Source organism: Herpailurus yagouaroundi, unplaced genomic scaffold, assembly GCF_014898765.1.
Source record: "Herpailurus yagouaroundi ecotype Mexico unplaced genomic scaffold, PumYag 100, whole genome shotgun sequence".
Lineage (NCBI taxonomy): Eukaryota > Metazoa > Chordata > Mammalia > Carnivora > Felidae > Herpailurus > Herpailurus yagouaroundi.
This window is the reverse complement of record NW_024412391.1, coordinates 59,937,326-60,009,414: the sequence shown is the minus strand read 5'-3', so window position 1 is coordinate 60,009,414 and position 72,089 is coordinate 59,937,326. Positions and strand designations below refer to the sequence as shown.

At 39.5% G+C, this 72,089-nt stretch overlaps 1 protein-coding gene and 1 long non-coding RNA gene across 4 annotated transcripts in view; both read left to right on the top strand.

The window, feature by feature from the left end:
* C1GALT1 (core 1 synthase, glycoprotein-N-acetylgalactosamine 3-beta-galactosyltransferase 1) overlaps positions 1 to 8,011 on the top strand; it is a 42,017-nt gene extending 34,006 nt beyond the window's left edge. For all 3 annotated transcript variants that reach the window (XM_040472586.1, XM_040472588.1, XM_040472587.1), the window contains exon 4: positions 3,125 to 8,011. In XM_040472586.1, the coding sequence (XP_040328520.1) occupies positions 3,125 to 3,316 (192 nt within the window). In that variant the 3' untranslated portion in view covers positions 3,317 to 8,011. The remainder of the gene's footprint in view (positions 1 to 3,124) is intronic.
* Positions 8,012 to 58,582: 50,571 nt separating this feature from the next.
* On the top strand, positions 58,583 to 69,887 carry LOC121028104 (uncharacterized). Its single transcript, XR_005789073.1, has 2 exons — positions 58,583 to 58,745; positions 69,627 to 69,887. It is a non-coding gene; the product is annotated as an uncharacterized LOC121028104 (long non-coding RNA).
* The last annotated feature ends 2,202 nt before the right edge of the window (positions 69,888 to 72,089 follow it).

Below are 72,089 nucleotides of genomic sequence, written 5' to 3'. Positions count from 1 at the left end.
GATTTTTCCCAGTTGTTAACTGATTGTTCCCATACCATTTTTAAAAAACATTTTTTAATGTTTATTTTTGAAAGAGAGAGAAAGTGTGAGTGGGGGAGGGGCAGAGAGAGAGAGAGAGGGAGACACAGAATCTGAACCAGGCTCTAGGCTCTGAGCTATCAGCACAGAACCGGATGCGGGGCTCAAACTCACAGACTGCTAGATAATGACCTGAGCCAAAGTCGGATGCTTAACCGACTGGCCCACCCAGGTGCCCCTTTTCCAGTACCATTTTTTAACTGTCTTATTTTCATTGCTGATTTAAAATATCTCCTGTGTTGTATACTGTAGTGTTACTTACAGTAGAATTGGTGTCTGGTATTTCAGTTCTGTTCCACTGTCCTATTTGGTTTTGCCTAAGCACCATATTGTTTTGAACCTTGTAACTTTACAGATTTTGAAGTTATTAATCTAAGATTGTATATTCCTGTGCCTTATATATCTCAGATTGTTTTGCTAATACTGTGCCTTTATCCTTATGCATTAATTTATTCATTTAGGGACAATGGATGTCTTTGCCTGGGATTTAAAATTTTATTTTCGGTCCTTTAGTAAAGCTTTATATTTTCTCCAGATTTTATTTCTTCTTAAGTATCTCCCTATGTTTTTAATTTCAAATGTTTATTTCTTTAGAGAGTGAGCAGGGGAGAGGGGCAGAGAGAGAGAGAGAGAGAGAGAGAGAGAGAGAGAGAACTCCAAGCAAGCTCCACACTGTCAGCACAGAGCCCAACTAAGGGCTTGAATTCATGAACCATGAGATCATGACCTGAGCCAGTATCAACAGTTGGACACTTAACCAACTGAGCTGCCCAGGAGCCCTCTCCCTTTGTTTTTAATGTTTTTGTTACGACTCTACCTGGGCTCTTCTTAAAAACTTTTTGAATGTTATATATGAAAGCTGTTATTTCTTGAAAGCATCTTTAAAGTCTGGCTTTGTTCTGGATTTTCTATTTCTGATGATTTTTTACTTGATTCTCTTGAATTTTGGTAGGGACCATAATTATATGCAAAGAACTATTTTGTTTCTAATAGTTATAGCTGTTTTCTTTTATCACCTTATTGCTTATAAATCTTAATAACAGTATCCTGGCCATCTAGCAAAAAAACAATAATGCAATAGAGTAAAACATAATTAATGCAGTAATTATTATCAAAAATATTATTGCAGTATTTCAGGGTCACATAAAATTGCTGTCAGAAAGCATCAGCAATTTAAAATTAATTGCTATTAATTTAGTCCTTTAGTTTAATATGCACTGGCCAGTATAGTAGTCACTAGCCAGGTATGACTGTTGAGTATTTGAAATATGGCTAGTCCAAATTGAGATGTGCTGTCAGTATAATAAAATTCCTACCTGATTTCAAGGACTCAGCACAAATAAAAGAATGATTTAACAATTTTAAAATATTGATTGCATATTGAAAAAAGAATATGGATTTATTTAGTTAAAATATATTCAAATTAATTTCACTTTTTTACTTTTTTTTAATTAAAAACTTTTAATTTTAGAGAGCATGTAAGGAAGAGGTGCGGGGGAGGGGAGTGGGGAGAATCTTAAGCCGGATTCACATTCTGCGCAGAGCCCGACGTGGGGCTCAATCCCACAACCCTGGGATCATGACCTGAGCCAAAATCAAGAGTTGGATGCTCAACTTACTGAGCCACCCAGGCACCCCTCACTTTTTTACTTTTAAAATATGGCTACCAGATTTTAAACTGCATTATGTGGTTCACATATATCTATTGGGCAGAGATGGTTTGATGATCACAAGTTCACTTACCTACTTACTTTTCAGATTTGTTCCTATCCTTACATTGCCTTCAAGGTGTAAGAAGTAGGCACCAAACAATTTTCCAGTGTCTATGTGATTGTCCAGAAACCTCACATATCCCGTGTTTGTTTCAAAGGAAAGTTCAGAGAGAAGGCCAGAGAAAATATAATGGACAATTCCTTGATAATTTTTACTGCATTGTAAGCATGCAGTAAGTGAATTCAAACATGAATTATTAAATGTTCAGTATGAATCTTCACTGAGAACTTGCCAGAATATCTTACTTCTTGGTCCTTGCAAAGACATTAGATAGAGTGTGAAGTTTTGTTTGAGTCACCTGGGTGAAACATTCTGTAGATACCAGTTCTAACCCCAAAATAACCTTATGACTGTTTAATTCTGGGGTCAGTTTTGTGTTTTTTTCTGTGTTATGTTCTTGCTTTTTTTTTTCCTGTTTCTTTGTTGTATTTTTTTTATTATTGTCATGTTTTTATCTTTTTTAAACCTGTTCTCATACCAACTCTGTTAGGAATCAATCGGAGTTATATATCTGAGCAAATGTTTATGATCTACTTACTAGGGCCACCTAAATGTGATTATTCTATCAATAATGTCAACATTTATTGAGCATTTACTACAAGCTAAGCTGGTCCCAAGCATTTTACAAACATTATCTCCTTTAAGTAACTATCTTTTGCAGATGAAGAAATTGAAGCTTATAGAGAGATTAATTAACTTGCCCAAGGTCATACACCAATAGGCAGAATTTGACACTAGTAGACAAAATTTGGATTCAAACTTAGATTTGACTCAGCACTTCCTCTTAAATACTGTACTGTTTGGGTTGATGTGCAGATGAAGTATTAGGTTGCAGACACATAATGGGCAAGGCTTTGTAGTCACTGAAATTCTCCAAAGATGTTTTTCTGAGGTTGAGCCAAGCAAAAATTCATAGTGAGAACATTATGAAGAAAAAACAAAACTCAGAAATAGAGCTTCATTCTTTATAGAGCTGCCTCTTTCATTTGAGGAAGTCTTAAGATTCTTTTCTGCAAAAGCACTATAGATTCTAAGAGAATATTATTTCAGTTAGATATATTTTAGCAGTTTTCATGTTGAGTTTTAAATCATTAAGAACTCTAAAAATTCTTAGTTTCTTCTACAGGTCTAATAAATTGGATGTCTCTGCTTTACCTTGCTAGCTTTAATGCTTGGACTCTGTTAAAATTAATATTTCCTCAATGAATATGTTAATATTGTATATTAACTGTGTACTGTTTAGTAATAATGCCTGTTTCCATTACTTTTTTAGGGTCCTGGTTGCTGTTCTGATCTTGCAGTTTCTTTTCACTATGTTGATCCTACAACTATGTATGAGTTAGAATACCTCGTTTATCATCTTCGTCCGTATGGTTATTTATATAGATATCAACCTGCCTTACCTGAGAATATACTAAAAGAAAGAAGTCGAGCATACAAAAATGAAGATCCAAAAGTAAAATGAGAACTCTTGAAAGAAAAACATAAATGAAGAGGTAAACTGTCTAGCATTGCACTGAAGAACTTCTGCATATCTGATACAGAACACTGGAGTCCCAGTGAGGAATTCTTTTGAAGTGAACATTCCATATTAGAAATCTTTCATACAAATGACTGTAAACTGAAGCTTTAAGTGAGCTGTGAAATCTGTTAAAATGTGTTTTGATACAGTAATATATATATATATGAAAAAACTTGTGTTTTTAAAATGGTGGCCAGGCAGAAGGACTAGAAACAAGATTTTTGTTGTCTGTTCTCGACCACATGTATTATTTTCACTGAGAAACTAGAACGTTTAAATTTTCTAAAACTATACTGCACATATTAGTAAAACACACACGATGCTAAAGGTCTGCCTTAAAGAAAAGTTTAGAAGGAAATATTGTTGCTTAATGTTATTTATAAACTCAAGACATGAGTTTATATTTGCAGCATGATATAAATGAACCAACCCCCCCAACACACACACACACACACACACACACACACACACACACGCAGTTTTTGTCTAATGAAAAATTTCCTGTGATTATAATTGGCAGTATTTCTTCCAGACGAGGTAAAGTAAGAATGGCACTTGTCCTAAAGTGCATTAATAAAACCACATTTTGAAATTATATGGGCCTTGACTGTATTATATACTTGGTTCTAATTAGTAGTTTATGTTTTACTGAGTCCCTGTTGTCTCTTTTCTAAATATGTTTATTCTTGAATACAATTTTAATTATTAATATTTATTTACTCAAAGCATTAATAGCATTCTATAAATATGCATTTTAAAATATTTTGTTCCCAAATTTACCCATTGTTAATCATGGGTAACTAATAAATAGTAAATTTAATGCTATTTGAGGATGCTTTTCTTAGATCAGTGCCACTCTCAGGAATTACTAAGTGACATTTTTAATTGATTATTTAAAACTCATTCCAGCTATGTAATTATAGTTCCTTTCGTTATCATCCTGTTGAGAGATGAAAATTTGTTTGTGCCTTTCATAACTTGTTTAAAGCAGAGTTTAGACATTCATTTTTAGGCTCTGAGGTGGCTTTTGGTTACACTGGCAAAATAATTTGAATGTAATATTTTGACCAGAGTTAATTAAAAACATTAGAAAAACAGAGTGCTTAAACAAACTGAAATATGTCAGATACTAAAAGACCAAATACTTAATTCATGAATAACAGCCTGAATTTTGATGCAGACTTAATATTTTGGGATTTTTTTTTAATTTATTTTTTTTGCCAATGGATAATTCTAACAGCAGAATACACATTTAATACTGTCTTCAAAAATACATTCATAAATTTTCATTCTAACTTTAGTGACTATTTGAAGAATTTCTGGAAGGAAAGAAAAGTATATCATAACAGAATATTTTGCAGACTATAAGATTATCTTAAATGTTGCAAATTTCACATGGCTGTCATGCCATTGACTCTGCTGCTTAGCTAAAGAGTTTATATTTATTGTGCCAAAACATGTCAAAATCATCTCTTTGGATGGTATTTGAGAGGATGTTCATCTTAGTAGCAATTAGTGGTTGTTATGGATTACTCTGTCCACAGAGTGAAAATTCACACCGGTTTTTTACTTTAAATTGTTTTTTGTGGTTTTCACAGCAATATCATCTGCCAAAATTTCAAGTCATTCATTCTGTTGTCTAAACAACTCTTCACGTTGGTATGGATATGAATTTATTTGCAGTCCATATATGTTACTTTCCAAAAACCTTAACATTTACTCATGGGAAATTAACATTGTGATGAATCCTGGGGTCTAGTCAGACCTCCTGGGTTTAAATTCCTGCTCTATCACTTCCTAGTTTTGTAACATTAAACAATTTACTTCATTTCTCTGTGCCTCAATTTCCTCATCCATAAATTAGGGACAGTAATACTACCTACCTCACAGGATTTTTATGAGGATTAAATGAGTGAATATATGTACAACTTTTAGAACGCTTGTCTGGCCCAGACTATGGAGCAATAAGTATAAGGTTTTATTATTATTCTGTTACCTTAGAGTGTAAATATTTGTTCTAAATGAATGAAAAATCTGCTTTAATCAAATATATTGAAATATTTCATACATTTCTTGTAACAAGTAATAGCTAGTTTTATCTAATGCCTATTGTATGCCATATAGTATGCTTAGATATTCTGTGTATATTAGTGTTAATCCTCACAAATTGATTGTTCTTCCTGTATTATAGATGAGAAAACTGAGGCTCAGAAAATTAAAGTAACTTTTCCACTGTCACTAAGCTAGCAAGTAACAGAGCTAGGACTTATGCTCAAAGCCTGTGTGTTCATCATGCCATATCAGCCTTGAGGTTAGTCATTTAACATTATTTCCATTTTTACTTATTAACATGAGTGATCTGATACATCAGCCAGTAATAGTCAGGTTAACCAGCCCAGTTGTCAGAGTGGCTTTCAAATTGTGGTCTTACACTCTTCTTGCCTGGGAGCTTGTTAAAATGCAGATTTCCAAACCCCAAACCCAGAAATTCTGATTCTAGCATGGGGCCCATTAATATGCATTATTGCCATATTCTCTTGGTCACTGGTTCTCAAAGTGTTGGCCCTAGGTAGCAGTATTTGCATCATCTGGGAACTTGGAAATTCAGCCCCTCTGGGCCCACCCCAGACCTAAATCAGAAATTCCAGAGGTGGAGGCTAGCAGCCTCCAAATGTAGGGTGTAAAGCCCTCCAAATGAGTTTTATTCATGCTAGTTTGGGAACCAAGACCTCGATAATTCTGATGCAAATAATGATTGGAATGTGCTGCAGATTTATTGCCCCAGAAGTAGGGTATCTTTCAAAGATTTAGATAAAGCATGTTTTAAATTGGTGTGGTCCCAGATCACACCATATAAAACGTAAGAGACTTTAAAGATAATTTAAAGGGTCCTTGGATCATTCATTTTGACAAAATTCTTTAGCTTCTTCAGACTGACCAATATCAGGGCCCACAAGAAAATATGTAATTCTCCAAGTTTAGTAATTTCACAATGGGGGCAGGAAGAGTTTAATAAGTACTAGTAAATACATACTAGTTCATTAAATAAGCATATCTAAGTGAGTGTCCTCACTTGTTAGTAAAAATTTTTTTCCAATTGTTAGTAAAAGCTTTTAAATGGAAATAGCAAAATGCTATTTTATAATATGCAGAATGTTTTTTCTGCTAATTCATACTATCAAAATTTCATCACTTTTAAGAATCCATTTGACTGTCCTATATGACCTAATACAGCAAAAATTCTCCCAAGTATTTGACAGAGCACATAAAACCAGATTTCATAATGATGACTTACTATCTTTTAAATTAAGATCATTTGGATAAATGGTTGTAGTGTGGCCTCAAAACATAAGGCTTTTGCTATCTTTATGTTTTCCAACAACAGTATACTTATATTTTCAAGTGGGAAGTTCATAGATGATACAAAGCAGATTTGTTTTCAAATATTTTAAATTTCAGAAAGAGGAATTTTTGTTACTGTAAGAAAATTCAAAATAAATGGCCAGTTTTTAGTATTTTTTGAAATACAGTAATTGCATTTGAGCATTAAATTTGTTAACTGGTTATTTTCATAATTGTCTCTTGAGATTAATTTTTCACTTCCAGGAACCTATCAAACTATTTATATTACCAGATTGAGGCTTGAAAAACAAAATGCTTCACTTTATTGATTAGATCAAGTCTATCCTTTTATTCTTCCTTTAAATTTTTAGCTCATTATACTATTCTGTCTTTGACAATTTCTTCTTTGTATTTGTTGCTCTTTATTTCCTTTATAACTAATTTCCATTTTCTAACTACTCTTAATGCTGCCTTTGCAAGGTTAATTTGGCTGTAATTAGTGATTAGAATTTGTATCACTTATTAATAACTTTATACCTGTTAACTTCAGATTTCCCTATGAGATTGGAAGTTAAAAAGATCCAAGAATAATGCCTACTGGCTCTCAGGATATTTGCCCTACTTAAAGTCTACAGTTGGACATTCTAGATACACAATTATTAAATAAAGTTATGTGGATTCCATTCCCTCTACTCCCTTTTCTCAAAAACAAACCAAAAAACTCTGATTTATTGTAGGCCTGACAGAAACATTCTTAAGAAATCTGGGGGACAACCTGTGGTTTGTTTTATGCTAAATGTAACTTCTCGATTTAAAAATATGACTTATGTTTATACATTGGAGTTGAAATAGCAATTTTAACACAGATTAGAGTAAGAAATTTTACAAATTGTCTCTAGAAAAAACAGTTCTAAAACTAGTTTCAGAGGTAAATAGTGCTCTATTTCACCTCCATTTACCTCTGTAGTTTTTAGTTTTTATCAATTCATTTTAAATAACTTTGCAGGGCCCTACAAATTAATAATCCATATAAAGTATATGTTAGAGGGAAACTAATCTAACTGCTAAGCAGTGTGTTATATTACACAGTGAATATTTGTGTTTTGGAATTTAAAAATTATGTAAGGTGATAGTGTCATGAATGGCTTAAAAACGTGTGGTGACTTGCTTATTTTAAGTGATCCACTAACAAGTCAGAAAAATGTATTTTTAAATATGTTTTTTAAAGTGCCTTTTGAACATTTTTAAACAATGGATTTAAACAACCACATAAAATAAATTACCATGTTTAAAGCTGTTTTATCTGATTATTTTTAACTGATATAAGAGTTGTGGGAGAGACTAAGGGGTAGTTTTGGGGTTATTTTACCAAAAATATGAATTCGTTTATTTTTTTTGAATAATTTATTTTTTAATTTACATTCAAGTTAGCATATAGTACAACAATGATTTCAGGAGTAGATTCCTTAATGCCCCTTACCCATTTAGCCCATCCCCCCTCCCACAACCCCTCCAGCAACCCTCTGTTTGTTCTGCATATTTAAGAGTCTCTTATGTTTTGTCCCCCTCCCTGTTTTTATATTATTTTTGCTTCCCTTCCCTTATGTTCATCTGTTTTGTATCCTAAAGTCCTCATAGGACTGAAGTCATGATTTTTATCTTTCTCTGACTAATTTCGCTTAGCATAATAACCCTCCAGTTGCATCCACGTACTTGCATATGGCAAGATTTCATTCTTTTTGATTGCCGAGTTATACTCCATTGTATATATATGCTAAATCTTCTTTATCCATTCATCCATCGATGAACATTTGGGATCTTTCCATACGTTCGCTATTGTAGATAGTGCTGCTATAAACATTGGGGTGCATGTGCCCCTTCAAAACAGCACACCTAGTAGTGCAATTGCTGGGTTGTAGGGTAGTTCTATTTTTCATTTTTTGAGGAACTTCCATACTCTTTCCCAGAGTGGCTGCACCAGTTTGCATTCCCACAAAAATATTAATTTAAATTATTTTTCCACCAAAATTCTTTAATTTGCATAGGGTTATGTAATTTTTACTGCAGTATATATTTGTCTTTAAAGCAACAAAATACTCCACCTCTGATTTTGAATAGTAACCTTAAAAAAAGTAGAGGGGTACCTGGGTGGCTCAGTTGGTTAAGCGTCTGACTTCGGCTCAGTTCATGATCTCTTGTTGGAGCTCCACATCAGGCGCTGTGCTGACAGCTCACAGCCTGGAGCCCGCTTCGGATTCTGTGTCTCCCTCTCTCTCTGCCCTTCCCCAGCTCACACTCTGTCTGTCTGTCTGTCTGTCTGTCTGTCTCTCTCTCTCTCAGAAATAAACATTAAACATTTTTTTTTTTTTTTAATTAGAAACACTCTATTATCCAGGTAAGTGTGTGTGGAGGACAGGGGAGTACTTTTCTCTCTCTTTGGTGTATTTTGATCTGTCATGTACACTGAGGAATTCATTTATTCAGGTAATTATTTATTCAAATAATTATGCCTGGCATCTACTGGAAAAACAGTGGTGAGCAATATGAATGGATTCCTAGTCTCATATGTCTATAGGCAAACAAGTTAATAGATGAATGAACAAGATATTTCAGAGAATGGTATTAATCAAAGAAAATAGTGATTTGATAGAGCAATTTTCTGGGTTAGGGTCTCAAGGGTGTCAATAAAGAATTCTGAGGAGGTAATATTTGAGCTGAGATCTGAAAAACATTTTGTATACTTGTTATATTTATTAGGTTCTTTGCCCCTACTGTGTAAAAAATTAATAATTTTTTCACCTTTGCTTAATTACGCTTTGGGTATAGGAAAAGGCTTGGTGAAATGCAGTCAATAGACCAAAAACTTTGTGGTTTTAAGCATATTTCATCCAGAGCTCAGGTCTATTTGTTGATATTAAATCACTCTAGTACTTTTACAATATGAATAAAAATTTACCTACCTCTTCCTTAAACAGATGCTTGCAGATGTTCATAAGGCCCTTGAGTCTAGCCTATCTACCTCAATTTTCAGTAACTTGCCACCCAGTATGTTCCTTCTTAGTGCACACCGTTATTTGGATTCACCAACTTTAGAAAACCTGAGGAAATAAACATCGCTTCATATTGCTTTAGTAGTGGAGTTGTACAATTTAATATATTCAGTTGCCCCATGTTTTCTAATTGTATTCAGTTGTATTGCTAATTGATAAGTCACTCAAGAAGAAATTTATTTACCTAAATACATACAGATTTACTACTACCTATTTTAAGTTTTCCAAAGGTGTAGTCCTGGAAAAGATACAGAATTATTGCTTAATTTATCTTCTTCTTACTAAAGGGAGGTGAAGGTAACTGTGCTTAGAATAATAGGACATAAAAGTTATTTAATGTTTATAAAAAGTAATTTTTACAAACCTATTTGCCTGGTTACAGAAGCAGGAAAAAAGGGAATTAATTGAATCACATATTTTCTTAATCTTAAATTAAACAGGTAGCCACCTATTTCTGAGATCCTTAAGTAATCATGGTATTTGGTGGTTTTTCCCATCTGAAAGTCTCATAATCTTTACCAGGTTAGATCTTCTCTCAGTGTCTTACTGTCTTTAACCCTCTTAGACCACTAAATCTTCAGATTTACCCATAGGAAAACTGGTGTTCCAAGGTCGAATGACTCAGAACAGTTGAAGCAGAACTGAGTGGTGAAACTGAACCTGAGTCTGAAGTTCTAAAACACGTGAAGATCCAGTCTTCTTTATAATATACTGACTTAGAAAGTAGATGAAAAACTGCTGGGTGCAGTTAAGTAATTTAAGATCAACAAAGACCTCATTTAGGGCTAATTGATTACCTCATAATAATGTAAATTAGTGCTTATTAAAGAATATTAATAGAATTTTTGCTATACATTAAATAGAAATTTATTTATCTTATTAATTCTGTAACCTTTTTTTTATTTTTTTAATTTTTAGAGAGAGGGAGCACATGCGCGAGCAGGGGAGAGGAGCAGAGGGGAAAGAGAGAGAATCGTAAGCAGGCTCCAGGCTCAGTACAGAGCCTGATGCAGGGCTCAATCTCCTGACTGTGAGATCATGACCTGAGCCGAAATCAAGAATCAGACACTTAACCGACTGAGCTACTTAGGTGCCACACTAATTCAGTAGTCTTTACAAATGCTAAACTTACATCATATTTCCTGAATTTATTCTTTGACTATAGATCACTGCATAGAATTATTTGAAACTCACTTGTCAGGATGTCTTTAAAAGGGTTTTCTTTTTTCTCCTTTGCACCCAAATTTCCTGTCACTACTAAAACTGAAATACATGACAAAAAGTAGAAGCTGTGAAAATGCAAAGCATTTACCGGAAAGCACAGTTATTTACATCAGTGAGATTATTTTTTTTAAAGAAGTTAAAGTAGGTTGATTTCCTTTGACACCATTTTTCTTCAGACTTCCACCTTATGTGACAGGATGGTAGTGGTTGCCTCCCTAAGTTATTGTACTTTTTACACCTAAGAATTAAAAATTAGCCTCACTCCATGGCATATCATGTTAAACTCAAGAGTTGTTTTGTTTACTTACTCTTTCACCTCTCCCACAGGTGATTCTCCAAGCTTCTGTATACACAGTCAGCAAATATTTGATTTACTTTGTTAGCTTTAATACATGTCACAATCACACCCGGGAGGCCCAGGTGTGGCAATACAGACATCAAGTCTCCTAATAGCCTAATTCTAAACCAGTCAGGGCACACTGTCTTTCATATGAGAAAGAATGACAGAAACAATCTGACAAATAACAATGGGGCTTCTAGAGCCAAGGGTGGCTGTGGTTAAATTAAATCTTCACTGTTCCTGATACTTCAGAGCTGTCTTTTAGGAATACTTGCCCTCCCCCATTAACAAAACAGGGAACAAAACTCTTCTAGGGACCCCACTCTTCATTTAGTTCAACAGTTTGGATAGAAAAGGGAGATGTGCTTTGAGGCCACACAAGTACAGTGACCCCATTTTCCACCTCATGCATTGCATACAGGAAAAGATATTTTGATTCACCACTTTTTTTCTTCTTTAGTAGTTTAGTCTTGAGTCAAGGTAACTAAAGAATAATTTTACTTATGTATTGTGATCCCACAGTTTCCTTACCACTGAATAAAATTTAGCTATACATTTGCACTCTCTGCTAAACGTGTAAGATGGGAGAAGGGTTACCATTAGAGAAATGGAAAAGATCAGCCGCCTTCTACACACCACCAGTCAGGTCTTTGGCAGACCTCTCACTTTTTACTACTTTAACAGAATAAGCACAATACCTTCCAGTGACAAGAGGACAATCACGCTCCTATCAGTCACTGTGAAGGGAGGACTGGCCAGGCTGAGGGCAGCTTGAGCTAGGCTTTTGCCTTGAGAGGAGAAGCAGCTTCCGAGTGTTGTGTAGGTCAGGCCTTTGCCCTAGGGCTTGTTGTTTTCAGTCTCTCAGTATCCCTGCACTTTCCTTTTACTCTTCAAGTCCAATTCTTACATTCATATGAATGACTTTTTACGCCCAGATACTTCGCTGGTCCTAGGGTTGCAGAGAGGAAAAGATAAAGTCTTGGCCCTGGGAATTCAGTGTTTAGGGAAGACTCCTTCAACTTAACTATAACAGAGCCAATGATAGTCTTCAAGTATGTCAAACCAAAATGGGCAGTGAAGGCTAAGGGCTTTAAGCCCTTTAAGAGCCCTTTGCTCTTTAAGAGCAAAACTCAAAGACAAGACATGCCTGTTCACTAAGATAAAGCTCTACCTGGTGCACTGTCCAAGGCAAATAAGGCTGCCTTTTGGAAGCTAATAAGCTTTTTATGAGATTAGAATTTGAGGAAGGTCACCCAGTAACTTCTGTAATGAAAAATTTTCTTGGTAGTATTTGCCCACTGTTAAGCCCATCTATTGAGTTCTTGGTTTCATTTATCAAATATTACAATTCTATATTTGGTTATTTTGTATCATTTCCAGGCCTCTGTAAACATATTAAGTATAGACATTATAGAATCCATGTCTCCTACCCCCATTATCTGGACCACAACCTCCCCACCATGGGTCTATTTCTATTGTCACTTCTTTTGGTAATTCAGTTACATTTTCCTGTCTTATTATTTAAAAAAATTTTTTTTTTTTTTTTTTAATGTTTATTTCTGAGAGACAGAGAGACCGAGCTTGAGTGGGGCAGGGGCAGAGGGAGGGAGACACAGAATCCAAAGCAGGCTCTAGGCTCTGAGCCGTCAGCACAGAGCCCAACACGGGGCTCGGACTTGTGAACTGTGAGATCATGACCGGAGCTGAAGTCTAACACTTAACCGACTGAGCCACCCAGGTGCCCCGTTGTCTTATTACTTTTGATTGAATACTATCTTTGGCCGGAACATTACACTTGGTAGTCTTTTGAATAGGACAAATGAATCTCACCTTATAGAAACTATAAAATCTATGCTATCCAGAGTCCTGCAGTGGCAGTAGTGTATATTTAACTGTCAACCCAAGAACCTCACTGACCTACTAGTCAAGTGGAGAAGTTACGCAGAGAGGTCAGCCAAGCATTGCCCTCAGAGAACCAAATGAGGGAGGAGCCCACTCTGATTCCTGTGATGTGTATAATATCCACATTGCACTGACTAGTATTCAACCTAATAAAAATCCCTTTGTTTTAGACGGGATCAAGGGTAAGCAAACCCGCATGGTCTTTAAAGGATAAACTTGTATTTAGTAGCAGTCATACTTCAGTGAGGGCTCCATGAACTCAAATTTACAGAACTGAGGGAGTTCTGAGGAGGTATCTTGCATTCTTTCAGCATTACTGAGTCATAGAAGCAAGCCATACACTCCGCCATGCTTAGCAGACCTAAATTCTTTAAAAGCTCCATTTGGAGAAACTTGCAAGTATTCATCTAGGTAGTAGAGGCTAAGGGTTGGACTCTGCACTTGGGAACAGGTACTGCCTCAGCTCTAAAGGAGTTTCTAAAGTTAAACATATCCTTAGAAGTCTGCAGTTTCTCAAATTTTAAAGTCAAGTCTTTATATTTTAAGAAAAGACTCAAGGTCTGGGCTTTTCTTTCTGGAGTTGGAACCTTGATATTATATCCCTAAGAATTCCCTGAATAGTTCAGGGACTCGGACGTCCTCACCAACAAATCTGTTGTAGTGTGACAATACTGCACTTGGAATAAGCACAGACATTTCAAAGATAATAACTTTGACTTTGTTAGCGCCACATGCCTAATATCATTTCAGTCTGATAGAGTAGGTTGGTATTACTCCTGTTCACCAATTCACCTGTCACCACCTGGTCTTGATCGTAAAGTGGGGAGATACATTGAGAGCAAAAAATAAAATCAGTTCAATTTTATGAGCATTCCATTAAATGACTTCCAAGAGACAATCTTACATGAAGAGATGTTAAGAATAAAAACAGAATTAGGGAAAGGTTGAATTACATATTTAGCTGAAAATTAGATGATGTTTTAGATTCACAGAGAGCAAGAATTATGTCTCATTTATCTTTTTATCTTACACAGAGATTTGCAGAGTAGGTCATTCATAAATATTTGTTCAACTAAAAGGATCTCAGACTGTGACTTCATTACTTAAACCTTATATCATAGCATATCTATGTGCCTTGGTCACAATCCAAGGGGTTTGGGCTAGATTTATCTTTGAAGACTCTTCTAGCCCAAAGCTAATCGACCTGTTGTGCCACCTTTCCTTACATTTTAATGTGTCCAGGAATCACCTAGTGTGCTACTTACAGTGCAGAATTCTAGGCCAAGTAGATCAGGAGTTGGGGCCCCAGGAATCTGAATATTTATTTATTTTTCTTTTTTATTTGAGAGAGCACAGTAGAGAAGGGCAGAGAGAGAATCTTAAGCAGGCTCCACATTTAGCACAGAGCTGAAGTGGGGCTTGATCCCATGATGCTAGGATCATGACCTTAGCCGAAATCAAGAGTTGGACACTCAACTAACTGAGCCAATGAGGTGCCCCAATCTGAATTTTTAAAATCAGTCCAGATAATTCCAATGCAAGCAATGTGGAACCTCACTTTAGAAGCATTGAATTGTATACTGACTTGCTTCCAGTGTTTGCTTGACATGTAGCAATTTTGTTATTTATCACTGTAAAGAATATACAGTGTTTTTTAACCTGGGATGATTACCTCTAAAAATGTACATATTACATTTTTAAAAATCTTTTGAAGCCAAACTTTTACCCAAGATGAATAGCACAGGAAACCAGAATCTTTCACACATGTCTTACCCACAGATAGCCTTCTGATTTCCAACTATACTTAAGAGCACGTTGTGCCCTAACTCGTTAGTGTTGGGTTAAGAAGTACTCTTTTCAAATTATCCCAATTTCCACAAAACCAAGGATATCAGAAGATGTAGAAAATGTCTATAGAATTATCTACTTTGGGGCATAAAATAGATACTTACATACATGAATCTGACATATATCTTAACATCCAGACTGATTCTACTTTGTCCTATTCTTAGATACTATCCATTATTCTCTCTAGCTTAGCATCAGCATGTCAGTTCCAGCCAAATTAACACTTTACAAGATCCAGACTGGAGGTCAGTGAGTCGAGGCTCTTGTTAGTCTAAAAAGTCTATCCGTGTTCTAAGGAGTAGTGCTTCCATCAGGACTGCCACTTAAGGCTGTGTTCCCACCTGCCATTGCTGACCACTCTACAGAACAATTAAGAGATGAATTTGGGAGGGAATAATTTCCTGGAGTCATTTTTCGAAAGATGATGGAACATTCTTGTATGTTGTTAATGTTTGAAATGGCTCCATTATTTTGCAAGTGCCGTATCCTGGATAGCTAACTATGGCTAACAATCTACCCCTTGTCTTGACTGCACCCAAATCATGTCTAGTGCATCAGGGGAAGGAAATGAATTCGGTACACTCTTGCCTCTCTGAATTTTTCACTGTACCATCATTAGCTTTTATAACTCTTTTTGGCAGACTAAATTGAGACTTGAGAAAAGAAATGTTGAAGCTCATGATGAAAAATTTTTAAATCCAATACGTTTTTTTCTTTGTTTTTTCTGGTCATATTTTAAACTGCTAGATCACTTGCCCATTCTTTCTTTCTCAACCTAAACAGAGAAACACACACACCTGATGTGTGTACACAGGCACAAAGACACAGACACATCCACATCCTCAGGTTGATGGGACTTGTTAGAATCTGTTGCCAGCCTGAGACAAGCTTGCAGGAAAGTGGTTGGGAAGTGGCCTTGGGAATCACGCCTGTGGGGAATTAGAGGGAACAGCTTTGTGCAGAGGGGGGTGTTGAACTGCAAGGCAGCCCTTACAGAGGCCTACACCAGTCTCTCAGGGCAACTCTAAAACTGGAATGGCCCTTCAGTCTTGTCCTGCTTAGGGCAAAGCTGTCTGACCTTCACACACCAATATATACCCATCATTGGATGAGGACTGCCCAGGGAGGGGCATGATCTTGCACAAGGTCATTCTTTTCATCAGGGTCATTCCCTGAGAGGAACATGGCTGAGAGCCGTCAGCTGCCAATGTCCCCAGCAGTTGGGGAATGGATGCATCAGACTTGAAGGAAGGACTGGACCACACCCCATAGTGTCCACTACAGAACCACAGTAAAAATGTGGACATGAAACCTCACCTATGGCTGCTGTCTTTGGGCCTTTAGTTTTTGTTTTGTTTTGGCTTTTCAAGATTATCCAGACTTTCCCAGTGTCTCCACTCTTTATGCTTTGATTTTCAGTACTTTTAAGTTTTCTCAAGGTAAAGATTAAAAATCAGGCTAAAACAATACTTACGTAAGACTTCTAAAAAATGCTCTGGGTAACTACTAGGTAGTAGGATATGCTCCAAAACAGGAATTTTCTGAACCAATTTGGGCTTCAGAGAAAAGTTGGTTGAGTTTAGGAGGCAGGGAAGTTGGGGTCTGCCTGTGCTGTGTGATTGGAACGGTCATGAAATATCTCAGCAGCTCTGAAATCGTTTCCATTTACAACTATCTGTGAACCTCCATGGTGCTTACCTGTCAGTGTCCTTCACTTGGCCCTTGGAATGAATTGTCTCCTCTTGTTATCTCTTTGTGTCTAATTGGAATTCCCAGGCTTGACTGCCCAATGCCTCCAACCCTTTGAGGTCAGGCCAAGCTACTGATTCTCCGTGTCCATGACCAGGGAGGGCATACATGTGAAGGTAACACTCCTATCCTGGTTTTTGCCTATATGCGAAGTAAGTTATGCCTAATATGGGAAATAATTTATACCTAATAAGCCTTCAATTATAAAACGTGGCAGGTACTAACACCTCACCTGGAGATTGCTAAATACTGGCTGATAACAAGATTGAAGGATGGGTAAGAGCCATTGGGATAAAGGGGTGCTTGAAATAGGGAAGTGGATGGGCAGATATGGTAGGCAGTATTTCTAAAGTTCCCCCTCCCCAAAGGTGTCCCATCCTAATTCCCCAGAATGCACGAATATGAGGAAATATCACTTCCATGATTCTGTTAATATAAAGCACAGTTTACATTAAAATAAAGGGATCATCCTGCATTATCCAGATGGGCCCCATAGAATCACAGAAGCCTTTAAAAATGGAGAGCTCTTTCCAACTGGAGTAGAAAAGGAAGTCAGATTTGAAGCATGGAAGAACTTGATAGATACACTCTTGTTGCTTTGAAGATAAAGGGGACCATGTGAGAAAAAAATGAGAGTTGCTTCTAAAAGCAGAGAGAAAACCCCAGCTGACATCCAGCAAGAAAATGGGGCCTCAATCCTACAGTTGCAAGGGACTGAATTGTGCCATCAACCTCCCTGAGCTTGGAAGAATATTCATTACCCAAGCCTCCAGGTAGGAACCCAGCCCAGGCAACTCTCTAATCTCATCCTGAGACCCTGAGCATGGGACCCAGCCTAGCGTGCCCAGACTTCTTAACGTACAGAACTGTGAGATAAATTAAGTTGGTGTTTTAAGCTGCTAAGTTTGTGGTATTTGGTTTTTGCAGCAGTAGAGAACTAGTGCAGTAACCAAGACTAATAAGTCTACTCACTATTTTGAAAAGCACTGTTGCTGTGGGGAAAACTAGAGGTTTTTTTTGTTTTTTTGTTTTTGTTTTTTTTTTAAGATTCTACACATAAGTGATACCATACAGCATATTTCTTTGTCTGGTTTGTTTCACTTAGCATAATGCCCTCCAGATTTGTCCATGTTGTTGCAAGTGGCAAGGTGTTCTTTTTTTTAATGACTAAATAATATTCCTATATATAATTATATATATTTACCCCTCTATATATTCCTATATATATGGATTTCAATATATATATTCCTATATTGTGTATATATGTACATAATATTGTATATGTATGTATATAATATGTATATGACATTTTCTTTATCCATTCATCTGTCGACAGACACTGTGGTTGTTTCCATGTCTTGGCTATTGTGAATAGTGCTGCAATGAACATGAGTGTTTAGGTATCTCTTCAAGATGGTGATTTCAGTTCCTTTGCATACATACACGGATGGGAATGCTAGATCAAATGATAGTTTAATTTTTAATTTTTTGACGAGATGCCACATTATTTCCTTAATATCTGTACTATTTTACACTCTCCCTCAGGGGAGAGAGAGAGAGGGAGAGAGAGAACTATGCTAAATATGATGATGATGATGTGGGTGAGGTGATGGATGTGTTAATTATCTTGACCTTGGTAATCATTCTACAAGGCATATGTGTATCAAATCATCACATTGTACCCTTTAAATATGATTATATTTATCAAGTATTCCTCAATAAAGTTATAAATAAAAAAAAAAATTGTAGAAAAAGAAAGAAAAAGGAAACCAGAATCTTCCTCCAGAACCAGTCTAGCAGAAGAGGAGGAGGGTAGACTAAGATCCAAAACTTAATGTGCTGGCTTGAGCTTCGACTTTATATATACCAACCCATTTATTTCTAATACTTATCCTATGTGGCAGATACTGTTATATCCTAATATTATCACCATGGGCTGCCAACTGTTGTTCAGAGAAATTTACTGATAAGTCCACTGAATTCTTAATCCAAGCTGCACACCGGAATCACCTAATGAGCTTTAGAAAAAAAAAAAAAATCCAGATGTTCAGGCCTTACCCCTGACCCACTCAATCAGTTAAGTCCAGGTCTCTGACACTTTTTAAAGCCTCCTTGGATGCTTCTGATATAACCCATTGGTTTAAAGTGTGGTCTGTGGAATCTCAGGGCCAGGGCAGACACTAGTGGTTGTCTCCTGACAGCTATTCCCTACTTCTCCGTTTACAACAGAACCCCAATTATGTTCAGGGAGCAATGTGCCTAGCCTGAGGTTGTTGTCTCAATTTGACACTCTGTGTTTCACTTTCCCAAATACCTTCCCATCTCTTTGTAGCTAGAGGCAACCTGTAACAGTCTGACCAAAAACATCTCAGGAGACTGCCAGGAATGGAGAATTTCTATGAAAGGTTTTGCTTCTAAAAAAAAAAAAAAGATTGGGGCGCCTGGGTGGCGCAGTCGGTTAAGCGTCCGACTTCAGCCAGGTCACGATCTTGCGGTCCGTGAGTTCGAGCCCCGCGTCAGGCTCTGGGCTGATGGCTCGGAGCCTGGAGCCTGTTTCCGATTCTGTGTCTCCCTCTCTCTCTGCCCCTCCCCCGTTCATGTTCTGTCTCTCTCTGTCCCAAAAATAAATAAACGTTGAAAAAAAAAAAAAAAAAAAAAAAAAGATGAAGGTGCACAAGGGGAGCTGTCTGGTACCATTCCTTGGGCATGGTGGTGAGAGGATGTGCTCCTGGGAGCAGCAGTCATCTGTGCATCTAAGCCTTAGATCTGAGACCTCTAAGGTAAAAAGCTAACATGCTGAGAAGTGAGGACAGAAAGAAAGCCTGAGGCTCTGATGACATCACTGAGCTGCACCAACCCTGGAGCAGTTATTAGGAGACTTGTTACTATGTGAGATAGTTAGATTATTGAGTATTTTGTTACTTTCAGTTAAAAGCATTTCTAACTACACACAGGACTGATTTAGAATGCAAATCAGAATTTCTGGTAATAGGGTCTAGAGTACTTGCATTTTGAACAACCACCCAATTCTTTGTGCACTGACATCTAAATACACTGATCTAGGATCACCTATCCAGAAAATGATGAAGCTACTTCTAACTGGCCCATGTTTTTTTCCACTTTACTGTGCTGCAAAGGAATGGAAAGACCTCTATATTCCTTGTATGTTACTACAGTCCTCATGGGAAAGTTGGTATTCTGTATATCAGAAAATAATAAGTAAGGAAATAACTGGAGAAAACATGTCCACAAGTTTTTATTTAAAAAAAAAAAAAGGTGTCGGGGCACCTGGGTGGTTCAGTCGATTCCTACTTCAGCTCAGGTCATGATCTCACAGTAAGTTCGAGCCTCTCGTTGAACTCTGTGCTAACAGCATGGAGTCTGGAGCCTGCTTCGGATTCTACATTTCCCTTTCTCTCTCTGCCCTTCCTCTGCTCACACTCTGTCTCTCTTTCTCTCAAAAATGAACAAACTTCAAAAAAATCTTTAAAAAGTCTGTAAAACCCATATTTGCATATAAACCAGGAAATACTGGGTATGTGGGGAAGGATGTAGAAGAGTGGGGAGAACCAAGACAAGGCTCACTTTCACGTTCATTATAAAGGACCTGCTGAAGGGTAGTAGCTGCCAGGGTCTCAGAAAATGTTCCCCATAATCAGGTTACATAACTTTTCGTAAATATGTTAACTCCACATATCAGGGTGCACCCTAATAATCTAGATATCTAGAGACAATCTCCTTGTCTAAAAAAGCTTCAGATCTCTCATTTTGAGTATCTTTGTATCTTCATCATGACCCTTAGAGTTGTCTCTAATATTTCCCATTTGGAAATGATTTCCTGCATAGGGAGTTCCATGTGAGCTCCTGAAGAGAGTAGCCATCTCCCTTTTGTTTGCTGTCGTATCCATAGTTTAAAGCACAATGCTTTGAACATAGTAGGAGGTATTCATCCAGCATCACCTGCAAGATCCCGAAAGACCCGGCAGGCAGATGACTTCTTAGGAACTGGTATTTTGTGAGGCACCTGGAACATGTCATTCGATCACTCTCTCAGATGGGGCCCAACACTCAGAAAATCTTAGCACTGTTCTAAAGGTCACAGAGCTAAGCAGCCGCAGAGCCAGCTATCTGAGTTTATTCCTGTGTCCTTTCTTCAGGTTCATTCCTCACAAAGCCCAAATCACTCTCCTTTAAAATCAATCTCAAATATATGTCTCCTGTGGAGATTACATAGAAGAGCAAGGTAACTATTCACTCTCAACAAATAGCATTCTGCCACTTAAAAGAACTGTACATTGTGGGTTTCTCTCAAATAATTACTCTCAAATAAATTTAATGTCCTTGATATAGACACACATAACTCTTATACTGTACATTATATAAAGCATAATGACTGGTATATGGAAATTTAGTATCCATTCACCATATTAGTACATCAAAGCACAAGTCTTTAGCTTTTTTTTTTTAAGTTTATTTACTTATTCTGAGGGAGTGAGTAGAGAGAGAGGGAGACTGAGAATCCCAAGCAGGCTCTGCCCTGTCAGCACAGAGCCCTTCACAGGGCTCGAATTTATGAACCATGAGATCATGACCAGAGCCGAAACCACGAGTCGACGCTTAACCGACTGAGCCACCCAGGCACCCCTGAACTTTCAATTTTATTTGCAGTGAGTGAGACCCTAACTACCTAAAGCCATGAGATTAAACCATTTGTTTAATGAGTGAGCTTATTACTAAGTAGTGATCATGGGCCAACAAGGCATGAAGATTGAGCCATCAGGAAGTTTACGGAGAATTAAGGGAATAAAAACAGAAGGATGACATGAGACCTGTTTCTATACCTTGTGTGTGTGTGTGCTCTTTAAATCCTAACTCTCAACAAGCCTGGATCTACACTGTTGGCTCAGCCAGGAAGAACAGCTTGAGGCACAGAACAGGCTTACTTGGATGGCTGGAGACCTTAGAAATGCTGAGAAAAACCTGAGAAATGCTGAGAACATAGAAAGAGACACTGGATGTATTCCAAATAAGAGTTCCTCAAACGGCATTAGCTTTTGTTGGACAAGTGTGAAAGTTTTGTTAAACATAAATCAACTGTTTTGATTCAGGAAAGAAGTTTATCTCTATGCCAGCAAGTCTTCTCAGGTCTGCATGTCTGTTACTTGGGCTTTTGGGTGTGCCTGTTGGCGTTTCCAGAGATATTTGTGTTGGTGATACTCTATTGCATGAATACTTTCTAGGTAAAAATATAACTCCTTAAGTACTAGGTATGCTAAAACATAAGCATAATTGCTAAGGAACTTACCAACCCTAAAATACCTACATTTTACTTCAAGGATAGCATTTTGGTTAGAAATGTGACCCAAAGTCACTTAATTCATGAGGTCTGAGAGGCATGTATGTTCCAACATGCCTTTATTAAGTGATTTTTAAAATATTTTCCCCTTTTGAAGAGTTAATACACATAAGTGATGCAAAAATCTAAAGGAAAAGAAAATACAGGAAAAATGGCACATCTCCCTTATCTTGCCTTGCTTTTAAAAATGATACGATGGGAAGAAGTACAGGGCAGTGGAAAGAACACACTCTTAAAAGGAGAATAAAACCGAATGGAGAGAGAATATTGAGTTAAAAAAATTTTTTTTTAATGTTTATTTATTTTTGAGAGATAGAGTGTGAGCAGGGGAGGGGCAGGGAGAGAAAGGGAGACACAGAATCTGAAGCAGCTTCAGTCTCTGAGCTGTCAGCACAAAACCCAATGTGGGGCTCGAACCCACAAGATCATGACCTGAGCTGAAGTCGGTCGCTTAACCGACTGAGCCACCCAGGCGCCCTGAGAATATTAAGTGAGTTTTAATCCATAGTTTGGAAAAGAAATGGACAAAAGTGTAACTCAGTCTGCAGAGAAGACATTGCAGGCAAAAGTGAAAATAGATTCTATGTGTGACTTAATACCTAGTAGTCGACACCAGGTGCCTGACATATTTCTTTGCTTACTCCACAATCACTTGCAAGTTAGGTTTAATTGTCCCAATTTATTATTCTTATGAATCCCAGCTCTGCCTCTTTCTACTGGGGAATATTAAGTTTATGAAAAGTTTTGAACCTCACTTTCTTCATCTATAAAATAAGAATAAGCAATGTCATGAGCATGCATGGAAGTTCCTTAGCACAGTGTCCTGGACATGTGAAAACTTAATAATTCTTTTACCATTATGATTAAGTTGTGTGCTTGAACCAATCAGATCTATGCTGGAAAACAACAAATTATAGGGAATCCCACTCTAGTTTCTTGTATTTTCATTCTGAAGATCTAACTCTAAGCTAAGCCATCTCAGCCCTCATCCTATGTGACTGGAGTTTTATTTCTCAGGAGGGAAAATGGGGTCCAAGAATCTTACTTGCCACTATAAATGATTATATTATGATATTTTGCTCAGTCAGTCTCCCTGAATCATGATCAAGTTACAAAGACGTCTACCTATATTATAAAAAAAAAAAAACAAAAAAACAAGGAAGGAAGGAAATGAAAAAGAAAACCAAGGCTGGAGACATTGCAGTCCTAGACTTCAAGCTCTATTACAAAGCTGTAATCATCAAGATAGTATGGTACTGGCACAAAAACAGACCCATAGATCAATGCAACAGAATAGAGAACCCAGAAGTGAACCCACAAGTGTACAGTCAACTGATTTTTGACAAAGCAGGAATGAATATCCAATGGAATAAAGACAGTCTTTTCAGAAAATGATGTTGGGAAAACTGGACAGTGACATGCAGAAGAATGAACCTGGACCACTTTCTCACACCATACACAAAAATAAACTCAAAATGGATGAAAGACCTAAACATAAGACATGAAGCCATCAAAATCCTAGAGGAGAAAGCAGGCAAAACCTCCTTGACCTCAGCTACAGCAACTTCTTACTCAACATGTCTCTGGAGGCAAGGGAAATAAAGAAATGAGCAAAAGACATAAACAGACACTTTTCCAAAGAAGACATCCAGATTGCTAACAGGCACATGAGAAGATGCTCAACATCACTCATCATCAGGAAAATACAAATCAAAACCACAATGAGATACCACCTCACACCTGTCAGAATGATTAAAATTAACAACTCAGACAATAGCAGATGCTTGTGGAAATGCAAACTGGTGCAGCCACTCTGGAAAACAGTATGGAGGTTACTCAAAAAATGAAAAATAGAACTACCATACGACCCAGCAACCTTACTACTAGGTATTTACCCAAAGGATACAGGTGTACTGTTTCAAAGGGACACTCCAGTGTTTATAGCAACACTATCAACAATAGCCAAAGTATGGAAAGAGCCCAAATGTCCATCAACCGATGAGTGGATAAAGAAGATGTGGTGTGTGTATATATATATATATATATATATATATATATATATATATACACACACACATATATATGGTATATAAAATGGTATTATATATATGTGTGTGTATATATGTGTATATATATGTATATATGTGTATATATGTGTGTGTATATATATGTATATATATATGTATATATATGTATATAATGGAATATTACTGGTGATCAAAAAGAATGAAATCTTGCCATTTGCAACAATGTGGTTGTTGTTGATTGTATTATGCTAAGCAAAATTAGAGAAAAGACAAATACTATACGACTTCATTCATATGTGGAATTTAAGATACAAAACAGATGGACATAAGGGAAGGGAAGCAAAAATAATATAAAAACAGGGTGGGGGACAAAATATAAGAGAATCTTAAATACAGAGACCAAACAGGGTTTCTGGAGGGGTGTTGGGTGGGGGGATGGGCTAAATGGGCAAGGGGCCGTAGGAGGACACTTTTTGGGATGAGCACTGGGTGTTACATGTAGGGGATGAATCACTGGATTCCTTTCCTAAAATCATAATTGCACTATATCCTACTAATTGGATGTAAATTTTAATTAATTAATTAATTTCTTTAAAGTGGGGGGAAAAAAGACCAAAGGAAAGAAGGAAGGAAGGAAGGAAGGAAGGAAGATAAAATAGGCCCTCTGTCTCCACTTCTTATCTATGATCCCCTGATTTTATGATGGTATGAGCCTCATAGCTCCCCATGCTCTCCCTTTTCTCAGGTAATATCAGTTATAAGGGTTTCTAGCTTTCTGTAAGGTGATTCACTACTTTTTTTTCTCAATAAACTGTTAACACATGAGCACCCAGAGAGAGGAGAAAACTTTCCTAGGCTCTAGCTGTCTTCAAAGCCAGATGAAGGAGAAGCCAACTGGACACCTGACAGGGGCACCAGTCTATAAGGGGCACTGAAACATTTCTGAACATAATAAGATTAATAAAACCGTGTACACCAGAACTCACCTCAGGGGGAGTATGTATATAGTGAATACTTTGATAGACTGCTGAAAACAAGAGCTAAGGCCTCCAGGGGCATTGTGGAATAAACACCAGATGTTCACTGGATACCAAGTGTTGGTTCATTTAACTGAATGCTTACTGTTTTGCTCTTGGGGTATAAAGGACTGAGACCTGAGCTGGGTACTGCTCACCACCATCCCACCTCCTCTACCCTTTCTCCAAAAAGCTCAGCCTCACCTATAAAGCAGTGTTTAAAAATACTTGGAGATAAAATTTAATAGGGTAACCAGGTACTCATAGATCTTGATTTTTAAAATACTTCCAAATACCACTCAGGACGTCATATACAGAACCTATACTATGTCTTGTTGGATGTTGCCTTTCAATCCTCTACACTAGTGGTCATTTATTGGAGCTCTTCCCTTTCTGGAAGAGGGAGATGTGCCTGATTTCACCATCAAGAACACAGATTTAGCCATCCCAGTGGGATTTGTCAACCCCACATCTTGCTAATGTCCAATTCACCAATGCACATAACTAAATCAAGCACAGCTCTCTGCTATTAATTAAAATATAAAAGCAAGATTGCCAGTAATAATGTGTGTGTTGGTGAGTTGACTCTATTATATAAAGCTGTTCTGTTGTGGCTTCATCTGTCTTGCCACGTTGAGGGGTATTTCTTGATGCACATGTAGATAATGACGTGTCAGCAATATAGAAAAGTTTGCTTGAGTAGTTGGCCATTAACTCTTAATATGTTGATTGTGGTTTATTCCATAACAAAATTCTGTATGTTTGTTAGTTTTTTGCACCATGTTATAGAGACACAAAAAGAACCAGAACCACAAATCTCATTCAACTTTACTTGTTCACTGGAGAGGGATGGAACGCGACAACTGCAATGTGTATTGTGTACATTGCTATTTCAGACATTGAAATTGAACCTTTTTTGAACCCTTTTTTTTAAATGTGGGAAGATACACTTCATCATTGTGCATGTATAAGGGAGTGATTTGATCATAGCAAAACCTTGAGGACCTGTGAGTCTGTGTGACTTGAGAAGCTTTGGATACAGACATCCTATAAAGTATCAAATTCATATGCCAAGGAAAATGAGCTCCTGTAATGGATAAATTTCTGTGCATTGGAAATGTTTTTAGAAAGAAGTATTAAAAGGAGATGTACCAAAGAAACTTCAGCATGTTCCCTTGTTCAATGATAAGATTTGTTTTAAAATTTACATGGATATCTGGAAGTAAGTTATAGAAAATGGAAAATCTATCCTCCCTCTTAAAGTGGATATTAGTTTGACAAGCCATGTGATAATAATGGCTGTAGTCAGCTGTTGGTATTTTTGTGGTATGTAAGAGAGTTTAAATGAATTCTTCTTTTGTGTACCTCTTAAGTTAACTATGAAAGGAATCAATGTGTTCAGTCTCATCTAAGATTTCTTTTTGAACTATAAACCAACCTTCATGTGTGTGGATCATTTTGCACTGATAGTATCCCCTGCTTGGTAAAATGTCAAGCTTTTCTGCCTATATACAGAAAGAAATAGCCATTTGTATAGTACACTGTCATCTAGTTGCTGCAAGAAATTTGTTTACAAAAACAAAAAATGCCCAGTCTTATTATAGTAACAAAGTCTCCACTGGGAGATAAAAACCAAATCTTTGCTTCTTCCATGATTTTTGCTAAGAAATTGTTAGCTGGCACATCATCTCTCTCTATGTAGAAGGAGGTGACTTCCAATGGCAGCATGTTTATTTTGTAATAGGGTAAAATTTTGGAAATCAGTAATGTATTTCTTTCTCTTGTCTCACTGAGAGGGCGACCTTCACCTAGTTGTGCTGAATGCCCATCTAATTGAAGGGGGGGTACAGTGGTGGAGATTGGGATTTATAGTAAGAAAGAATGCAAAAAACATTTTTTATATTATTCAGATTCTGGCGTAAAAAATAAGATGATGCAGAAAAATGTAAAAAGTACTTCCAAGTCAGGCTATTGCCTTGTGAGATTTTTGCAAATACTCTTATTTCTCCTCTTTAACATCTCACAGTTCCAGCCTGGGTGATCCAGCTTATGTGGGCTAGAGAAGAAACTTTTGCTACCTGACAGCAAAGTTCCAAGAACTGCTGCTACATGGAAGAAGATACATCAGAAAATTAAAGACAACCCACACATTTTTCTTCCCAGGGTGGAAAGAGGGAAGTAGGATGAAGAAGGAAGACTAAGAAAACAAAGTACAGGAATGATGTATGCCCCCTCCCACCCCAGCTAGATGAGTGAGGAAAACTGAGAGGTAGAGGGGGCAGAGGGATTCTTGCCCCATCTCGTCACTTGGAACTCTGAGAGGGATTGCCTTGCAGGCTGTTCTACACCAAACTGGAGAGAACCCACATCATTTGGCTTTGCAGAAGGTCAAGAGGAGGCTATGGTTTCCCCAAGTGGCCTTGCCTCTCATGTGGTGTGTATATAGGATCCTGCAATTGCTGAGCCTGGGGTGGAGAGAGACCCAGTGGTTGTTGCTGTAATGGGGGTGGAGTGTTCTGTAGAGAGGGTTACAGAGTAAATCACCAGACCAGGGACTCAGAAGTGTCTGTAGCCCCTGAGAGACCAAAGTGGGGCTGAGTCTGTTAAGAGAAGATCAGATGACAGAGTGGCCATAGATCCCTCAGATAAGCTCTAACCATGTGAAGACCTTGGGGACTGCTCTAAAGGTTCCTAACCATTGGCATTGAAGAAGAGGTCCAGAACTATATGAAAAATTGAAAACTTGTGTGGGGAATGGAGAGGAGCATGCTGATGATGCCAAACCAGCACCCATAGGGACTTTGGGGCACTCTAGCTGTTCAGTAGCCACAGAACTGAGCCACAAGTATCAGCTGGGCAAGAACCAACCAGGAGAAGTAGGTCCATCACCCCAAAGACTACTGTCCCAGGAGTCATGAAAACCACACCCATATATGCAGAAGCCATTTTGGAGAGAAATTGGTGGGGGACATGTGATACAAGAGATCACAGAGACTCTTCATTTTTTTGCCTTTTTCCCTAAGCATTATTTGAAGGGATTGTTTCCTCTACAGATGTTGGTGAGGATGTGAAGAAATGGGAACCCTCTTGCACTGTTGGTGGGAATGCAAAATGGTGCAGCTACTCTGGAAAACAGTGTGGAGTTTCCTCAAAAAGTTAAAAGTAAAACTAGCCTATGACCCAGCAATAGCACTACTAGGAATTTACCCAAGGGATACAGGAGTGCTAATGCACACGGGCACATGTACCCCAATGTTTATAGCAGCACTTTCAACAATAGCCAAATTATGGAAAGAGCCTAAATGTCCATCAACTGATGAATGGATAAAGAAGATGTGTATATATAAACAATGGAATACTACTTGGCAATGAGAAAGAATGGAATCATGCCATTTGCAGCAACATGGATGGAACTGGAAGGTAATATGCTGAGTGAAATAAGTCAATCAGAGTAGGACCGATATCATATGTTTTCACTCATATGTGGATCTTAAGAAACTTAACAGAAGGCCATGGGGGAAGGGAAGGGGAAAAAGTAGTTACAGAGAGGGAGGGAGACAAACCACAAGAGACTTTTAAATACAGAGAACAAACTGAGGGTTGATGGGGGTTGGGGAAGAGGGGAAAATGGGTGATGGGCATTTGAGGAGGGCACTTGTTGGGATGAGCACTGGGTGTTGTATGTAAGCCAATTTGACAAAAATTACATTCATAAAAATTTAAAAGAAATAAATAAAGTGATTGTTTGAAAGATTTTAGCATAAAAAAAATGAAGGGATTGTTTCCTTTATTCATTTGAACTAAGATTTCACCCAGATAGGGCCAAAAGTTAATGACTTTTCTCCCCACTACCAGAAGTCAGGGGGGAAGCCCACAGTATTTATGGATAAAAATAAAGGAAAAAACCTCTATTGTAACGTAAGTTAAATCTGCAACTCTGTTATATTTGTTTTTGAAAGCCATGAGAAATATGTTTATTTACACCAAATTAATACTTTATTTGACAATTTATCTTTTTGAAGTTTATTTATTTATTTTGAGAGAGAGCTGGGGAGGGGTGGAGGGAGAAGGAGAGAGAGAGAGAATACCAAACAGGCTTCCTGATGTCAGCACAGAGCCTGACATGGAGCTCAATCTCATGAACCATGAGATCATCACCTGAGCCAAAACCAAGAGTTGGACATTTAACCAACTGAGCCACCCACATGCCTCTTGACAATTTAAAAAATAGAAAGTTTATCCTTCACATAGCATATACAGCAACTGTACTCAAGCATGAAAATGAGCATAGTTAATCCGTCTAAATAGTGATCTAATAAGAACATGGTGTAGACAAGAAGAAATTACAGTAAAACCTTGGATTGCAAGTAAATTGTTCCATGGCTGTTCTGCAAGACAAACAAACATTTCTTATAAATTTGAACTTGATAAACAAGTGATGTCTTCCAATATGAGTAGTACATGACACCAAATGTCACATGATCACAGCTGAGCCAATGGTTCTTCTCTCTCTCACTTCAATCTCTCACGGGATTGTGGGTGATCATCTCCCATGCTCAGATGCTCCACCACAGGCCACAGTGTTTGGCAGAAATCAGTGATTTTTCAGGACACTGGAAGGTGCCCACAACTGGCACTAATGTATTTTTTGTCACTTCAAAGCACCTATGGACAGTCCTTTGCTTTTTCATACAAGAGTAAGCTTAGGAATGCTTTGCTTCATTCTAGGTCAGGCTGCCTGCAGATATAGACCCTTTCGTCTGCTGCCTTATTGCCAGTTACATCAAGTACAATATATGACAAGAGTGTATTAATACTGTACTGTCATCAACATCCGTGAAAGCATATACAATGGCTTCCATGCAGAAAAAGATTCCATTGAGCCAATAGATAGCAGTGATTCTGTTATGATAGTGAAAGTCATCCTACACAATAACCCTACTCTTGTCTCCCTCACACCAGCCATGGAGGTTTTCAAAGATAAGTGCAGGTTAATTTGTTTATTTTTCTTTACATTTTATATTGTCTTTATTATTTTGTATTATTACAGTAATCATTTTCATATGAATGTTTTTGGGTTATGGAACGAGTCATCTGAGTTTTCATTATTTCTTATGGGGAAATTCGCTTTGATATACAAGTGCTTTGGATTACAAGCATGTTTCCGGAACGAATTATGCTCACAAACCAAGGTTTTACTCTATTTTCTTTTATAAGGAAATTTCTAGTTGAGACAAAGAATGTTGAAATGACTTTCCTTTTCTTGAACAAACAGTTTTAGAAAATGAAGAAATGACTATCACAACTAATGTGACAACATATTTGCAACAATTGAGTAACTTTTTTTCATGGGTTTTTTCCATTGAATATTTTGTGTAGAAAAAAGGAAAACAAAAAAAACAAGGATATTTGGAGCCATTTAAGAAAAAAAGACCTCAATTCCATCAATGATAATCCTCTATATAAAAGATAAAAGATAATCTTATTGAATTATGACCCAATGAATATATTTTAGCAAAAAAAGGGGGGGATGCTTGGGTGGCTCATTCGGTTGAACATCCAACTCTTGATTTCAGCTCAGGTCATGATCCCAAGGGCAAGGGACTGAGCCCCACATTGGGCTCCACACTGAGTGCGTAGCCTCGTAAGATTCTCTCTCTCTCTGAGCCAAAGCATAAGAGACTGTTAAAAACTGAGAACAAACTGAGGGTTGAGGGGGGGTGGGAGGGAGGGGAGGGTGGGTGATAGGTATTGAGGAGGGCACCTTTTGGGATGAGCACTGGGTGTTGTATGGAAACCAATTTGACAATAAATTTCATATATTGAAAAAAAAAAAAGATTCTCTCTCTCTCTTCCTCTTCTGCCCTTCCCTACTCACACACATGCACATGCTTTCTCTAAATAAATAAATAAATAAATAAATAAATAAGGCTTGAGAATTTCTGGTGAATTTGATTAGCACATCCTACAACTGTCAAGAACAGCAGTAGAGATTATGTGACTTTTCTATTTGTATATATCAAAAAAAGGTCTTGTGTGAATCCAATTAATGCTATCTTGAACAAAGATAGTACACGTCTATCTAACAAAGATAGTACATGTCTATCATGTCACAGTGTGACATGAAGCCTTCTTGAGCACATCCTTCTTAAGTACATCCTCAGGGCATAACATCCTTGATCGGGCCTGGAGATATAGATATATGACTATGAGGCACACCTATTCTCAGACAATCTCCTCCTGGATGGTCTCCTAGCATGTACTCCTCGGTCTGTAGGACTATAAAAGCAGGTCTTACCCAAGGTGGAGTTGTGGAAATCTACTTGTTTTGCGGCCACCCAAGACATGCTTCTGTATGTAAGTCACCTTAATAAGCCATTTCTTATCAAGCTGGACTTGTTGCCTTTTTTTCAATCTTATGACTCCTTCAGCCTTTGGAGGTCATTTTGCATATGCTTTCCTTTCATAGAAGTCTAGAACTGATAATGACACAAATATAGATATTTTTAAAAATTTGGTTATTTTTAAGTAAAATATCTTTGGTTTTTAAATATCTTTTAACAAAAGTTGTCAGAGAATATATTGTTTTTATAGGGCCATAGTTTTAATGTATTCTTATTAAATTAGGACTATAATGAACACTAATTATATTTTATTCTATAGTTCTAATGATCTAAAATTCATTAGCCTCTTTCAGAGGTTTGTAATACATGGTATAAGAACATGATTTGAGAACAAAAGAATGCCACTTGCCATCAAGTTAAGGACCAGGGTTCAATCTCCAAACTGTGAGTGCAGGTTTCCAAAGATCTGGTACGCTTATATTCCAACCACAGCAACTCATGGCAAAGCCAATGCCCTGATCTAAATGTGACTGAAACCTAATGAAGGCATCCACTTGCTTTTCATTGTAAACCACGTCTTACATGATTTGATACAATATAATGCTTGTTAAGGAGCAACTTGAAAAACTGAGCATTACATAATCACTCTTATTGATATAAAACAAATGCAATAACTGTGTAAATTGTGAGAGTACACATTGAATATAAAATCATTTTAAGTAGTCATTCTTATCACAAGCTATTAGATCTTGAAAACTCAACACGTCTGAGCTTTTACTGAGTATTATGTATCTAATATATTAGCCCCGTGTCTTTTCACCTTCCCGCCATTGTTTTCCCAGTTGGCACTCCCTGTACATCCACCTGCCTAGGGCAGCTCCTCCCCCTTCCTCAGTGGCAGTGGAACTTGTGTGAAAGTGGTAGAACCTGCACCTGACGTCCTGCCTATCTCTTTCCTTTCTCGTCCAGCTATTGTATCTTCTCATGTTCCAATGGAGCACCAGATCCATTTTCAAGGTCTCTACTGTGAGAAGATGCAGAGAGTGTGGAAAATTCTCACAGGGATAGTATTTTTGTAAAGCATTCGCCGGTTAAAGTTGTGCAATTAGGACTATCTGGATTCAAACTCGGTTTTGCTGCCAGAAAGTTTGCAGACAACTACAGCCTGCCAAGTTTTCCTATTTTTTCTGTATAAGGTTTTAAGTTCTTCCCCATCAAGCTACTTTCTTGAGGAACCTCAGTCTGCATGGTGAAGATCTATTGTGTGATAATCCTCTAGGACTTTGAGCTCAGGGATAAATACACCCCAGTGGTCATTCTCCAAGCTCAGGTTCTATTCTCCTTGCAGCTTTTGGAATTTGGGTGTAACCTCTCAGAAAGGAAGCTGTTAGCTGAATAAGAAACAAACACCTCCAACAATGCTATTCACCCTGAGGGTTCCTTAAACTCTTTGTTGCACAGACAGATTCTAATGATATATACCCAAGGTGAGTTATAGAGAATTAATTATAGACTCCTGAGAATTTAGAAGTGGGATGGCAGCACAGTTGTTCTGATCTCTGAATCATGCTGTTGCATAGATTCAACCTATCTTAGGTAAACTTAGTGTTTACTTTTGATAATGCAGCAAGTATGAACATAGGACACATTTCTAAGTGACTTTAGGAAATTTGAGTATGTATTTGTTAACACTAATATGTAGTAAAAAAGATTATGCCTTCTAAAATTTGGGCAACAAATTGAAAAAGTGGTGTTTCTTGGGGCGCCTGGGTGGCGCAGTCGGTTAAGCGTCCGACTGCAGCCAGGTCACGATCTCGCGGTCCGGGAGTTCGAGCCCCGCGTCAGGCTCTGGGCTGATGGCACAGAGCCTGGAGCCTGTTTCTGATTCTGTGTCTCCCTCTCTCTCTGCCCCTCCCCCGTTCATGCTCTGTCTCTCTCTGTCCCAAAAATAAATAAACGTTGAAAAAAAAATTTAAAAAAAAAAAAAGAAAAAAAAGAAAAAGTGGTATTTCTGTTCTTTGAATAAAAAGTGAATGCATTTAATATATATAGAGAGAGAGAGAGAAAGAGAGAGAGACAGAGAGAGAACATGCAGGTAGGTAAAATAAATTTATCAGAAGTAAAAAATAATCAATTCTATTTAAACTACCTGTTTCAGAATTATATTAGCTTCTTATTTAGAAATGTATTAAGTCAACTTATGTACTATTTATTACATCAGAACTACCAACACCCTTGTTACCTAGTTTGAAAGAAACAAAATGGATCAGACGTCAGTTCCACCTTAAATAAAGTCGTTTCCTTCCATTTTAATAGTTGAAATATTAAGAAAAAATGGACCTGATGGTGATGTGATCCCATAAGCAGGAGATAAATGTGTTCCAAATGGCAGTGTAGTTCCAAGGAGACCTTCAGGTTTTTATTCCAAGGGTTGGCTCAATACTTCATTACACAGAAAGTGTGTTTGATCAGGCAACACCTTCAAATCTGAACTCCTCTGTGGTCAAGGGAATGCTAATGACTATCTGACAGCTTGTCACAGACATTGGATTTTTCCCCCCTATCATCCCCAGCCAGTTTTCCTTCTGTCTGGCAGCTAATGTAGTGCAGACTGCCAGCAGGCACCATACCCACTATCTTGGGAGGAGTCTGTTTCCAGCAAGCCTTCTTTTACTGTCATCTCTATATTGTATCTTTATTCCAGGTCATTCTAGAATTTATAGGTATGCTGGTATGATTTTAATTTTCATTTGTTTGTTATATTACTTTACGTGACTCCTTTTTCTACTTCATGAATCTATGTCTGATCTCTCCATAACATCAAAGTGCCTGGAAGGTCTGATTCTCTTTGACACAGAGAAGCTCACCAGAGGCCGTACCTCTGGTTTAGTTTATGACCCTTTAGGACATGGTTTCCTCTACAGACCAGCAAATGGCCAAATTATGGAGTGGAGAAGAGAAGGAAGAGAGTGGGAAGAAGTGAGACCTGAGACAAGTCACAATACCTGCCCCTAATACGAAACCTTTGCCTCTCAGAAGTTATCATTTGCTAGACAGCCCCACACAGAGCTAGCCATCAACCAACATCAACCACTTGCATTTACCTGGAGTAAAATTACCTTGTATGCAAATAGTAATGATTCTCATAATGACATACAATGCCTAAACAGGATCATCATATGGTAATAGCAAATTAGAGGTGTGACAGGGAAGTGATTTACAAATACCCCAACTCAGGGTGCACCCTCAAGCTTATCCAGTTGCTCCAAGGCATGAACAGGGGGGCTGGAAGCTTTCATTTCCACTGCACCCTCCTTGTGGTGTCTAGGCCCAAGTCTCAGAGAGCTGGTTATCCTGTTTTTTAAAAAGGGCATTTGTCCACAAGAATAGTTCCAATAGAGCTGAGTGACGTCTTAGGGCATCACCCCAATTGGGGCCTGCAGCTGTAGCATGGGAGGGAGGAGGGAGACTCTTGTCTCTCAGCACAGGCACCTGTGGTGGGCACCAGAGTGGTGAGTGAGCTGGGTGTCATCTATTGGTCCCTTGTGACAGCTGGCAGAGAAATGTACACACAAGTAAACACTGAGAGGTATGCATACAAAAGGTGAGGGCTTGTAGCAAAACAAGGGCTAAACAGGAGGCATGGTTGAGCCAGGAATTCCATCAAACTAGAAAGCAAGGAAGGAAACCTCAGGCCTCAGTTCTTGGTTAAATCCTAAAAACAACTCATTGTGCTTCTGTTGCAGTCAATGCATAAGAGTGAATGGGGCAGAAAGTGAGACCATGAGTAAGAATGAGAATAGTGTGGCTGAGACTGAGTGTACAGGGAGTCAAAAATGAGTGGCTTGTTACACCACTGGTTCCATGTTGGCAGAATATGTGGATGGGAAGCCAAGAACATGCAAACATGTAAAATGGTGATTACTTGTGTCAAGGGCACTGGAATGATCAGTGCTACCAGGATACTGGCTTTTTACTCTTTGAAATGTTTTTCCCCCATCCCCACCCAACCCACAATATGAATTTCTTGACTTGTTCACTGCTGTCTCCCCGGCTCCAGGAACAGCCTGGCACATAGCAGGTGTGCAATAAATATTTGTTGAGTGCATGATTAATTAAACTGGCTGGTATTCCTTCTCAGTCTCATTAGTGGAGAGATGAGAAGCCAGCCAGTCTGCAAAACCTTTGTGGATTTAGAAGCAATGAGAAGCCATGCATTCCAGGAAAAGCAGAGAGTCACTCTTGTGTTTCTTCTGTTCTCTGTCCCCAACACTACTTTCTTCCCCCCTCACCTGCAAAGGATCTTTTCTGTCCATGTTGAGTCCCAACACCATCCCTCAACATGATTTCTCCCACCCCACCCAACACTGTTGTGCCACATGATTGGGCAACACCCTGATCAGGAGCTTTTCTCAGCACCATTAAGTTTGCTGGTAACTGGAGACGAGTCTTCCCATTACAGAAAAAGCCTAGATATAAAGCAGAGACATGGGCTAGAAGTAGATGAAGCCTTTCTGGAAGACACTTTATGTCTCCCTGAATTTCATCCATTATTAAACCATGAATCAGTCCTACAGATTTAATGTCTTGGCTTGCTGCACAACTATATTTAGCAACACTTCAGGATAGCACAGAGTGACTTCCTGCAGGAATACTCAGCTTTTTCCCTGGATAGATGTAGCTTTGACACATCATCTGGTGATGTAGGTTCTTAACTGTACTTGTACAGGTCTCCTTTATTCCCCCTTACCAGGGACCCTTAGCTGCTAGCTGCTACCTGCTAGCTATTTTCAACCTCTTTGAAAATAGGCAGTGATAAATAAGATAATTTGCTAACGATAACTTTATCAAAAAGAAGTATTAGCAAATACGGAGAGTCTCCAGTATATATTCTTTGGCTTCCTGAGGTCCCTTAATCAATATGGAATTCTTTAAAAATATGGAGACATTTTGATAACATCACAATCAGGATTCTATTAAGTCACTAAGATCCACCAGACTGTAAATTATTTTAGCTATTCCCCTCTCCCCAAGTCCCAGACCTCACCCAGAGCCTAACATGGTGACTAGTTCTGGTACTGGCCAGATTAATGAAAGCACTCATTAATCAATATGACAGGAAGAATTTGAATAATTCCTATTTCCCTCAGTCTAATAAGAAGGATACAGCCCAAGGATACAGTGCATGTGTGACTTGGATAGAATTTGTGAATTCTCTCGAACATTTGGAAATCTGTGATTTTGTTTCCCAGACACAGAGTATATTAAGGTTTAGCATAGAATTTTTTGCATAGTTAGGTACTTCGGGGCATTTTGTTTAGTAACCAATTTGATGTCCTTTTTTCTGTGCTTTCATTATAGTATCCATGAATCCTATTATTTAAAAAAATAATCTTTTAAAAGAAAACAAAGGAGGGGTGCCTGGGTGGCTCAGTCGGTTAAGCCCCTGACTTCGGTTCAGGTCATGATTTCATGGTTCGTGAGTTCAAGCCCTGTGTCAGGCTCTGTTCTGACAGCTAAGAGCCTGGAGCCTGCTTCAGATTCTGTGTCTGCCTCTATCTTTCTCTCAAAAAAAAAAAAAATTTAAAAAATATATGCATATTGAAAGAAAGCAAAGGAAATAAGTCACCCCTGTGGTGAGGCAGGATGGTGATACAAATGGAGGGGATGAGGGATTACCAGATACCACTAGATATGTTTTGATTTGCAGAAGGGCTCTCTCACATATGAGTATCCTCCACTGCTGTGACTTCAGTGTGGGCAGAAGATAGAGCAATATGCAGATGGAAAATTCAGAGTTGAATGTGCCAGAGGAAGAAAAGATACATTTGGATGTTGCTGTTTTCATTTTTCAGTGATGATCCTTTGGTGCTTTACATGGTCCCATCCCACTTTGGCAGGAGCTGTGGTTGAGGACTTGCCCTAATTACAAGATTCTGTGCTATTGAAGCTGTGTTTATGCCTTGAACAACTGCTCAGAATATCGCTGTAATTGCATGTCTGCCTTTCAGACTTCTTCAAAAATGGGAGCATGACTTATACATTTGGAAAAGGTTAAAATAAGTGCTTAGGTCTAAAGGAAAAAATAAAAAGGGCTAAAAACTTGCTAGTATTTCACTATAGTTCTGTTTTAAGGTTGTCTTTATTGCAGTAGCAATACTTTGAATTTATAAAATTCTGTAATGTTTTAACCCTTGTTGTGCATACTCTCATCCCTGGAAATATGACGTGGGCTTGATGTTAATCTTTATAACAATTTGCAGTGAAGAAAATAGAAGTGACTTGTCTGGATCTCTGTCTCCTCTCTATGTCCCTGGTCACTCTCGGAACTTTTCTGTCACTGGGGTTCCATCACCTCTTACATGTGGGTGGAAGATGGACAAATCATTTTCTGCAGCCTAGACATCTCTGTAGAGCTCTTGCCCCACACATCCTCCTGGCCATTGTCCACAGACATCCTCCAGGTACCTTAAAAAGAGTATTTGAAAACTGAACTCATCCTCTTAACTCTGATCTTGTCCTGCATTTCCATATGAATCGACAATTGCCTCAAAACAAAAAGTCTAATGAAACAATAGCTGAAACAAACATTATAACAAACATATGTTGGTTTGACTAAATATTTCCAGGACTATTCAAGACCATATCTCAGTACCACTATTTATCAGCAATAGCCCCACTATTTAGTAAGTACCCATGAGCTATGTAGCTTTAACTTTTCCAAGCCTCAGTTTCCTTCCAATGTATAGCGGAAAACAACACTTTACAGCAAAATTTCCAGCTGATGTTCTGAGACACTATGATATCCCAAATGTAGAAATAATAAAATGTAGGGATAAATAATTTTCCCTTTACTCTTCAAGGTTCTTGGCTGATACCTCCCAGTGATAAAAGATTAACAGAAGGAAAAACACAATTTTAATTAAGTGCATAATTTTAATTAAAATGAGTTATCTAGTTAATTACATTAATTTTAAATAATTTAAATTTTAAGTTAATTAATTAATTAATTAATTAATTATGGAGCCCCACAAAAATATGAAACTCAAAAGGCTTTGAGGTTAGGAACAAGGTTGGTGTTCTGGGGCTTCAAAGCCAGGAAAAGCAATTCAAAGAAGGCAAGAAGAAATACAGATAAACAAATGTTGCCCTGCCATGCGGATAAGTCTCCCAGGTGAAAAAAATGATCTCTGGCAATAGCCCTCTTCCTGTTATGGACACCCTTTCTAACATAAATTTCCCTTATAAGAGGGTAACTTCTGCTGCTAGAGTTTCTCCTGTGTCTGCAATTTCTCAAAATTATAAGGTCAAAATAATCCTTATGCCAAAAAGGCATCTTTTGGGGTAGCACCTTCTGCTTCCCTTCACAAATGCATTACAAGGATGCCAAGACATTGGCTGGAGCCCCTGGGCTGCTCACCTTTGGCTTTGGGAAGCCTTACCGTTCACCCTAGTGTATTGCAACAATTACCATTTTGTATATGGGTCATGACCTGAGAAAGATCATATGTAAAAAGCCAACATAAGATCTGCAGTATAAGAGGCATTAAAATGCATGTTACTTACTATTTTATAAATGGGTGACTTTGTCTCAAAGGAAAATAATAATATCTCATATTTAGGAAGCATTTGCTATGCTTCAGGTACTTTATGTACCATATGTTATCTCCTCTAAACTTCACAATGATTTTATGAACTAAATAGTATTATCCATAAAGAAGCAAAGCTCAGAGAAGTTTATTAACTTGCTTAATATCTTACAGTCAGTGAATGGTTAACCCAGGGGTTGTCTTGATTAAGAAATCAAGTCCGGGGCGCCTGGGTGGCGCAGTCGGTTAAGCGTCCGACTTCAGCCAGGTCACGATCTCGCTGTCCGTGAGTTCGAGCCCCGCGTCGGGCTCTGGGCTGATGGCTCGGAGCCTGGAGCCTGTTTCCGATTCTGTGTCTCCCTCTCTCTCTGCCCCTCCCCTGTTCATGCTCTGTCTCTCTCTGTCCCAAAAATAAATAAACGTTGAAAAAAAAAATTTTTTTTAAAAAAAGAAATCAAGTCCAATTTCTTAACATGGAGTAATTACCCTCTTACTGGGCGGGTGGGAGGGGGAACATTCTGCAAAGTCCAATACTACTGGTGAATGAGAAACTGGTCTTTATACATATAGGAAAGTCTAAAAAGTGTGACTCATGGTATGCCAGAGACCCACAGGGCTTTATTTCTATTGTCAAATAAATACAGTGCAAATACCTATAAGAAGTAACACTTTAGATACTAGTGGTAAATAGTCTTTGGTATGAGGTAATTTTTCATATTTGGGGTGGAAGAAAGGTAAGTAACTTCAGCTCTGGGACCCCTATGAGGAAAGCAGGTTGGTGTTCTTATGAGAAATGAGCAGAGTGGGGGAAGACGGAAAGAGGAAATGTAGTACTCTAGTGCTGTTTCACTATTTTTCCAAGCACAGAGAGAATTCTCATTTTAGATAGAATGGGACCAGGGAGATGTGAGCACTTTATAAATGTGTAGTCAGAGTAGTTACCATTTCATTCCATCCCTTTCAGCATCCTCACTGCCTGATACAGACTAACTGGCAGTTTTCTAAGAAACGACAGAGAACATTCTAGCTAAAAGACAATATACTAAAAAAAGATGGGGAGCCCTGCACAGCCTCAAAGTGCTAAGAGCAAAATAAAATATAATCATCAACTTAAAGATGAGGACCTTTCTTGAATTACCACACAGTGTGAGCAATTCCATCCAATTAACAGTTGCTTTGGATATAGAGTGACTAAGTCAGCCAGCTTCTGGTTTTCCAGTAGGTAGAAAACATATTACCATGGCAGATGTTTCACAAGCTATCAGTGGCTTGATTTTCAATAGACAGATTCCTTTCCTTTGCAGTTAATTCAGTGTAATCCGTTCTAGTGCAACAAATACTTAGTGAATACCTACCATGTATAAGGCAATTGATAAGTCTAAGAAGAAGAACAATATGTGTACATATATTATAATAATCTATGGTAGAATAAGTGAGTGAAGACATCTGGTCCAGGTGGAAAAGCTTTGTTTTGCCTCTGAGGTGACACTGGAAGATAAGTATGATTCCAAAGACTGAGACAGGGAAAGGGATTTCTAAGAATAGGAAATACTGCCTATTAAAATACAAGGCATTGGAAAAAACAAACAAACACAGAAACAAAACACAACAAAATACAAGGCATTGGATTATAATGGAGAAAAACATTTTTCTTTTTCCTCTACCCACCTCAGGTTCATTACCTGGGGCTCTACAAACTGAACTGATAAAAGACAGATTAACAAGACAAAGGCAAACAATTGTATTAATTTGTGCATCACACATACACACAGCGGTACTCAGTGATGAATAACTCAAAGCGGTGGTTAGAACTTAAGCTTATATAGCATCTTAACAAAGAACAACTAGTTTGGGGAGAAGTAACAAGACGAAGGAAAGGAACTTTGAAGGGGCGCCTGGGTGGCGCAGTCGGTTAAGTGTCCGACTTCAGCCAGGTCACGATCTCGCGGTCCGTGAGTTCGAGCCCCGCGTCGGGCTCTGGGCTGATGGCTCAGAGCCTGGAGCCTGTTTCCGATTCTGTGTCTCCCTCTCTCTCTCTGCCCCTCCCCTGTTCATGCTCTGTCTCTCTCTGTCCCAAAAATAAATAAACGTTGAAAAAAAAAATTTAAAAAAAAAAAAAAAAAAGAAAGGAACTTTGAGCTTCTAGAGATGGCAAATTATGGGAAGGCAAATATATGAAGAAACTAATGGAATTTAAGAATTGTTTTACAGAGTTTGTTTGTATTGTATTGATTGATTCCTCTGGTGCCATTTCTAGGCTATTAAGAGTCTAGTCTTGTCTCCAATGATTAAGAATCATCCTTCCTTTTCTAAGAGAAAGGGGAAGGGCAAAGAGTTAGTTCTTATGTTTGCTTTTTTCCAGTTGCCTTCAGCAAAAATAATCTTATGTCAGAATGGCATATTTTGGGGTGACACACTCTGAATCCCATCAGGGAAGATAGAATTAATTAAAATATGATATCAAAATTGACTCCATATATTTTTTTTACAAGTGACCACTAGAAAATTTCAACTTACACATGTGGCTTATATTATTTTTCTATAAGATAGTGCAGAACCAAATTCTGGCACACTTGAACATCAGAAAAAGTGTTTGAAAGGTGTTTCTCCCTCAGCACGAGGTTTCAGCAATGTGAGGTGACTATGACATCATTGACAAGGTAGGGCAAATGCTGCTATCTTGATGATATCATGCAGAAAATAAGAGTTGGAGGAGGGCTGGAAAACAGTGGTTTGAAGTTTTATTCATAATAGAAAATGACAAAGGTGCTAATATTGCTGCTGTAGTAGTAAAAGGAGAGGCAGTTATTCTCAAGAGAAACCAGAGGTAATTCAGTACTGGATGTACTCTGTTTCTATTATGTAGAAAATACTTTATCAGGTAAATTTCTGTAGGAAAAACATCTGTTACTACTAGTCTAAATCTCTCTAGACTGTAACTTCCATTTCCCCCTTGAAACGATAGTTTTTAATGGAATTGTTAAAAACTGAAGGTTGCTTAGGAACCCAGTTACTGAGTTTTTACACCGTGTGAAATTTACCTTAAGTCCTTCAGCATAGGTAGTGTGATGTGTAGGTGTCTGTTTAAATTAGTTTTAATCTATACACAAGGAGATGTTTGTTAACACCTGAACTATTCTAATCACAAATCCATACTTGAAAAGTGGATAGCACTTGAAAGATGCTGTACTCTGGAGGACATTTCTGCAAGACCTTCAAAAACTGCTGTCTAAATCTGCACGTAAGAGGATTTAAAGGCTAGCATAATAGTGAATTGAAAGATGTGGCACCTGAGGAACCTGGCCGCCTAGCACCTTGGGGGAAAACTTCTAGATTTGGGATTCTGTCCTGCATTCCTTCTCTTAACAGAAGATTCTCTTATCTGACCTAATCAGAAAGTTAGCTGATCTTCAGTCAGAATGTGTTGTCATTTTTCCTAGGAATCAGCCTTTCAGGCAAAGCGTTCGCTGGAGTTCTTAGATGATCAGGGAGCTAGAATTTCACCAAGCTTCCAGAGCAAGAAGTATGAGTGTTTGTGAGTCAATTTGTAATACATATTTGCACATGTGTCTCGGTCTGAGATTTATCTTCACAAGAGGTTATGGGAAGACCAGTAGCTAAGTGACCATACATCCTGATTTGCCCAGGAGAGTCCCAGTTTACACTTTCTATCCAGCCTTGATTATTAATAACACCATCTTTCACTCTTAAAAATGCCTGAGTTTGAATGATAAATTATATAGTTACTCTTCTGTGGTGGCTTAAAAATATGTCCACAGATTCTTCGCTATTTCCCCCCAAGACGTGGAACCTAATTTCCCACCTCTTGACTATGGGCTAGATTGGTGACTGGCTTCTAAGAAATGACAAAAGGCAGAAGCCATGGTGTGTTGACTGCAGTGTAGATCATAAAGGCACTTACTCCTTGCTCTCTTTTGGATCACTCACTCTGGGGAAAGCTAGCTTCCATGTTGTGAGCATTTTGTAAACAATGAACCTAAGATTCTGGTAAAGCAGGTGGCCTAAATTCCCACAGCTACATAGGTGGTGGTGGAGCCAACTTTCAAACTGTGTTTGTCTGACTCCAAACCCACACTCTTGGAAAAAACAGAAGTATACTCTACTGCTTTGCAAAAAAAGAATCCAGAAAAATGATATAACAGAAATTTTGGTAAAAGGCAATGAGTAAATGCAGAAAGCCTGTCTGAGATAGTAAACCCAAGGTTTTACATGCTGCTCTCGCCACATTTTTATTTTTCAGAACACATAATACATTCACATGGTTCAAAAGACATGAATTGTATTTCAGTGAAATACCTCTCTCACCTCTGTTCCCAGCCACCTAGTGCCTCTTCCTAAAGACAACTAGTTTCCTGCATATCTTTCCAGAAATACTATATGCTTGTACAAGGCCATATATACATATACATTTACCACCACCATTCTTTTACACAAATGATAGCATAGTATAGATACTATTTGGCATTTTATTTTATTTTATTTTATTTTATTTTATTTTATTTTATTCTATTCTATTCTATTCTATTCTATTATTTTATTTTATTTTTTCTTTTTTTACCTAACAATGAATTGGGGATCTCATTAAGTATTGGCATATTGAAAAATACTGTCTCTATAGCTGCACTATATTCTAGTGAATTGTGTAACAGGATTTATTGTAATGAATACTCTTTTGATAATCATTTTTGTTATTTTCAATCCTTTCATATATATATATATATATATATATATATATATATATATATATATAAAATGCCTCAATTAATACCTGTGTCCTCCAGTCATTTCTAGATGGAGGTTCCTAGCACCATAACCCACCTCATTGCCCTGACTTGCAGAAGGGTCAGATGCTCTAACTTACTCACCAGTTCAAAGTTAAAACTGTGATGGGTACTGGGGTGCCTGGTGGCTCACCTGGTTGAGCACCTGACTCTTGATTTTGGCTCAGGTCATGATCTCCCAGTTGTGGGATCGAGCCCCTCATTGGTGCTGAGCATGGAGCCTGTTTAAGATTCTCTCTCTCTCTCCCTCTCTCTCTCTCTCTCTCTCTCTCTCAAATAAAATAAATAAAAATGTGATGGGTAGTGAAAATTTTGTTTCCTTTTCTATTACTCTGGGTGTGAGATAGGAGTAAAAGACCAGAATTTGTTTTTATTCTCTTAAATAAATATCTAGGGAGATATTTGTCCTCTAACCCACCATAGCAGAAAAAAGCTAAGGAAAGGATTTAAACTTGGTAGGCTTACTAGTTTGGGTATTCAACATATATTCTTTTGTCCGTGCACCAAGGATATAGTGGATGCTTTTTTATATAAATACCTTTAAGTCTTTTCCTCAAACGTCCCTCTTCCTCCCTGTCTTCTTTCTGCCCACCCGCTTCCTCCTCCTCCTTTAGATGTCCAATTGTCCAGGCCAGAAAGCCAGGATTCATCCCTGCTTCTGCCTTCTTTCTCACCCCTGCACTGTGGTGCAATGGTCAGAAGAGCCGGAAATGATCACATGCTCATTCTTGGTTGCCAAGACAGTGTGCCAACCGGGCCATCTCCTTCTCGGTAGAAGAGGCTGCCCTCACACCGCCTGCCCAAGGGGGCAGGCCCCTTCTCCTATCTCCTGACCACTCCCTGCAGCTTCCCATGGGCCCGAGGTTTCCCATGAGGGACAGCTGACATCCCCAGACAAGTTCTGCAAACAATAGCCTCCAGCAATGTATTTCCCCATCACCCTGTAGCAGGCTGTTTCCTCACATCGGCCCAATACAAAGGATAGGCATTGATGGGGTTCTGGACTCACTACCCCAAAATATGACACCTTGACATATTGTGTATTTTAAACCAAAGGAGTTTGAGAAAATGGCAGAAGCAGGAAGGTCATTCTGACCTCCCCTATCCTCCCTTTACCCCAGAAGCAGCATCAAACCCTCTTGTGGGAGGTGCCTACCCAATACCTGGAGGAAAGGAACATCCTTATCTCTGAAGAACAAGGGACTTTGAGAAGTATCCTAACAAACAGGCCATGCTAAGTTTCTCCATGTTAACTACACTTACCTCACTCATCTGTCTACCATATTTCTTCACGACTGCCTACTCTTCATCAAACCTAGAATAAAAATCCTCAGGTCTAGTTGTTTCTTTGGGTCTTCAGTTTCTTTTTTTTTTTTTAATTTTTTAAAATGTTTATTTATTTTTGAGAGAGAGAGAGAGGCAGAGCATGAGTGGGGGAGGGGCAGAGAGAGAGGGAGACACAGAATGTGAAGCAGGCTTCAGGCTCTGAGCTGTCAGCACAGAGCCTGACACAGGGCTTGAACTCATGAACCATGAGATCATGACCTGAGACAAGTCAGATATTTAACCGACTGAGCCACCCAAGAACCCCAGGTCTTCAGTTTCTTATGAAGGCTTCTGTGTTAATAAAACTTAGATAAATTTGTGTGCTTTTTTCCCATTAATCTGTTTTGTCAGTTTAACTATCAGATCCAACCAGAGACCCAGCATCATTGAGGAAAACATCTCCGCCCCCTGCTGCAACCAGGAGCAATTCTCTCCATCATATGCGGAATAGAGCACTCTGCCTACAACTTCTCCCTGTGGGGTGATAACAGAATGGAAGCTTCCTCCCCTTCCCTTGATGATGCATGATAGTAATTCTCCCCCCACCTCCCAGTAACACCTCTCGCCTAACCCATGCCATGTGGCATTGTGGAATTTATCCTGAACCCTGACATGAGATAAGAGGTAACCACAGAAAGACCCATCTTGTATGATAGGTGACCAATCAGTCCCCGGATCCTCTTAATCCCATAGTAGCTGGTTTATTGAATGAGCTGGACTTGGTAGGTATAAGCAGAGTGCAACATTTTTCCTTCTCACCTGTCCCCCCCCCCCCAACCTACCCTGTGAATCCATTCTAGGCCAGCTCTGGATGAAATCTCAGGCAAGTTCTGTCATCTTTCTGGTGACTATCACATAATAAACGTCCAGCCTGACTGACCCGACCCAGCTGCAGGGCTAGGGAGACACAATGGACGTTGCTGTCTCCACTCACCCTCTCACCCCTCCCCCCTCCCCCACAGTGGGAAAAGACTTTCAAGCAACCCCATACCTTCCAACATAGAATAGAAGGTGATAGACTGATCCAAGAGCAGCATCCTACCAAAGTCCCAGGGGTACTAAGAATAATACAAGGATGAGAAGCAGCTTCCTAGACTAGATAAAACCAAGCACCACAGACTAGATCATGTCAACATGAGTGATTAATCAGAATAAGTCAAAGGGCATACAGCTGAATGTTAATCAAACCACTTCCTTCTGGTAATAGATATTAAGTGGGAAGCATTTCCACTTGGGTTCTGAAGCATACCAAAGTGAGAAGGATAAAGAAGCCTTCCTATATGTAGTATACGCCTCTCAGGAAACATTCAGAATGAAAAGGCTCATGTAAGACTAGCAAAATGCATCTATTCTAGAATGTTTTAAACCCTTGCCAAGGATAACAGGGAGGCTACCAACTGTGACTGATCAATTCACCTAATCACAGGTTATCAAAGTGTGGTGTTCCCACCTAAGAGTTTTAGGAAGTTGCTTTGGTATTTCAAGCCAAAAAATTGAGTTCCAAATAGCCACATTCAGCTTTGGATAAACTACATTATTTAGCCTAGGCTCTCTTGTTTTTAAGTTTTAAAAGTTTAGGGGAACCTGGGTGGCTCAGTCTGTTAAGTGGCTGGCTCTTGATATCGGCTCAGGTCATAATCTCACAGTTTGTGGGATCGAGCCCTGTGTCGATCTGCACTGTCAGTGCAGAGCCTGTTTGGGATTCTCTCTTTCAGTCTCTGTACCTTCCCCCACTTGTGAGCACTCTCTCTCTCAAAATAGATATTTAAAAAATATTTTTTAAGTTTAAAAATAAAATACTTCGCATATTAAGTGGCCAATAAAATTGACGTTGGAGTTACTTTAATGCTCTTTTTTCCCCAATAGGAATATGCACTGCAAGCAGTAGCTTAAAGGCATTCACAGGGACATTGTCTTTAGGCTCACAGAACATGCTGACTTCGTAGAAGGGCTTCTATTCAACCAGAGAAATCTCCACAAGAGGATTTTTTAAAATTTAACTAGTCAAGCATAACCCCCCAAACTTCTTTGCCATGGTAGTTGGCACAAAGAAAGATACGTAGAGATGTATAATAATAATAAAAAAAATCCTGACTTTGAATGGCCATACAAGGTTCCTGATTCCTTACAGGTAGTTAACCAAAAGTTAACTTTCTTGCAGTGTTAGCAAGTTCTTATCTTGTTTGTTCTCTGAATGATTACACACAGAAAACAAGCAACAACAACAATAACACTGCTTAATAGAAATCTTGAAAAATTTGTAATTTTGGTTTAGCTTCTAAAAAGTCCCAGAGGAAAAGGGAGTAGCATTTCTTCTGCTTTTGGATTTTTCTAGAAACTCAGACTAGTGCCTAATTTGGTAAGTAAACAAGCGGTTTGGTCAGTTTTGTTAGTGGTAGAAACTATAGATTACCAAAACCAAAAAAGTATTACAGTTCAGATGCACTCCTATCTACTTTTTGGGTTAAAGCTCTACACGATTCATGTTATATGTTAAGTGACTGAGTAAAATATGTTATTAAAATTGTCACATTTTTCAGAGCACCTCAGTTATCACCATTAGATGAAATGACCACCAGAATCCCCCATTCTAACTGCATGTCAATTGCGAAGTAAACATTGCAAAAAGAGACATATGCTCTTTACTCTAGGTTAACGTCAAGAGACAACAACCTTTAGGTTCAACGTAAATAAACAACTTGATGCTTCCTGCTCTTTGCTTGGGATTCACTGGACTCTTCATGGGAATCTCACAGAAAATTCACAATATTGTCCCATTAGACTGTATCCGTAGCAGGTCAAAACTCATGCTTGTGTGTTTAGGTGTATGTAGAGTACTCGCATCTCTTAGTGACAGTTATTTACTGTAATGGAGGGAAAGGGCAATATCGCTGTGTATGAGCCCTTGACAGATCCTATAGGGACTCCCAACCTCCTGTCACATATTCTTCCTACCCCATGTATCTGTCCACATGGCTAACATTTAGTATGTTTATTTTTTACTTTAGGTACATTCTTAATCAGCTTGTCTTATTTAGATTGTATACATCCTTATATCTGGCCTTCTTATAACTACTGTATGAGCAATAAGAATCCAGTAAGAAATATTGCCTTAAGAAAAATACCATGCTGAGAAGGGTGACCTACATCCTGCATTAGTGGATAGTCACTCTATTTATAGGATCTTTAAAACAACTACATTTTTAATGAACTCAGGTGAATAAAGACACAACTAAAAACTGTCTAAGAAGAAAGAAAAAGAAAGTCCAATCCAGGGTAATAGTGAAACTCAAAGTCCCTACCAGTTTAAACCTTTCCCCTTGCCTGTGTCAGGTATCAGGTCTCTACTCGATGCTGTGAAATGTGCTGGAGAGGTTAATTTCACTTTAAGATTCTTCTTGAGTGTTTGTTCTACCTCCTTCCCACCACTTGCACCGTTTTGGGTACCTCTGGGGATAAAGCACCCAAAGATTGGCAATTGGAGGAAATGGATACAAAACGTTTAACTTGAGAGGTGCAGCTGCAATCCCTGGAGGTGTCCCCGGGGCATGATAAAAAACTGGAGCCAACCCTATCTCACTGGCACTCCCTCAGGGTTTCCAAGATCCCCTATCGCAGGTAATACCTTTTCCGGGTGTCTGTTTGGGTGAGTCCCCACTCAGCTCCAGGTTCCCAGAGAGAGGTTCATTCAGTTATTGGAATCACTCCTCAGGCCTCAGTCTCCCACCAGGTGGCCTCTTTGGACAGGGGTTCTTCTCAAAGTGACTCCATCCGGCTGCCTCCCCGTGTGCCTGGCCACTGGACACCCTGACTCATTCTCATCCTGCCACACTGAGAGTGCTGGCCGTTCACAGGCAACTTCCCCTTTTCCTGTGCTGCTGTCAGGCAAAGTAGAGTTGGGACAGTCAGGCAACAAAATTCAAGCTCTCCAAACGTGGTTTTCTCTCAGCTCTTCTCATTAGCTTCGAGTTGGAAATACCCTCTCCACCCACCACCACACCCTGTTCTAAGGAACACGATACTTTTCAGCAAGAAAATCCTCCCAGGAGGCTCTCCAACCTCCCAGTGACCCTCACCTTCTCTTTTATAGTCTGGAGGTGGCAATGCTGGTTAAACCATTTCGCAATGTCTTCACCGGCTGTGTGTGGGCAATCCATTACCTTTCTTTGGAACGAGGAGGTACTTGGCACTTCCTGTTTTGTCCTCCACAATCAGAGCCTCTGCCAGGTTTCAAGGTGAAAAGAAGAGTCCATTTTAACACACTGTTGCAGTTTACATTCTCCATTTTCAGATGCCATTGTTAGTAATTCCGTCTATGTAGTGAGCGTTTTAAGTGACTGTGGAGAGAAGAGCAGCACTGTGCTCTGAGTGTGACTGACAAGGAGCTGTATCTCAGAGTCTAAGCGGGAAGTCTGTCTTTAAATACAGAAAATGCATATTTCTTACATCTCTCTACTTTGCCTCCATTCTCACTGCCCACCTTAGCTTTAGACCCCATTGTCTCTTGCCTGTGTGGGGGCTGATCTCTCCAAGCGGTAATCTGAGCGACAATGTGTATCCCTTCCTCTGCTCTCACCAAACTGTTTCTCACATGTCACTATATTTGTGTCCTAGGCCTACAGAAACAAATGACCACAGAGTTGGTGGCTATAAACAACAGAACTTCATTGTCTCACAGTCTTAGAGGCCAGAGGCCACAATCAAGATGTCCTCAGGTTTGGCTCCTTCTCGAGGCTCTGAGGAGAGAACCCCATGTCTCTCCCCTAGCTCCTATTGGCTCTGACAATTTTTGGCCTTCCGTGGCTGGTAGATGCATCATTCCAACCTCTGTTTCCATCTTCCCATGGCCTTCTCTGTGTGTCTCTGTCTCAAATCTCCTTCTTCTTGCTCTTATAAAGGCACCAGTCGTTGGATTTGGACCCACTATTGAAATCCAAAACTATCTCATTCTGAGATCCTTCCCTTAATTATATCTGCAAAGGCCCTATTTCCAAATCAGATCACATTCACAGGTACTAAGGTTGGGACTTCGATGTGTCTTTCGGGCGGGGCCCCACTCAGCCACCACCATCACAAAGGGCTTCCCCCACACGGCTTCCTCCTCTTTACTCAGCATTCACCGTCTGACCTCCAATGCTTCTGAAAGACTGAGGCACACACTGACCGACTGTTTTTCTTACACAGACTAGATGAATGAGAATGGGGACTGGAGAACACGGAGTAGAGAAACCTCAACCCTGGAAGGTGGAGCCGGAGACAGGGTGCAGAGGCAGACTCAGCACGAGCCAACGGCCACTGCAGGGTAAGCAGCCTCTATAGGCTGAGCCTCATCCGTGCCCGGAAACCCTGCCTGGTACACACACAGACACGCACACCACATGTAACACACACACCTCCCACGCTAGTCCCCGCCACCCCCCAACACACACCACACACACACATGACGGAGTATGGGGCAAGCTGAGGGCAAAGGGCAGGCTAATAGCAGCCCCTCACCAGGTGGGACATATATGATATTCCTTGGACACTCCCGGCTACCCAAAAACAAGAAAAGACAAAAAAAAAAAATGCTTAAACTGTTAAGAGTCTCCATCAGTTTACCAGAAAAAATCAAATCAATGGCCCATAACTCCCTACAGTCTTAATGTTAATGCTTTTGCTACAGGGAAAAACAACCTTAGCTTGACAATAGCTAGGACTCCAGTTAAGTCTTTAGCATGCGAAAGTCTCTTTGGAAACTCCTCTTGATTTTATCTCCCTCCCCACCTCCATAAAATTGTCACCCCCCTCACAACCCCAGCACAGCTCTTTCTGCCCACGGGTCCTGTCCCTGTGCCTTAATAAAATCACCTTTTTGCACCAAAGAATTTGCTTGGCTGTCGTCTCCGAACTCCACGAACCCCCACATCCCAAAACTTCATCGTGCACATATCACAAAACCCACTGCTCATCAACCCTGGATTGGAGGTAGAGTTCTGGGACACTCATGATGTAATGGTGACAAGAAGACAAAGCCTGGCTCCTTGGCCAAGGTGAAATTCACACTCTGTGTGCCTTAATAATTACCACAAGCCTTATCTTCCCTGATCTCCTGGCTCCCATTCATTCCACACATTGTCCTTATAGCGATCTTCCTAAAGAGTCAAATCTGACCTTAATGTCACTCTGGTTTGAACCCATCAGAGGCTTCTTAGAGCCTTCTGAATGCAATCCTGTCAAGTTCTAACCACACAGACTACTCTCAGTTTCCTTAAATAGACTCCACAGGCCACACCCCTGCACACGTGGTTCCTTCAGCCTGGGGTTTGCTGCCATTTCCTTCACCCTTCAGCCACACCAAAGCCCTTATCTACTCATCGTGAGCAGATTTGCCCTTCAGGTGTTGAGGGAGCTGGGCAATTTGGATGAGCAGCACTGTGTGCCCAGATCGACCATCATCTTGCAAGTTGTTCCAAGGTGTCAGAGTCACGGTGTGCACACAGCCATGCCAGAATGTTCTGGGAAGCCCTCTCCACACCACAGTGTGGTTTCCTGGCAGTTGCCATGTGCACACATGTGTGTGACATCCTGTGCACATTGCCCCCGGCTCTTATCACGCCACTCTGAAGCTGTGTCCTTCATGAGATTGTGGCCCCTTGAGAGCAGTGATCTGGACCTATTTGTCATTGTGCTCACAGTGCCTGTGACAAAGCCAGTATTTCTTATGGTTGGATGCCTGGAAAGGGAGCAACAGCCTCCCATCCACCAAGTAAGTAACAGTGGTGCCTCCATTTTCTGGGGGCTAGCAATGAGGAGGACTGGAGATGGTCCCTACACCCTCAGCCCCTTGGACTCTAGCAGTGGAGGATGAGTCAGCATATTGACCTCTGGTGGCCTTGATCCAGCCCAAGACACCATAGTCTAAAACCACAACTCTGGGAAGATGGCGGCGTAGGAGGACGCTGGGCTCACCGCGCGTCCTGCTGATCACTTAGATTCCACCTACACCTGCCTAAATAACCCAGAAAACCACCAGAGGATTAGCAGAACGGAGTCGCCGGAGCCAAGCGCAGACGAGAGGCCCACGGAAGAGGGTAGGAAGGGCGTCGAGGCGGTGCGCGCTCCACGGACTGGCGGGAGGGAGCCGGGGCGGAGGGGCGGCTCGCCGGCCAAGCAGAGCCCCCGAGTCTGGCTTGCAAAAAGCGGAGGGGCCTGACGGACTGTGTTCCGACAGCAAGCGCGACTTAGCGGCTGGGAGGTCATAAGTTAACAGCTCTGCTCAGAAAGCGGGAAGGCTGGAGGACAAAGGGAAGGAAAGCTGCTGAGCCCCCGGACGACAGAGCTCAGTTTGGTGGGGAACAAAGGCGCTCGCCAGCGCCATCTTCCCCGCCCATCCCCCAGCCAAAATCGCAAAGAGAACCAGTTCCCGCCAGGGAACTTGCTCGCTCCGCGCAAACACCCAACTCTGCGCTTCTGCGGAGCCAAACCTCCGGCAGCGGATCTGACTCCCTGCTGCTGCCACAGGGCCCCTCCTGAAGTGGATCACCTAAGGAGAAGCAAGCTAAGCCTGCCCCTCCTGCCCCTGTGCACCTTGCCTACCCACCCCAGCTAAGACGCCAGATCCCCAGCATCACAAGCCTGGCAGTGTGCAAGTAGCCCAGACAGGCCACCCCACCCCACAGTGAATCCCGCCCCTAGGAGAGGGGAAGAGAAGGCACGCACCAGTCTGACTGTGGCCCCAGCGGTGGGCTGGGGGCAGACATCAGGTCTGACTGCGGCTCCGCCCACCAACTCCAGATATACACCACAGCACAGGGGAAGTGCCCTGCAGGTCCTCACCACGCCAGGGACTATCCAAAATGACCAAGCGGAAGAATTCCCCTCAGAAGAATCTCCAGGAAATAACAACAGCTAATGAGCTGATCAAAAAGGATTTAAATAATATAACAGAAAGTGAATTTAGAATAATAGTCATAAAATTAATCGCTGGGCTTGAAAACAGTATAGCTGACAGCAGAGAATCTCTTGCTACAGAGATCAAGGGACTAAGGAACAGTCACGAGGAGCTGAAAAACGCTTTAAATGAAATCCATAACAAAATGGAAACCACCACAGCTCGGATTGAAGAGGCAGAAGAGAGAATAGGTGAACTAGAAGATAAAGTTATGGAAAAAGAGGAAGCTGAGAAAAAGAGAGATAAAAAAATCCAGGAGTATGAGGGGAAAATTAGAGAACTAAGTGATACACTAAAAAGAAATAATATACGCATCATTGGTATCCCAGAGGAGGAAGAGAGAGGGAAAGGTGCTGAAGGGGTACTTGAAGAAATAATAGCTGAGAACTTCCCTGAAGTGGGGAAGGAAAAGGCATTGAAATCCAAGAGGCACAGAGAACTCCCTTCAGACGTAACTTGAATCGATCTTCTGCACGACATATCATAGTGAAACTGGCAAAATACAAGGATAAAGAGAAAATTCTGAAAGCAGCAAGGGGTAAACGTGCCCTCACATATAAAGGGAGACCTATAAGACTCGTGACTGATCTCTCTTTTGAAACTTGGCAGGCCAGAAAGAGTTGGCATGAGATTTTCAGTTTGCTAGACAGAAAAAATATGCAGCCGAGAATCCTTTATCCAGCAAGCCTGTCATTTAGAATAGAAGGAGAGATAAAGGTCTTCCCAAACAAACAAAAACTGAAGGAATTTGTCACCACTAAACCAGCCCTACAAGAGATCCTAAGGGGGACCCTGTGAGACAAAGTACCAGAGACATCACCACAAGCATAAAACATACAGACATCACAATGACTCTAAACCCGTATCTTTCTATAATAACACTGAATGTAAATGGATTAAATGCGCCAACCAAAAGACATAGGGTATCAGAATGGATAAAAAAACAAGACCCATCTATTTGCTGTCTACAAGAGACTCATTTTAGACCTGAGGACACCTTTAGATTGAGAGTGAGGGGATGGAGAACTATTTATCATGCTACTGGAAGCCAAAAGAAAGCTGGAGTAGCCATACTTATATCAGACAAACTAGACTTTAAATTAAAGGCTGTAACAAGAGATGAAGAAGGACATTATATAATAGTGACAGGGTCTGTCCATCAGGAAGAGCTAACAATTATAAATGTCTATGCGCCGAATACTGGAGCGCCCAAATATATAAAACAATTACTCATAAACACAAGCAACCTTATTGATAAGAATGTGGTCATTGCAGGGGACTTTAACACCCCACTTACAGAAATGGATAGATCATCTAGACACACGGTCAATAAAGAAACAAGGGCCCTGAATGAGACATTGGATCAGATGGACTTGACAGATATATTTAGAACTCTGCATCCCAAAGCAACAGAATATACTTTCTTCTCGAGTGCACATGGAACATTCTCCAAGATAGATCATATACTGGGTCACAAAACAGCCCTTCATAAGTTTACAAGAATTGAAATCATACCATGCATACTTTCAGACCACAGTGCTATGAAGCTTGAAATCAACCACAGAAAAAAGTCTGGAAAACCTCCAAAAACATGGAGGTTAAAGAACACCCTACTAACGAATGAGTGGGTCAACCAGGCAATTCGAGAAGAAATTAAAAAATATATGGAAACAAACGAAAATGAAAATACAACAATCCAAACGCTTTGGGACGCAGCGAAGGCAGTCCTGAGAGGCAAATACATTGCAATCCAGGCCTATCTCAAGAAACAAGAAAAATCCCAAATACAAAATCTAACAGCACACCTAAAGGAAATAGAAGCAGAACAGCAAAGGCAGCCTAAACCCAGCAGAAGAAGAGAAATAATAAAGATCAGAGCAGAAATAAACAATATAGAATCTAAAAAAACTGTAGAGCAGATCAACGAAACCAAGAGTTGGTTTTTTGAAAAAATAAACAAAACTGACAAACCTCTAGCCAGGCTTCTCAAAAAGAAACGGGAGATGACCCAAATAGATAAAATCATGAATGAAAATGGAATTATTACAACCAATCCCTCAGAGATACAAACAGTTATCAGGGAATACTATGAAAAATTATATGGCAACAAATTGGACAACCTGGAAGAAATGGACAAATTCCTGAACACCCACACTCTTCCAAAACTCAATCAGGAGGAAATAGAAAGCTTGAACAGACCCATCACCAGCGAAGAAATTGAATCGGTTATCAAAAATCTCCCAACAAATAAGAGTCCAGGACCAGATGGCTTCCCAGGGGAGTTCTACCAGACGTTTAAAGCAGAGATAATACCTATCCTTCTCAAGCTATTCCAAGAAATAGAAAGGGAAGGAAAACTTCCAGAATCATTCTATGAAGCCAGTATTACTTTGATTCCTAAACCAGACAGAGACCCAGTAAAAAAAGAGAACTACAGGCCAATATCCCTGATGAATACGGATGCCAAAATTCTCAATAAGATACTAGCAAATCGAATTCAACGGCATATAAAAAGAATTATTCACCATGATCAAGTGGGATTCATTCCTGGGATGCAGGCCTGGTTCAACATTCGCAAATCAATCAACGTGATACATCACATTAACACAAAAAAAGAGAAAAACCATATGATCCTGTCAATCGATGCAGAAAAGGCCTTTGACAAAATCCAGCACCCTTTCTTAATAAAAACCCTTGAGAAAGTCGGGATAGAAGGAACATACTTAAAGATCATAAAAGCCATTTATGAAAAGCCCACAGCTAACATCATCCTCAACGGGGAAAAACTGAGAGCTTTTTCCCTGAGATCAGGAACACGACAGGGATGCCCACTCTCACCGCTCTTGTTTAACATAGTGCTGGAAGTTCTAGCATCAGCAATCAGACAACAAAAGGAAATCAAAGGCATCAAAATTGGCAAAGATGAAGTCAAGCTTTCGCTTTTTGCAGATGACATGATATTATACATGGAAAATCCGACAGACTCCACCAAAAGTCTGCTAGAACTGATACATGAATTCAGCAAAGTTGCAGGATACAAAATCAATGTACAGAAATCAGTTGCATTCTTATACACTAACAATGAAGGAACAGAAAGACAAATAAGGAAACAGATCCCATTCACAATTGCACCAAGAAGCATAAAATACCTAGGAATAAATCTAACCAAAGATGTAAAGGATCTGTATGCTGAAAACTATAGAAAGCTTATGAAGGTAATTGAAGAAGATTTAAAGAAATGGAAAGACATTCCCTGCTCATGGATTGGAAGAATAAATATTGTCAAAATGTCAATACTACCCAAAGCTATCTACACATTCAATGCAATCCCAATCAAAATTGCCCCAGCATTCTTCTCGAAACTAGAACAAGCAATCCTAAAATTCATATGGAACCACAAAAGGCCCCGAATAGCCAAAGTAATTTTGAAGAAGACCAAAGCAGGAGGCATCACAATCCCAGACTTTAGCCTCTACTACAAAGCTGTCATCATCAAGACAGCATGGTATTGGCACAAAAACAGACACATAGACCAATGGAATAGAATAGAAACCCCAGAACCCACAAACGTATGGCCAACTCATCTTTGACAAAGCAGGAAAGAACATCCAATGGAAAAAAGACAGTCTCTTTAACAAATGGTGCTGGGAGAACTGGACAGCAACATGCAGAAGGTTGAAACTAGACCACTTTCTCACACCATTCACAAAAATAAACTCAAAATGGATCAAGGACCTGAATGTGAGACAGGAAACCATCAAAACCTTAGAGGAGAAAGCAGGAAAAGACCTCTCTGACCTCAGCCGTAGCAATCTCTTACTCGACACATCCCCAAAGGCAAGGGAATTAAAAGCAAAAGTGAATTACTGGGACCTTATGAAGATAAAAAGCTTCTGCACAGCAAAGGAAACCACCAACAAAACTAAAAGGCAACCAACGGAATGGGAAAAGATATTTGCAAATGACATATCGGACAAAGGGCTAGTCTCCAAAATCTATAAAGAGCTCACCAAACTCCACACACGAAAAGCAAATAACCCAGTGAAGAAATGGGCAGAAAACATGAATAGACACTTCTCTAAAGAAGACATCCGGATGGCCAACAGGCACATGAAAAGATGTTCAGCGTCGCTCCTTATCAGGGAAATACAAATCAAAACCACACTCAGATATCACCTCACGCCAGTCAGAGTGGCCAAAATGAACAAATCAGGAGACTCTAGATGCTGGCGAGGATGTGGAGAAACGGGAACCCTCTTGCACTGTTGGTGGGAATGCAAATTGGTGCAGCCACTCTGGAAAGCAGTGTGGAGGTTCCTCAGAAAATTAAAAATAGACCTACCCTATGACCCAGCAATAGCACTGCTAGGAATTTATCCAAGGGACACAGGAGTACTGATGCATAGGGGCACTTGTACCCCAATGTTCATAGCAGCACTCTCAACAATAGCCAAATTATGGAAAGAGCCTAAATGTCCATCAACTGATGAATGGATAAAGAAATTGTGGTTTATATACACTATGGAATACTACGTGGCAATGAGAAAAAATGAAATATGGCCTTTTGTAGCAACGTGGATGGAACTGGAGAGTGTGATGCTAAGTGAAATAAGCCATACAGAGAAAGACAGATACCATATGGTTTCACTCTTATGTGGATCCTGAGAAACTTCACAGGAACCCATGGGGGAGGGGAAGGAAAAAAAAAAAAAAAAGAGGTTAGAGTGGGAGAGAGCCAAAGCATAAGAGACTGTTGAGAACTGAGAGCAAACTGAGGGTTGATGGGGGGTGGGAGGGAGGAGAGGGTGGGTGATGGGTATTGAGGAGGGCACCTTTTGGGATGAGCACTGGGTGTTGTATGGAAACCAATTTGACAATAAATTTCATATATAAATAAAAAAAAATAAAATAAAACCACAACTCTGGGTGATTGGTCCCTTAAGATAATTACAATGTGCTTTTTTTTTTTCCCATTATAGAAATAGATACTAATTGTTTATCATAGAAAAATAGGAAAACATAGAAAAGCCAGAAAGATTGCACATATCCCTGTTTAAACTTCTGGTGTGCTTATCTCCAGATTTAGAAAGGCAATTCTATTTTTGTTTGCTTAGGTTTGCTACTTTAGGAAGGGTTATGAGAGATGATGTTATATTTGTCATTTCACATCTGGCTTTTTTGATGTAATGTCTTCACATAAACATTCCGACTTGAATATAAACTGTTGGTAAATATTTTGTGACTGACACCTAACTTTTTGTATCTCAAGTTTGCACTACCTCCTTTAATTTGCTGGCCCCTTCCCAAGGAAAAAGGCTGATACAAACAAAAGGTTCAGAGTATAATTTATCTCCCAATATTTCCTGCTCAACCAGAAATTCAAGTACCAGAAATTGCAGTAATCTCTCTGATTCTCTAGTTCCTCAGTTGGTAAGCCTATTTCTTGATGTGGTTCTGCAGATTAAATGAGATCATCTGCAGCAAATTCCTTTACATTCCCGAAGATGGTCCGCCCTGAAATCCGGTAAGTTTCCCTTGCTCCCCTGTAACCTCTGGGTATAAGAGTCACAGCCAGGTCAGTCCTGGGGGAGGCAGATCAGTAAATGAATGAGAGGCCGCCAAGATCTCCTACATCACATTCTCACTTGCCAGCTCAAAGCCTTGCTCAGAACTCCCTGGCTCATCAGAGCAACAGAACTGGAGCCACCTGACTTCCAAATTGGATTTCTCTTACCTGGTATGTAAATTTAAATGAAAATGAATTTATCAGTCATTCTGATATTCAGTTGAAAGCTTTATAAGGAAATTCTTAATAAGTATCTATTCTATTCTTTCTGGAATGACAAGTTATTTTGCACTTACACAGAATTTTTTGTTGGGGGTAGCAGAAAGCTGGGAACAAGTGGGTAGAGCATAGTATAATCCCAGAATAAACTGCTTCTTCTCTTTTCTCTCTCTCTCTCTCTCTCTCTCTCTCTCAGGCTCTGATCATTGTATTTCCACTAGTGATAGGAAATTATGCAATGGTCTGTTCTGCGCCAGCCGCAGGAGAGACTGGGTCTGGGGAATCCCAGGTTGAAAGTGAAAAGGGCAATTGATCAAGTCATTTCTGGCTTATTCCAGGCCCTGTGCCAGCTTCTCCGTTTGGGAGATTGATGGTCAAGGCAAACAGCAGGCAGTACATCCTAGCCTATTGCCCTGGGATTGGCCAGGAATCTAGGAATCCAGGATAGAAATAGAAAGGCAGCCATTGTGCCACTATTGTGCCTCCTGGGCAGGCCTGGTTATCTTAGAAGACAAATAACTTGTTTCTGGTAGCCTGTGGGTAACTATTACTCTTCCAGAGAAGTGCTCAAGGAAAGCCTTCCTTTGCCTGGCCGCCAGCCCTCCCCCAACCCCCAGGAATCTGAAGCATCTGGAGGAACTGACCTTAGAAGGCCTTACCACATCTCTCTGGGCTTGTTTTCTTACCACTAAAAAGAAGATTAGCCTTGGACTCTTTTACCTTAACTCTTATAGTTTCATGGAACAAATTGTTAAAATGGCTACCTTAAGAACAGGGGGTGGTTAATATGCAGCCAGAGAGGTTCTGGAGTTAAAAGTCAAGAATGCAGGGCAACTTCAGGGCCACCTTGACCACCCTGGGAGTGCCACTTCCATCCCTGTGGCGGCTCCAGGCTCTTCTCTCTCCTTCCAGCTTCCTTGGCTTTCACCCAGCTTTTCTGCTCCCAGATAACTCCTGCTTGCACATGGCTTTCAGTTATCTTGGCCCTGATTCCAGCTCACCACATCGTTTTGCTGTGAACTCCACTACCTGCTGGTTAGTTCCATGTGTCTCTTCATTCATAGTCCCAAGGCAAGGACTTTGATTGACTCAGTGTTTGGGGATTGAACTGTGTCCCCCAAAAGGATATACTCAGGTCCTAACCCCAGTACTTGTGAATGTCCCCTTATTTGGAAATAGGATCTTTGCAGATATAATCAAGTTAAGAGGTCATACTGATTATGGTGGGCCCTAAATCCAGTATGACTGGGGTCCTTACAAGAACAGGTCATATTTGGACACAGGAAAAAAAGGCAGACAGGGGGAACACCATGTGACAACAGAGGCAGGGACCAGAGTGATGCATCTAGAAGCCAAAGGAGCAAGGGTTGTTGGCAACCATCAGAAATTACAAGAGGCAAGGGAGGAATCTTCCCTACAGCCTTTGGAGTTTGATTTCAGACATCCAGCGTCAGAACAGCAAGAGAATAACCACCTATTATTTTAAGAAACTCAGTTTATGGTAAGTTGTTAAAGAAGCCGTAGGATATGAATACATTCAGCCTATCTTTTGGTGCCAGGCCAACCTCCGAATGTGGCCACCTTAGATGGGATGGGATGCTCAGTCTTTGCCCAATCAACCATGGCCAAGAGAGTCAGGGTGATGTCATCCGATTGTGGCTATGTAGGCACCAAGGCTGTAGACTGAGCAGCATCCTGTAGAAGGAGGCCTGAGCCTGGATAGGTGTTTGCTGGTGTGACCTCTCCAACACCAACCAGGTGGCTTTTAAATTAACTCTGCTAGAAAGGACTTTAGAAAAAGTCACACACTGCCCAGGCTAGTCCCACCCAAGGAATATTTTTGTTATTGTCTTTGTTTATCAGAGCAGTATTTTTTATATAAATTATTTTCCCACTTACATTTCCCAAGGGATAGTTTCTTCAAACAGAAGGTATATTGATTCCTGTTGAGACCTGCTCTTATTCCTAGGTGAGCCCAGTGGCAGTGCTGCTCACACTGGCCAGCATCGAGGCAGAACTGTTCTAGGCTGACCTTGAAGGCATGTTTAGCTGGCATAGCCAGAGGTAGTTACTGTCTTAAGGAGAACTAATGGTCTTACCCAGATAATTGAATAGCGCCAACAGTCATGTCAAGTGAGGTAGAGGAAAGAAAGAAGAAATGTCCATGGCCTAAGGGCTTGAAAGTTTGATGGATCCAGGTGACAAGAATGAGGAAGAAAGCAATTTAAAGCCAAGACCATGAATGAGTGTGTGCAGGATTTTCTCTTTCCTGCCCAAACAGCATGTACTTCTAAGGTGGATGTGCTCTTAGCACAGAGTAGACAGACTAAGACTCTCCATTCCTAACAAATGCTTTGTTGTGTGTGAAATTAATGTTTGCCTTAATGAATAAATCATTTTGACATGATTCTATATTTATGATGATAGCCCTGAATATTTGTTCAAAAAATTTGATTCTTAATTTGGGAACATTATCAGAGACTAAATTGCTGACAGAGTTGACTAGAGCTTAGCTTTGCCACTTACCTAGATATGATCTGCTTTCTTGTGTGCTGTATGTAACTTGTTTTCATGAATGTGAAAGTTATACCTATGCACTGCAGAGATTTAGGATGGAAACTTATTTTTAAATATTTTTTTTAATGTTTTTTAAATTTATTTTTGAGAGAGACAGAGACAGAATGCGAGTGGATTAGGGGCAGAGAGAGAGGGAGACACAGAATCTGAAGCAGGCTCCAGGCTCCAAGCTATCAGCACAGAGCCCGATGCGGGGCTCAAACCCATGAGCTGTGAGATCATGACCTGAGCTGAAGTTGGAAGCTCAACCGACTGAGCCACCCAGGCACCCCAGGAAACTTATTTTTAAAAATGTTTAAGGTCTGATGCTGGACGTGGTTTAGAAATGGTTCTTCCAATCAGATCTCTGCTTATGGTCAATCCCTGTTAATGCTTTTCTCTCTTTCCACTCCCTGAAACTCTAGTTTTGCTCAAACCTTAGTATGTCACCCCTCCAGGGAAGCACTATTTTTACTCATCCTACTTACTCTGTTAAAACAACTCTTAGCAAAATCTGCCAACTTGTAGGAATATCTTACATTGTCTTTGCATACCTTTTATGAGGAGCCTTGGGAAAGATCCCCATATAGAGTTGAAGACCCCTTGACCCTACTTTCGGCCATGCTTCCTTTTCTCTGGGAGATAGGTGGCATTAGCAGACTTTCATTATTGTCTCTGGTTCTTAAGGTAGAAGATCAGTGTAGCACCTGTTAGACATAATTGTATTTCTGCAAAAGACAGGAGATGTCAAGCTGCAAATTTCCTATCAAAACTCCCTCTTTGTTTAGAAATAGTCCTTGCTTGTTTTTAATGTTTTCATTTAAAAAAAAAAAAAAGAATGAACGCTGTCTATATAATGCCTTATGTAAGGCAAGAGATTTATATTATTGTGCTGGGGAAAATAATGAGAGGTTTGTAGCATCTTTTACTCCAATCTTTATTTCCAGTCATTTGCCTTGACAGAGGCATAGTGGACAACTGGAGCACATGGGGTTATGAAATTCCATTGGCCTTGAGCCCCTTGTATGAGCCCACATGTAGGCTCCTGCCCATCAGTGTTTTGACTGTGATTTTGCCTCCAGGCTATAAACCTGAAGGTGGTGGTAATGGTAGGTGTTCTTTTCCTATGTGTTTCTACCACTGAACCCACGGTAGTCACCCTGTCCCCTCCACAGGCTTGGCACCCTATGCTAGTCAGCTCTTGGGATGGCTACAACTGTCTCCTCTGAGAGCTCCTGAGGTTATTGCCCCACCTGACCAATGAGTCCTTTTGATCAAGGTCCTTTCTTGTCTTCCATTAATGTGGTAACACCATACTCTCCTGGGTTGATCAGGTAAGTGAAGGACATTTTTGTATGAATGCGACTGCCCTTCCAGCTTTGCCCACAGGTCCTTCTTCTCTTCTACTTGTTGGTGGTAGTGTATGGAAGGAAATGGTGAAGTGAACACTGAAAGTGATCATGTTCTAGAAATACAGTGAGCACAGCCTAAAAAGTTCAAGAGAAGACATGGTTGGAAGACCTGTTGTTCTACATTTATGTTGTAAAATTACAAATGATAAACTTAACATGACCAGAAAATGAGGTATCATTCACATTTTCCCTCATACTCTGGGTGAGACTTGCATTTGTGGTTATCATCAACAAAGCATGATAACAACCTTTGAGAGAGCCATTGAAAAACAGTATTCATGGACAGCATGATGGATGATGCTACATTATGAATAATGATGCAAACATCATTAAATCAGTGGTATCAGGGAAGTACAAAGGCAAGAATAGCTATATTGTTTCAATACCAAGAGGTTCTGAAGAGCCATAGCATTGTAAGAATTTGGCCAAGAAAGGTGCATTTGACAGTAAAAAGCACAAAGAGACGGTTCCTGGGTCTGAGCAGGGAGAGATATTACAAAGAATCTTCATGTGCACTGATTGGATAACAAATGGATAAATACTTCTCTACCATTATTCTAAATCTTCACTGATAGATTAATAATGATATGTTACATGGATGCATTAATTTTGTGAGACATTTTTCAATTCAATTGCTTATGTAGACAGACCTTGCAGAAAATGTCCCACACTCTACCTTTACCCTATCTTCACTCATCTTTCTTGGAAGAAAGAGGTGAAACTTCTTTGTAAGAAGTTTCTTTGTAAGAATAAGTCTTTGGTCTATGCCCTTGATTTTATAACATCCTTTTAGTCTTCTTTATCTTTTTTGTATGTTCAGTCTCTCCCTCTTCATTGCTTCTTTTCCTCTACTATTTATACAATTGAGTTCTCCTTTTTCTTTTTTTTTTAAATGTTTGTTTGTTTTGAGAGAGAGAGGGAGAGAGAGAATCCCAAGTCAGCTCCACACTGTCAGCCTAGAGCCCGATTCAGTGCTTGAACCCATGAACTGTGAGATCATGACCTGAATGGAAACCCAGAGTCTGACGCTTTACCGACTGAACCACTCAGGCACCCCTAAGTTCTCCTTTTTCTAATGTAATGCTCTTTGACTTTTCTATCCTAGTGAGCTTTATACCAATGCACTTTCTTTTCCTCATCATACTTACTGAAAGGATAATTCACAGCCTCTTCACTCACTTGCAGTTATTTCTTGCCGTCTGTGTTCTGATCCTTTTATTGTTATTGTCCCTTTTTCCCTTTTCCCTCATTAGGCTCTGTTCATGTGTTTATGTGTTTTTGATTTATCCACAAGTGAGTCAGCATATACCCTTCTTATGACTCAGATTTTCATTTCATTTGCCCATAAGACAGCTCTTCCCTAAAGTCCTCATGGTCATTCAAACTGCACAAACTTAAAACAAAATCTGCCATTAAGCCCGTATCTTACTACTCCCATCTTCTTCCCTCACCCAGAATGCTACGTGCTGACTTTCTTGTTTTGATGGTGGTAATTGCTATTTTTTTCCTCTTCCCTATTCCTGAGTTCCTGAATCCTCCCCCTCTGAGAGGTTGCTAATGTTTGTTTTAGCATTCATTCCCTCCGGCTTGGGAGAATGCAGTTGTTGTTTAACAAGTATTTTCACTCCTAGTCTTTTTTCTTCTTTTGTTCCATTCTTCACCAAGATAATTAGTCAATACATTGATCATACGTTAATAATTGTTCCTCTTGCTGCATTAGAAATAATTGAGATACAGAAGAAGTTTCCATTGAATGCTGATATATGTCTCAAGGAGGATTCAATGAAAAGGAAAAAGAAAAAACCTTCTATATATTCCTCTGTAGTTCAAAATATCAAGGAGGTTGGAAGTTGAGGGGATTCAGGAAATCCTCAGGATAGAAGGAGAAACAGACAAAGGAATGAAAATAGAAAGGAAAAGGTGGGTAAAATAAGAGATTAATCCTAGAGTTCACAAGATATGTCTAAGAAGGGAAAAGAATCGAGGAAACAGAGGGAGTGACACTTAACTGGGGAGGTGCAAATGCCCCCTGGAGACAACCTGGATTTGGGACCATTGCTAGCAGCTCTCAGGAGTGGTGTCAGGCTTCACATGCTCCCTATGTGGAACACCTCTACACCAATCTAGTCACTTGGCAGATGCCCGTTTCTTTTTAAAGTATGTCCATGGAAACATACAATCAGGTAGAGGCATTAGTCAACCATTAAGTCAGGAACCTCACTATCAGATAGTGAAAGATACTGAAGACAAATCTCAGACTAAACTGCTAGTAAAACCATCTCTGACCAAACAGACCCAAATTGTCCCACAACAGCTTGTTGGAATCTGAGAGAAGCCTCCCTTTCTTTGCCTTGAAGGGCACTGGCTAGCAATGTTAATGAAAGTATGAGCAATGTGACATTATGACACTGCCGAGTAAGAGGCTTTATAGGTGACCCAGATGGGGTGGGAGGTGGGGAGCAGCTGGGTAGAATCTTCTATTAAGGCCAAAGAGTTCAGTGCCACAAACTATGCCCCACTAGCACAGATGCCATAAAATCCCTAAGTGTTACTGAATGTATAGAGTTATGCTACCATCACAACTGAGTGTTAGAATATTTCCATCACCCTAAAAATTTTCCTCATGCTCATGTGCAGTCAGGCCCATTCTCACTCCCATCTGTTTTCCATCGCTATCATTTTGCCTTCTCTAGAAATTCCAGGTAAATGGAATAATTCACAATATGCAACGTTTGTGTCTGGCTTCTTTTACTTATTGTAATGTTTTTGATTTTCATCCGTGTTGCCACAAGTCTGAGCAGTCTGTTCCTTTTTACTGCTGAGTGGTATTCCATGTCCATGCATGGATATACCACCATTTGATTATTTATTCACCAGATGCCCGGACATTTGATTGCTTCCAGTTTGGAGCTAATATGAATAATGTCATTATCAACATTCATGTACAAGTCTTTGTGTAGACATATGTTTTCATTTCCCTTGAGTCAATACCTAGGAATGAAATTGCAGAGTCAAATAGTATGTCTATGTTTAGCTTTTTTTTTTTTAATTTTTTTTTTCAATATTTATTTATTTTTGCGACAGAGGGAGACAGAGCATGAACGGGGGAGGGGCAGAGAGAGAGGGAGACACAGAATCTGAAACAGGCTCCAGGCTCTGAGCCATCAGCCCAGAGCCTGACGCGGGGCTCGAACTCACGGACCGCGAGATCGTGACCTGGCTGAAGTCGGACGCTTAACCGACTGCGCCACCCAGGCGCCCCTATGTTTAACTTTTTAAGAAACTATCAGACTATTTTCCAAAGTGGCTATACAATTTTATATTCTAAACAGTTCCAATTTCTCCACGTCCTCACAATATTGAAAATTCTTTTTACTCTAGCAAATCTAAAAAGTGTGAAGTGATATCTCCTGATTTTAATTTGCATTACCTAATGACTATTATCCATATGTATACTTTTCTTGGTGAAATATCTTTTTCAATATTTTGTTAGTTTTTAAAGTTAGATCATCTTATTATACAACTATAAAATTCTTTATACTAGAAGCAAGTCCTCAATCAGACAAATGGTTTATAAATAGCTTTCCCAGGCTTGTCTGTAATTTCATTCTCTTAATGGTATCCTTTAAAAAACAAGTTTTCCATATTAATGGAATTTAATTAATCAGTTTTTTTTTCTTTTATGGATCATGTTTTTAGTATCTAAGAAATCTAAGAACTCTTTGTCTATCCCAAGATCATGAAGGTTTTTCTCTCTTTTGTTCCAGGTTTGGCTAGATCTGGCTCTTACATTTAGGTCTATAATTCATAGTGAGTTAATTTTTATGTATAGTGTGTGGTAAAGGTCTTGGGTTTGGCTCTTTTTTGTTTTTGCATATGTATGTCCAACCATGCAGCACAGAGAGCTAAAAATATTATCTTTTCAACCTTGGCAGCTTTATCAATTATTAAGTTATCATAAATGTGTGGGCTTATTTCTGAACTATTATATTTATTTAATCTACATGCCCATACTTACGCCAATACCACATTGCCTTGATTACTGTAGCTTTACATTAAGTTTGAAATTTATTCTTTTTAAAAAATATATTTTGGCTATTCTAGGTCCTTTTCATTTGCACATATAATTTAGAATTGGCTTGTCAATTTATAAAAAAACAAACAAACAGGGGTACCTGGGTGTCTTAGTCAGTTAAGTGTCTGACTTCAGCTCAAGTCATGATCTTGTGGGATCGAGTTCAAGCTCCACATCAGTCTCAGCTGTCAGCGAAGAGCCCACTTTGGATCTGCTGTCCCTCCCTCTCTTCCTCTCCCCTGCTTGCACTCTCTCTCTCAAAAGTAAATGAACATTAAAAATATCTTTAAAAAACAAACAAGCAAACAAACAAACTTTGTTGGGATTATGACTGGGATTGTTTTGAATGTACAGATCAATTTGAGGAGAAATGCAATCCTCACAATATGGAGTCTTCTATTCCATAAGCATGGTATATCTTTCCATTTATATAGATCTTTTAAAGTTTTTTCATCAATGTTATGTTTTCATTAGATAAGTCTTGCATTTCTTTTGTTAAATATTCCTAGGGCTTTTATTCCTTTTGATATCATTATGAATATGTTTGTTTTCTTCATTTCATTTTCAGACTGTTGGTTGCTAGTAAATAGAAATACAATTGATTTTTGCACACTCATCTTGTAATCCTATGACAGTGCTAAGCTCACTTAATAGGTGTAACAGATTTTGTAGGTTCCTTGTGGTTTTCTACACAAAAGAGTGCATCATCTGCAAATATTTACAATTTATCTCTACTTTTCCAATCTGTATGCTTTAACATGCCCCTTACATGATTTTTCTTGCCTTGTTGCACTGGCTAGAACCTCTAGTACAATAATAAATAGAAGTGGGGGGATGGACTAAATGGGTAAGAGGCATTAAAGAATCTATTCCTGAAATCATTGCTGTACCATATGCTAACTAACTTGGATGTAAATTAGAAAATAAATTATTAATAAAACTGTTAAAAAAATAAATAGAAGTGATGTGCGAGCCAAGGTTCTTTAAAGAAGCAGAATCTATAGGATGTACATATGGGTACATATAGAAAGAAGATATATAGATAGCTGATATACAGATAAGAGAGACAGATGATATAGATAAATGATGTAGATATAGAAAGATCATTTATTATGAAAAATTGCTTCACATGACTATGGAGGCTGAGAAGTCCCACAATCTGCCATCTGCAAGGTGGAAACCCAGGAAAACCAGAAATGTAATTCCTGAGTCCAAAGGCCTGAGGACTAGAGGAGCTGATGGTGTCAATCCCAACTCCAGGGCAGGAGACTAAGGTCCCAGCTCAAGCAGGTAGGCAGGAAGTAAATGAATTCTCACATCCTCCACTTTTTGTTCTATTCAGGTCCCTAACAGATGAGATGATGCCCACCCACTTTGTTGGGGGGGGATGCAATATACTTCACTGAGTCCACCAATTCAAATGCTAATTTCTTCTGGAAAGACCCTCGCAGACACACCCCAAAATAATGTTTAATCTTGGCACCCTGTGACCCAGCCAAGTTGACATATAAAACCAACTACCACATATGGTTGAAGTGGACCTTTGTCTTCCTAATCTTAGGAAAAAGCATTCGAATTTTCACATTAAGAATATCTTAGCTGTAGGTTTTTATAGAAGCCCTTTCTATAAGGTTTCTATATAGGTTTCTTTCTATTACTGGTATGTTAAAAGTTTTTAATCATGAATGAGTATTGGAATTTATCAAGTGATTTTTCTGCTTCATTGGGATAGTCTTTTTTCCCCCTCTTTTCTTCTATTTATATAGGTATTACATTAATTATTTTTTTGTGTCAAACCAACCTTACATTCTGGGATACATCTCATTTGTTTATGGTGCATAATTCTTTTTATAGTTTCCTGCATTTGTTTTGTTAATAATTTATCAAAGATTTTTGCATCTGTATTTGTGAGCCTAGTTTTCTTCTCTTGTGATGCTTTTAACCTGGCTTTGGTATCAGGCTAATACTGGCCTGAAAAAATGAATTGGGGAGTGTTCTGTCCTCCTCTACTTTCTAAGAATTTGTTGGTATTTGTATTATTTCTTCCTTAAATAGTTAATAGAATTCACCAGTATAGCCAAATGAGCCTAGAGGCTTTTCTTTGTGGAAAAAATTTTTATTGCTAATTTAACTTTTTTTTGCTTGTTGTAGGTCTATTCAGATTTTCTGTTTCTTCTTGTGTCAGAGTGGATAATTTGTGTCTTTCTACAAATTGGTCCATGTCATCTAAGAGATGAGTTGCTGAACAGCTATGTTTAATAATTTGGCAGATTCTCTTAAAGAAGGGAGGGTTGAACTTCTGGAGATGATTTTATGTTGATAATGGGGTCCAGGAGTGTATTGGACATGGTGAATGGTCCTTTTCTTGGTGGGAAATAAAATTGTGACTTTAACAGTGGAGGAAGCTGAGGAGAGAGACAGTCATTAGGAGGATATCCCTTGTGAAAGGCTGTATGTTCTCACACCCTAAGAGCAATACCCTGCATACAGTTTTAACTTTTCTTTTTTTGGACACTACTTCCTTTCTGTTGTCCTCAGTCTTCAGTAAATATTTTGAAGTCTTCATCTTTCTTTTAGCTGTATCTTGGAGAGCTACCAAAGGGGCATGAAGGAAAGTGGTGAAGAAGAAGAAAAAGAAGAAGAGAGAGGAGCAGAAGAAGCATGCCACAGAAGCAGAACAGCAGAACCTGCAAGATATCAAGAGGTGACTCCCGAGTCCTGGTGCAGTGCCGTTTAGAGCACAGCAGAGGTGGCAAGCAACAGCCAGAATCTGTGGACAATGTAAGCAATCCTCAGTGACTTCCAAAAATTCCTTTGGGAAGGAAACTCAGGAGGAAAAAAAAAAAAAAAGAATAAATTAGAATATGTCCCAGTGACAAACAAATAAAAAATTTCAGTGGCTTAAGACCATAGAGTATTTTTACTCACACTACATTTTTTTTAAGTTTATTTATTTATTTTTCAGAGAGAGAGAGAGAGAGAGAGAACACTAGCAGGGGAGGGGAACAGAGAGAGGAAGACACAGAATCCGAAGCAGGCTCCAGGCCTTGAGCTGTCAGCACAGAGCCCGACTCGGGTCTCAAACCCACCAACTGTGAGATCCATGACCTGAGCCAAAGTTGGACACTTAACTGACTGAGCCACCCAGTCACTCCAGTCACCCTACATTTTCACTGTGAGTCAGCTGGAGGGCTCTAATTTAAGTCATCCTCCTCCGGGATCAAGGCTGGAAAAAAAAAAAGTAATTTCTAGAATCTAAGGGATGAAGATTCTAAGTCTCCAAGTTATGGGTACTTTAAAAAAAAAAAAAAGTGGCCCTATTTGTTAACCTCAGGCACGCCAAGACAGGGGCCATATTAGTTACACACCATTTTGCCAGTAATCACTGTCTACATTTCCCAGGACACCAGTGGAGTCAGGGTATTAGCTGCTCCTTCTAAATTAAAAGCAATCAGATAAAATCACATCACATAAAAGTGTTCTCTTTCCCAAGGTTAATAACTGCATTTTAAAGGACACATTAGCTATCCCAGAGACATTGCTTATTACGAAGAAATAAATGGTTAACTAGCAGAATTTCAAATAGCAATGATGGTAGATAGAGAATTTGTTTCTTTGGGGTGAAACTTTTGAACCCTTAGATCACACAAACAGATGATGCTATCACTTGCCTATTCATAAATAAGTCCCAGCCTGAGCTAATAATGTCAGCTAGTCAAGCAAGCTGAAGAGAGAATGTGAAAGAAGCATTTAAACTCCATTAACTGTGCACCTAGACAATCTACTCATGTCTAATTATTTTACTATTAAATGCCTGTGCATCCAACCAAAGAGAAAATTTCAAAGTAGATGAATTAGTGGAGTAATTCACAGACCTCAGAAGTAAAGAGGGATTATTTACAATGGGTCTTCTTTACTTCTTACCATCCTGCTTGGAGCTTTATTTATAGTGAGATTGGCATCTAATTCCACCTTAAATAAAATCCCATGCCAGTACACCATACTTCCTAGGGGATGTGCTTGATGTCACATTGTGAGGGGCACCTTACAGGTCAGAGTGATTTGAGCACTGAGTGAACAGAGCACAAGACCAAGAATTGGTTGGAAATATTTTGGTGAATCGACTGTTATTTTCCCCATACTTTCCTTCTTCTTTTTTTTTTTTTTAATCGTCTCCACCTCCGTCTCTGCTCATAACAAGGTGTTATCATTTTCTCCAAGGAAGAAGGGTGGAGAAAGTCTGTGGAAGCTTAGAGACTTTTTGGGTTTGTTTTCTCTGAAGCTCTTTTTTCTTTTTTTTTTTTTTAATTAATTTATTTATTTATCTTGAGGTGGGAGAGGGTGGGGCAGAGAGAGCATCCCAAGCAGGCTCTGTGCTGTCAACTCAGAGTGTGATGTGGAGCTTGAACCCACAAATTGTGAGATCATGACCTGAGCTGATATCAAGAGTCTGATGCTTAACCGACAGAGCCACCCTGGCTCCCCTTCCTAGAAGCATTTTACCAGTTGAGGAGATTAGGGCTTGAGGGGAGGGGGTAAGGCCATCATGGGGAGAGAGACAGAAGCTCCAAAAAGACTACTGTGGCCTAAGACCAGAATGGAAGAAAAGGGCCAGGCTTGAATTTACTGCCAGGTTAGCTTCGTGGGGACTCAATGAAAACTAAATTAATATAGTTTTAAAACAGAGATGAGATTTCTCATATACTTAACTTTGTAAACTGAGGTTTATGTCAGCGTACAGGTATATTCTTCTCTAAATACAAACACAGGGCTCGAGGCTTTGGGAGTATAGTGGGTTTCTCACTAGAAAGATTTTTGATAGAGGTAGGAGAGAAAGCAGGTTACAATCAGAGAATTGCTTTCAAGGCTACTGACCAGTCAATGAAAAGAGCGGTTTCATTTTAGGGTTTTTCTGCCTCTGGAGTAGGGAGCGGCCCAGCTGCTGACATGGGAAGGATGTGGGGGGAGGGGGTAGCTTCCCCCTCCCCAGAACGTACCTACCCCACTTCCTGACTGCAAATAAATAGTTAATACATTTTA